Consider the following 72,089-nt stretch of genomic DNA (forward strand, 5'->3'; position numbering starts at 1 on the left):
CCAAAACTCTCGGCTCCCTCTTACTTTTTTTAATCTTCAAAATCGAGCTCATGTAGGGCCAGGGAACAGAAGCAACTTTTCAGGACCAAAGACTATAATGCTAGCACTCTGATATACCTCAATAAAAATATTGTTGTGCAAAGGTTTTTTTGATTTGTGTTTTTGGAACATTAGAGAAGTAATTAATTTAGGCTGGGTGGACATTGCTGATCTGGGCAGAATTTTTCTGCACAACATTTTTAAAATGGCTGGTGTGTTGCAGTGATGATGTAATATTTTTTGAGACTGTGAGACCAGTGTACTTTTGGTGTTAAAACATAGGTGTTGGGGGCCAAGTAGTCATTTAGAGACTGAAAATAACTCCTCAGACAACCCTTCTGTAATTTTCCAGAATGGAGGCTATAACGGAGGAACAAGAGCCCTATATAGAGATGAAACAAATAATAATGGCTTTTAATCCTTTTATGTATTCACCAAACAATGTTTATGAACTGAGCATGAAACAAAATAATGTTATCAATTCTGTATTAGACACATTTTCAAAGTTCTTTTTTTTTATTTGTTTCAGCAATCGCTTGTGGTACATTTGCAGAACGTTGAACATTTGGGAGGAACATATTGACAGGACATCTATTTGTAGCACAGGTTTTGCAAGTACATGTACGTGTAAGTTCTATAGGTAGAGGCTTTAGAAATACCATAGGTTTTAGCACCCCATCAATAGCTTCCCAACCAAATTCATATGGGTCTCTTGCTACATAATCATGATCCAAAACATTTACACATCTTCTGATCAATTAGAATGCTCTTTTAATGTGGCCATGAACAGAATATGCCATCGGTGGAATGTCACTTTGTGGTACTGATCTCTTGATCTCACTGTACTGAAGATCGTCAAAAGTCAGAATTCATTTTCCACACAGGCTTAAGGTATTTTTCTATGTCTTTAAAATCACGTTCTTCTTCTGTCCCAGAAAATCCTTTTAGAAATTTAACGGGTTCAGAAGTGAAAGCTCCAAACTTTGTTCCAATTTTGCTCATAGTGTCATCACCAATAAGAATATGTGCCTTGAACAGATAACTGGGCCTCTCTGGGTCACGTTTCTTGTACTGTATATGAATCAGGATTAAGTCTCTTTTCTCACCTGCTCCACAATGTATCCTTAACTCTGACACTCCTTGACCGACGAACATTGCAACAAATCTAAGTAGCACAATAGTAAAATCTCTGTCATTTGACAGTACAATGACTTGAGTGGAACCATTTTGAACAGCACACTCAACATGTAGCAAAATACGAAAGTCAGCTTCTTCCAATTTGCTGTTAAGTTCTTGAACATTATGGCCCATACCAGTTGAATATATCTCTGAAGGCACCAAATATTCATTGACAATCATTCCACTTATGATAAGTGAAAATTCAGTGTTCGCTGAAGCATCAACTATGTTTTGGCGAGTTAACATCTCCAAGTTTATCTTGTTTGATGTTGATGACAGGAATTTATCAAGTTGCACAGGTATGAGGGTGTGGCCAAGGAACATGGCCAACAGGACATGAACCTCCAAGCTCCCTGCCAGCCTTCCCTGAGGTCCTGCATAATCCTGTCCCATTGATCCTGGGACCAGCGTAATTGTCAGCAGTGTCGGACAGTGCTCCTACATCAACGGGATCCACCAAGAGAGTGCCAGGCACTGGAGAGCAAGTGAGCAGGCCACGTTCGACTACAGGTTGGGCGATTGTGGCCAGTGGCTCCCATGCCTCCCATGGCGGTGCCTGGGGTGAGCGTGTCTGGCTTGTCCCACTGTATAGAAAGTGGGAGCGTTTGGTGCCCCATCAGTGAGCAGACTCCGGGAGCTGGCCGTGTGGCCCTGGTTAGCTATCTGGGGCATGGCCCATTCTGTGGCGGTGAAGCTGGAGAGATGGAGCCAGCTCGGCAAAATAGGGGGTAGAGACTTGTGCTTTAATTGATAATCCAGGGCCCCATCTCCTGCAGGACTAAACTGGGATAAACTGGGGACACTACAGGTACCTGGATGGGATCAGGTGACTGTATGTGCACTGCTATAAAGGCACAGTTCCCCCACCCGGTGCTGGATTCTGCGACTCAGCAGCAGTTGTGGCCGTGAGAAATGTGCCTCCCACTGATGGTACCCCTGTGGCTCATTATGACCAGCCTGGAGGGCCTTAGCCATGGGAATGCCTCACTCTCCCAATAATTGATGTGCAGGTACTGTTGAGAGGCACCACGAGGCTGGGTAGGTAATAAGGGAAAGCGGGTGCAAACATCACTGAAGAGGGAGTGGGTGAACTTTAGACATAGAGCTGCATTGGGAGAGGTTGCTTCTTGGGGGGATCCCTAAGTATGTACTCAACTCATCTGATAGTTGGCGAGGTGAAAGGGTTCCCAAGGAAAGTAGCAACTGGCTGGGGGAAGAGAGTTGACTGGGGGCATGCACAATTAGAGCAGTACATTATGAGGGTGGAGTGAATACTTGAGGGTCCAAAGGACATACCCTTGATTTTTTAGGAGGCTGGACTAAGGGGATGTCGCCTGCTTTGGGATAAGCTATTGCCTGCGGGTGGTGCAGCTGAGATGCCCAGCCTGGATCAGACTCAAGGGGAGGGATCACTGAGTGGGGCACCTGGGGGGCTATGTTGAAGATCTTTTAAAACCTGACAAGAAGGATGACCACTGGGCCTTGCAACAAAGAGATAAATTGGCACCGGAACAATGGGCAAAGATTAGGCAGCAAGAAAGCCTGGCGCTGATACAGTAACACAATATGGCACGCCATCTGCTGCAGCACATCACAAGGCAAACGGGCATAAATTAAGGGGGGTAGATGAGGAACATGGAGAGCCGTCCCATGCAGAGCTGTTGGCTGCCATCCAGGGGTCAAGGAAGGCCCTGGAGAATAGAACCATGACTGTATTTGTAGATGTAAACCTGTTGAGGGCAGATTTATGGAACTTTGCAGATAAGGTATCCACAGCCGAGGGTGACATCGTGGACCTGAAGAGTGAGGTAGCAATGCTCAAACAATAGGTGGTCCAGATGACAATGACCTCAAAGACCCTAGAACTTCGGGCTGAGGACACGGAAGGGCACACCCTACACAGTAACTTCTGGGTTCTGGAATTCCCAGAATGAGTTTAGCAAGAACCAGCAGAGCAAATCCTGGAGCAGTAGATATGCACCCATTTGCTTCCATGAGGAGTCTCAGAGCTATTTGTTGTGGACAAGGTGCACAGGGCCCTAGTGTCGCCCTAACTAGTGCACAACTGCTGGCCATAATAGCCAAAGTGTTGAACTAATGGCAGGATCTCAGTTATGAGAACAATAACATAACTGTATATCTGGACTACACAAGACAAGTACAAGTACAACTGAAGTAATTTCTGGGGGTTAAGTGGAAGCTACGGGAGATACCGCTGCAATATATGCTCTGTTACGCAGCTAAATTGAAAGTTCTGTCTCAAGGCAAGGCCCACTTCTTTGAGACCCCAGAGGAGGTGAGGAAATGGCTGAAGATTCGAGGTGATGCTCTCCCCCACGTGAACAACATAGCCAAAGATGGAGATGGGGCACCCGCTCAAACAAAGAGACACAGAGAAAGGCCAGTTCAATGGCAACACAGGAAATGGACTTGCAGAAGGAGTGGAGGGTCAACATAGGAGTGGATGGAACCATGCAGCTGGCAACATCAAGCGATGACAGGCCGGGATCACCGACTGAGTCCATAACACTGGAACCGGAAGAACTGCCATAGACACTGGGTCCAACTGCAGATATTGTCCCTGAAACTTTGATGGATGTGGCCTCTGTATCCGATGGCGAATGAAACAAGAACTGGCTGAATGGCAGGATCACTGGTTACATATACTGTTTAATGCTTTCTTCATGGATGAGTAACTGACTGGGAGATGGTGCAACCATAAAGGTTGCAAACAAGGATGTGAGTGATGCACCTGCTCCAAGAGATGGTAAGGAGTAATGGGGGGTGAAAGTGGTGTACAACTGTGCTCAAGAGCTAGGCACTGTCGAGAATTAGCAGTACTTATTTGTTGAAAAGTACTTGCTGGTCTGTCAATGGCTGGGCTTGCTAGGGTAAGTTGTGGCACTGAGGTTTTTGATTTCACCAGCCCCTGTTGGGCAATTAGGAAAGCTTTGTATGTCCTGGCATGAGCATGAGGTGGGCAGTGATGAGAGCGCAGCTGCACATACATTGTCCATGGGTGGGGGGTTGTTAAATGTTGTGAGCACTAAAGGTGTGTGGTGGGTGGAGATGGTTAGCAGTAGTAGGTGGTCTATGCAAAGTGTGAATCCCATGATGAGTCAGAATGACAATGAAGGTTAGGTTTCTCAGTTGGAACATCAGGGGTCTGGGCACATGTACGAAGCACCACCGGGTGCTCACCTTTCTAAAACGACATTGTGTCTCAATTGGTTGTTTACAGGAAATGTATCCGGATATCTTGGGCCGCCAGAGTGGAAAAAAAGTGGTGGAGCAAGGCATTTTACTCTTCCTACTCAACATATGCTAGAGGTACACAGGTGTGGGTGCCCAGGAATACAGTTCACCTTTACATTCATGGAGGCTGATTTTGGTGGCCATTATGTGCTACTACGTGGCACGCTTGATGGCTGTGCTATCACCATATTGAATACATACGCACCAAACACAGACAAGCCTGATTTTCATCAGACAATGCAAGATCTAATATCCATAAAACTTGATGTACCACTTCTGTGGCTGGGGGACTTTCACCGTGTCCAAGATACTGACCTGGACAGATACCCGCCTAGAGGTGGTATAAAACCACAAATTAATAAAAAGTTGCAAGCAGTAATGAGGGAGTTGAGGCTACAGGATGCCTAGTAGGAAAGGCACCCAACTCAGAGGCTCTTCACATGCTATTCACCCACACACAATACACATAGCAGACTAGACAGGGTGCTAGTGTTGGGGATGGCTGCCTTCCCGGAGGTGGAGGTGACCCAGTTGGCCCGATTCCTGTTTCTGTTGGATTATGCTTCAGTGAGTTGTGTGGCATGGTGGAACCCCCTGTTCAGGGACCTCATAGGTGGAGGATGCCATCTGACATAATAAAAGATCAGTAGGGGAGCAAGACGCTGTCCCAGGCACTAACAGAGTATATGAATCTCAGTTGGAAGGGGACTTCCAGTAGAAACACGAGTAGTAGGCATTGAAAATGGTGCTGAGAGGTGTGGGCATGGGACTAACATGTGAAGTCTGTCGTCAGTTACAACAGGAGTTAAGGGAAGGGGAGGACGCCTTAGTAGAAGTCCAGACAGGGTACCAAGCACACTCCACTATTAGCGACCACGAGTGAGGGCTTCAAGAGCAAATAAGTGACATCTGGGACAGGCTGGACAAATATACACTCTGTTGTTACCACCCGTGGATTCATGCCGAAGGGATTAAATCCAGACGCCTACTGGCCTGGAATTTACAGAATGAGCAGACGCCCTCACTGATGATCTGTTTGCATAACTCGACAGGGGGTATGGTACACACCAGGGCAGGCATATTGGAAGTGTTTAAACAGCACTTGCAGAAGGTGTACATGGAAGATCTAGACGCCCGGGTGGACTGTTATCTCCTGTTCATAAGCAGATTGGCACTGACGCGGGGAAGAAGGGTGAGGGAGACAATTGGGAAAAAAGACTACTCACGGGGGAGTCCCGCTGGAAAAGCTCCCAACAGTACTGATGGAGGGTGCGGGCACTTCAAGCGACATGCTCGATGTGGTAAAACAGACAACAAGTGTATAGCAGTCGTTTGTACAATGAATACTAAGACACACACCGTTTCGCTGTGAACTCTCTGTATGGATTCTCGGCCCAGTGCAGAAAATGATGGACATTATGGCATTCCATGCATGGAGGGAGGGAGGTTGTCAGGTACTAGTGGATTTGTTTCCAAACTAAACTGTCATCTCTTATGAGCAGGCCTGTGAGTGTTTTTGACTGTGTCAAAGCCAATATCTACAGAATGCCGGACTCTTGGACCTGGTTAGGGCGACATGGCTCACATATCCCAATGTCCCGCTGACGACACAAACTATGCCGCTGGCACCACGACACGAAGGGGAGTATGGGGGGACAGCGCCCTAGTCCCACACGTCGGGCGAGCATAGCCTGCAGCGCGCCCCCCTGAGACGCTCCCCCGGCCAACAGCCAATGGGGAGGGCTCACCTGGGGATGGGGGAGGCGTGTCCAAGGGTATATGACCGGGCCAGCATCTAGGCTCGGCCTTTAGTTCCCGCGCCTAGTCCGAGGCTGCTCTGCGCTGAAAGGCTGCTCTGCGCTGAAGCCTGTTCGAGCGTCGTTGTCGTTGTCGTTGTCGTCGCCGCCGTTAAGCGAGGTACATGCTACCGTCTCGCCTCCCCCCGGCCCCGTCCCTGGGCATGACCAGGTTGCACGGGGCCCCAGTGGTACTAGCCATGGGGGGGGTTAGTGGTGGCAGCGCTAGGAGCGCGGGCTGATAGGTACGTAGCGCCGTAGGAAATAGGTGAGTCCGTTGTTCAGCCCCCCAGGTGCCCGCTTCACCCTTCGGGGGTAGCAGCTTAATGGCACACGTGGGCGCGTAGGAGTAACCACGACCCGGGCGGGAACAAAGAGCGGTTCGTATGGCACCCTGGGCTCGAAGCGATTTACACTTTTGCAGCTCGCTGTTCACACGTCTCGCTCCCGGCCGCCCCACAGTCAGGGCCACGTGGTTGGGTCGACGGGGCGTCCGCCGGGACGGGACGGGGGGGGTTTGAGAGTTCGAGTCCCCAAGAGAGTTCTGTTCGGGATTGCAGGCATACTGGGAGGCTGGATCGGGCAGGAGCGTCGAGCGATGGGGTGTGCATTTTGTTGGCACACGGCAGGGATACTATTACGTTTGGGCTGTTCCCCCGTTGTTCTTGGCTCAGCGCCTGTGTTTAGAGAGTGTCGCCTCCCACTACGGGCTGCCCGCCAAAGACAGTGCCCCAGGCGACCTCCGGTGGGGGTGCCCTGCTCTACAGGCTCACGGCGCAGTTAGCGAGTTTGGCCCCTGTCCAAAGCAGGAGGATCGATCCTTTTGTTTCATGGTAGCCAGCAATGTCTGCCATGTCAGCGTGTCCCCTGAATTACACAAAAGCACAGCTGGCTCCATTCCACAGGGTCAGGAATTCGATCGTAATCGTGGGCTTTTACATTGCGGAGACCAGGCCAATAATACTGTAAATAGGTAATGTGCAGACAAACTCATCGCTCAGAGCGTTTCCAACAGTAAGACCACTCAGCAGTGCACATATGTTCACACTGGGAGCGCTACGCCACCCCTCCTTAAAACTGACTATAAACATTATTCTGGGTTGTAGAATGTGTCATTTTGTGGCATTTTCCTCCTCATCTCCACATGTCTTAGCCACAGTGGATGACAAAAGAAGAGGTTTCATCCTCATTTCGAACAGGATCGTCGGCTCCCTCTTCCCCAATCAATAGGGAATGCTGCCGCAGCGGCAGACACTTGCCAGTTTTACTTGCATAGACCATGTCGGGAAGAACACCCACCTCAGCGGGCTTCGGCTGGCTCATTATTGGCCCTGGCTGGAACCTCCCATGTCATATTGGTATGCTCAAGGCTGGGCCTGAAACTTTGCTCTCTCTTATCTCCCCAGGGAGCGGCCCTTTGATCGAAGAAGTGACTTTGAGCTTTATTTGCACGTAAGCCACATGGCTATCAGGAACTGGAAAGTGTTGCCTTGTAGAATTACATTCCTCATCTTATTGCTGCCTCATAAACATCTCCCCGCGGCTCCGCGCTGTTCCGGTCGTCTCGCGTCGTCTGGCGTCGTTCACCAACCGAGCCTGCTCCACCATTGGAGGGGTTCCAGCTGGTCGAACATGTAGTGGCTGTTGGGGAAGCGTGGACCACCCCGCACTCGTTGCGGCGCTTTTGGGCTGCCGTGTGTGGGGCACGGCACGAGTGTGCATCACGGGGCACGCAGAGCGCCTAGAGCGGCTTTGGGGGGGAAACATGGCATAACCGTCCACCCCCTGGCCATGGTACAGTCCCTGTGGGGGCTGCTCGCATATCGAGAGGGACTCGGTCGGGAAGCTCGTGTGCCCGCTCTCCCACCCGTGGTGGTAAGGGTGGGACAGGGCAGCCCACGTGGCCGTACCATAACCGTGCCGGCGTGCTCACGGTAAGTGGGGGCTGGCACGGGTGAAGTACGGGAACTGGAAATGATGGCCCGCAACGTTGTACGTGGGCGGCGTGATGGCGAGTCCTTGCTTTGACCATGAGGTAGGACACCCGCGCGTAGTATAGACGTGCCGGGTGGTTTACCTAGTGATTTCGACAGGTAAAGTATGTCGCCGTAAGGTACGCTTAACAACAGCTGTGAAAAGAGGAGTTGGCCTAGCGGCCAGGGCGCTCGATCTCGGACCAGGAGGAACCGGGTTCGAGGCTTGGTAGCATCCTGTAATTCTGGGCAAATCACTCCTAATAAAGAATGAATGGGTGTTTGCATGTAACGTACCCGGTGATATTCAAAGCGCTATGATACCTGATTCGGTTTAGGTCTAGTTCGCACCATATGAAACTCTGTAAAAGGAACCCCTTTCAGAGCACACAGTTGATATTCAATGGGTGTCTGCATGTAATGCAACCGGTGGTATTACAAGCGCCATGATACCGATTCCGTTTGGGTCTAGTTTGAGCCATATAAAACGCTGCAAAACCAGCTCCGTTCGGAGCGCAGGAAGTGTACATACAGGCGACTAGCTCGGTTTGAACTCACTAGAGCGAACCAAGGGATTCGCATAAGCGCGTTAATAGTCGGCAATTTAACTGGCAGACAATGTTCAGCTAAACGGGGTCGAGGGTCATCACACTACAGCACTGTAAGGCGCATCCCCTCGTGCTAGGAGTGAATTACCTTTAATATTCATCGTCCGTCTGCATGCCATTGCGACGGAGACCACAAGGGGGCACTCGTGAGCATCCTTCAGTGATGACGAGCCTAGAGTAACCCTCGATGATTAAGGCATGCAGCCGCGGCAGAGACCCTTGGGCATTTTACTTTCAGGCAAACAGAAGGGATGAGAGATACGGGTTACAAGCCGTCACAATAGAGCGGATGGACAATTCAAGTCTTTAGTCAGTGGGCACCAATAAAGTAAATTAGCGCTGACACCAGTCACGGTGGACATACACTTTCCTAGCCCGGTTTCCACCCTATGAAAAGGATCCGGCTGTACTAAGGACCCTCGCTGACAAGATACTGGCTAACTGGCTACTAACAGAGTGGCAGAATACAAATGTCTGATTGTGCGGGTTCAGTATTTATTGGCAGTAAATCAGCTATGAGGTCATCCAATGTAATTTGGGTTTTAAAGATATCACTAGCAAAATTATGCATATGTAGCCCTGGTTCCTGACAGGTTGTGATATATAATTTTACAAATCCTGTCTGCAATAAGGTACTTTCAAACAGTTTGAAGATGGAAACATAAACTTTGTGGCAGGATCTTCCGAGAGATCATCGTAGATAATCTATTGCAATACCAACTCGCAAGTAACATATCTACTGGGATGCAGCAGAAATAATAGTATTCGTAGCAAATAATATATTGCAACGCCAACACGCAATAACATTGCTGGCATTGTAGATAGAGCCTAATGTTACTGCTTGGTCGCCTCCAAGCACCACAGCAATGGGGGTTACTGTTATCTAGTACACTGGTACACTCTCACCTGAAGGAACATCAAAGATGGCACAGCTGGGATTCACACTCGTGACCTGTATACAGTTTAGGCGGCCATGCCATGATGAGAGTTCAATTTCGGCAGTACACAAACCACCACTTGAAGGGGAGTCCAGCGTTGGACTTGTGCAGCCGATGCTTTCATTGAGCCTCAAAGTACGCATCGCATCTGCCATCAACAGAAGAACCATGCGGCAATAGACCCACCTGACACTCTGATAAGATGGCCAAACCATCATGTCCAGCTTCCACAGCAGTTTATGGACTGACGGCTAACAACTCTATTAAGGACTTCAATTGCTGGCACATTGTGTAAGCTCCTGAGAAACAGATGGCAGGACAGAATGGACATGTGAAGGGATAGTGTTGGCATGCATGACTTTGGTAGCCCGTCCACGTCGCGCTGACGGACTTGTGACACTAAGCTTCTGGGTAGGCCGACCCCTCCCATTATCAAATGTCGAAGCACAATCTACCAAAAACAGAGCAGGTTTAGCAAGTCGGCCGATTACGTCAGCATCATTGACGCTGATCAGGGTAGCCTACTGTCCAGGTATGGGAAGTGTCCACTGCCTGCAGTATCGGTTCAATTTCATTAATGGAGGGCCCGGTGTATTGTGGGGCAGCTAGCTTACTGCCTAATGCTCCAGTTCATACTAATGGTACAGCATCTTCATGACCGTTGATGGCCCGTGTCTTGCACGACGGGGAAATAGCCAGGCTTGCCCAGTGAACAGTAGCCGCAAGCGAAAGCGTGTTTTAAGACCAACCTGTCAGAGGAGGCCTGGAGTACAGTTTTCTGTCAGAGGAGGCCTGGAGTATAGTCACTGGGAAATCACCCCACATGGCTCAAGTATCACCTGATGTAGCAGTTTGTAATTTACAACCTCAGATGGCTGTGGGAGGTAGACTCAATCAGATTACGTAGTAACGAATGTGACGAACATTCAATACACCTTATCATAAGGCGTCTAGGATATAATGCATTGGTAACAGGGCAAATGCATGTGTGTCATATGTGGGAAGGGGTAATCCATTCTCGAAACTCAACTCAGGCACTAAGTGCAAGTCGCTAGTGACATGTGGAACACTGATAGCGCAGGGGTATACAACCAATCCAGTGGGCCATGCCCAGGGCCAATTGCCAGATATACATGAACATTGCGATCCACGAACTCTGCGGGACATACACTGTCCAAGCGCAGGCCAGGGCTTCTCTCACGATGGAAGGTAATTCAGTTCAGGTTGGGATTGAGTTGCAAGGCGAAGGCTACAGTAACCCCTTCACCTTTTAAGTTGACTAACAACATCTTCCTTGCCAGTAAGATGTAGCTGTCCCAGGTAATGTGTGCACTCCAGGTGAGTAGAGTGCCATCTCCAAGTATTACCATGACGGGTTTTTGTTCCTGGGCACACTAAAAAACTGATTCACTTAATCTTGTGACCACAGCAGGGTACTTCAACAGACTTGGATACCCAGTTCTTTATCGGAACTGTCATGCTTATCCTAAACGTGAGGAATACGTAAGAAAGGTACTAATATGACATCTTTAAATAACCCCCTTAAGTTCTCTGAGGGGTAGGATAGAGCCTGAAAGCGAGGCATGGCACTTGAAAGGCCTCTAGCAATGTACCGTACTTACAACATTACACGGGAAGGACGATTGACGGTAAATCCATTGTCATATGACTACTATGCCGTGCCCGCATTACGGTTACATGTTACAAAAGAGTACGAAACACAGGTACAAGGATAATACTGCAGCAAAATGGCAGGGACTCAGGAGAGACATGCCTTGACTTTGCTCACCCTACATATAAGTACAGGCACTGTAAGATTGCCGGATGTCTTTCTCTGTCCTTGTACTACCCAAATAACGTTTGATAAAGCACCATTCATTCCTTATAGCACCACTCTCCCCATTGTAGGATGGTAGTGCGCTTTTAGCAACATGCACATTATACATGCACAAGACATTGCGTAAGTGGGTAATCACAGCAGTATACATAGTGTTCCATGTGACGGCGAGGGTCACAAGGTACAGGAGTCCCATATCCTCACAGTCCACGGTGGTACGTTAGAAGGATTCTAGTTTATGAGCTGCAAGTAACAAGCTATAACAAATACTATCAGTCATCTGCATGATATATGATGGCTTTTCACTGCAGGCATTAACGTTATGCCTGCCATACCCATCCCTTTTGGTGCCGGGGATAATACCGGTCTTTCATTAGCATCCGATAAAACCGTGCAAATAACATGCAGAATGCAACAGAGAAGCTCAATTCAGGTCTTCCATCAGCACCCGATAAAATATTGCAAATAACATGCAGCGGCAACAGAGAAGCAGGGACCAAGCGAGGACATGCGGCCCCTGTTGTAGATATTGACAGCTAATGCCAAACAGCTTAATTCAAACTGCGGGATTCACAAGAGGTGGAGGGCCCTGGGCCAGGTACATATTAAGCGGGGGCCCTGAGTCAGTGTATGGGTTATTCAGGTCCCAAGGTGGCGAGAGCAATGTTGTGGTAACTAGTCCTGTGTGAGTGGGACCTACCCTTGTAGCATAATTCAGTGCGGGCAGGTTCAGATGGGGCGTTACCATGCGACAACTGGGTATCCAGTGTGTTATAAAGCACTTTGAGGCTCAAACAAGTACAGCACCCTGTGTACAAAGGTGTCTTTCTACCTGTACCTACGCATCCCCATATGAGGTGCGGCTTCTGTAACTAAGGGCGTGTCTACGCAATTCTCATAGAGGTGGGCTTATGGAACTAAGGGCGTGTCCACACCATAGTGGTGTGGCAAAGGGGACTATGATAGAGGTGCATGAAACAAAAGGGGAAGATGATAGAGGTGCACGCAAAAGGGGAAGATGATAGAGGTGCACAAAACAGCGTCAGCAAGTAGATAGGTGGGTGGGGGGCTATGTCATCGACGGAGGCCTCCTCCAGAGCTGTGGCGGAGTACAGGGCGATCTGGAAGCAGATGGACAGTAGGGGTACCGCTGCGGCAGAAGGATACAGTCTAAATACCTCTGCCTGGCACAGTAGGGTGCCCGAGCCAGGAACCTGGAGCCGAGGGGGTTCCAGGAAACAGCGTCGGCGCCCCGTTAGTCCTTCGGGCGGTCGGGGGGCCTGAACCGACCGGGGGTGTGCCTCATCTCCCGCCCTGACAGGGGGGGCGGGAGTCTAACGAAATAAAGTGATAATGTACTGCACCGTCAGAGCATCGCCTCGCCGTGCAAGATGGCTCCTTGGGCATGCGGGTCAGCGAGAGGCTGCTACATTGGATCGCCTGTAAGATGACCCACCTATCAGTACCTGTGTTGTACGCAAATAAACCTGCACCACTGGTTTCCCACAAATATGTCTCATGAGTTTCCTTGGTATGTAAGTGTAATGAGCGCATGGGCGAAGCAAGCACTGATGGTGTGGGCACTATGGATAGAATGCTCTCCTGTGGTTCTGGACATTGGCTTATCTTTCTCCTTTAGAATGCCATGAAGGCCGACTCAGTGGTCCCTCCACCCAGGGCTCAGGCAGCAAGGGACAGGGACATGTTGGAAACTCTAAGCGAGAAGAAGTGGAAAGCAATACGTGCACTTACATATACGGTATCTTACAATGTGTGCTTCAAGTTAATACATTAAACTACTTATACCACACATATTTGACCCTAGTGAGACTGCATCGTATTGATCTGGACTGCTTAGATGTGTGCCCTCCATGTGTCGCAATAAGTGCAATCACACACGAAGCATCTTGCAATGCACGCTTCAAGTTAATACATTAAACTACTTGCACCGCACATTTATGACCCCAGTGAGACTGCATCCTATCGCTCATCCTATCGCTCTGGACTGCTTAGATGTGCGCCCTCCATACATCGCAATAAATGCACTCACACATGCAGCATCTTGCAATGCACGCTCCAAGTTGCTTACTCAGACATATTCCGAAACTCAAGAAGTGCAAGAAGGCATATAAAAAGTAATATAGAGATATAATAAATGATTGCCACTCCTGTGATAACGGACACCAAATTCCATAGTTGGCATATATCAAATCAGAATTGGGAAAAATTGGGATGTAGGAGGCTTTTATAGAGAAAGATGCATGTCCTACTATTAATAACAAGCATTGGCATAGCCAATAGGTCATGCCTTTTGGACCATATACGTTTAGCCATACATCAGATTATCCCCTATTAGCATGCCCACACACTCAACATTTTGGCAATATTGCAGGGGAAAAGCAGAAGGATGAGTGCAGAGAAGATGTGATTAAGGGCATGGCTTAAATATACACAGGTTAAAAATCTGTATTTAGCATAGTGTGCCACCCAACTAGTATTTTGCTGCTTCTGTCTTTGCATACCGATATATAATACTGATAAAAACAAGTCACATTACACGTGCAAGAAGCTAGGGCTACTTAACCATCACTTTTTTTTAGAATTTCTGGGTTGTTTTATCACATTTAGCCAAATCACTCGATTTGCACAGTCTCTGGCCATGTGCAGTAAAGGTGAGCCACAGGGCCTGGCGGATTCTGCACCAAAAACACCATGGGCTGTGTCTGGTTGTGTGCAGTGTCCAATGCAACACAGCTGTTCAACTTCCTGCTGTTTATGGCCACAGGGACTGACTCTGGCAAAATCCTGCCCCCATCTCTTCCTGCACACAGGGAAGTTTGCAACAGGGCAAGAAGTGGAAACAAGATTAGTTGTTTTACCCAGTCGATAAATCAGGGTCAAGTTCAAGTCAAAGATAATCCCACTAATATTTCTTTCTATGGGAATAAAGAAAAACCCATGAAATTAGTCAAGGGGGATTAAAGCTCCATTTAAACTTCTCAAGCGAGGTGTGCAAAGAGATATTTGGAAACATGCACACATATGGAAGTGTGAATTTGGGCATGCTGTGTATGGTCCCTTGACTCAGGCCATACCGTGCTAGTAAAAGCAGATGTATCTATGATGGTAGAAATCATGCCAGACAGGGCATGCATTAACATGAGTAGCATGCCGATATCAACATCCATGAATGAATCAGACAAGGAAAGGAGAAGCGCTGGTGTAAGAGCTTGTGATGCATGCAGAAATACCGTGTTGCATGTGTGAGGTGCTTGTGACGCAGGGCCTGCCCTTGCACCTTCAGTGATACTTAGTGGACTTTGGTTATTTATTACCTTTTAGGATATCTCCTTGCCCACACATACTACCAAGCATTTATTTTCAGAATTTCTACTGCACAAAATGCCCTGGAGCTAGTTAACCTCTAACTTTCCATACTGAAAGATGGAACAAATATTTCCAGACTTCTTCAGTCAATCAGAGTATGGCGATTCAAGAACCACTTCAAACAGTAAACAGTTCACAAATCATGAAGAGCCCCCACTGAAAAAAGAACTTGTCGACTAATCAGATTACATTTTTTATTTAAATATTCAGTATGGAAAAACCAGCTGTCGTAAAATGTTATATTTTTTATTTGAGATTTTTCTTAGAAAAAATACTGAACTAATTTGCACCAAATAAACCCAGACCACTAGTCTTTTCATGCCTATATGTTCAGTACTTCCATATGGACTACCAAGGGGTCGAGGATAGCCTGGAAGATTCTAAGGTGAAAGTTAGAACATGGAGTACTGACTCTCCCAGACTTTATTGGCTACTAATATGACGTCCAATTTAAGAATTTAGGGCACTGGCTGGCGAATTGGATTACTCCTATATGGGATGCCTTTTTACAGCCATGCTGCAACACCTGGGGCTGCTTAACCTTTGTTTAAATTTATGGACCGCACATGTTTCAAGCCAGTTAGTTTGAATGTATTTCTGGCTGCTGTAAGAGTTTGGGTATACATCAGGAAGGTTTTGGAAATCTAATGTTATGCAGGTCCCTTACCAGGCTGGGTCTCCCTTAGTATACCTGAGTGGTTCAAGGATAAATTGAGTCACCGTCCGCAGGTAGGAAATTATCTCACTTGGAGAGATTTCAGAAGGGGTGAGGCCCCGATATCCTGGCAGGAGTTTTGAATTGGCAAATGGTGAAGCTTCTAAATTTAAATATATACAAGTGACTTCTTGGTGGACATTGCAAAATCTTGCAGGGGGACCAGAGCTAGAGGCCTTCATTGTTCGGATGGGGACTAAGACACACTTAAGAAAGGATGCAAAGGCAGGTCCCCCTTACCAACACTTGTAGAAAGAACTACCAGGGGTAATAAATGAAAAAAATGGTGTACATCTTTTACTTTGCTTTATTCTACAGTCCAGGTCACACCATCAAAGAGAAACCATTTGTCTCCCATTTATTAGGCTTACTGGTTGCCGGTGAAGCTCGCTAAAATAACCCTTGGGCTGCAGGCATGTAAGAAGTGTGGTGAGAAAGAGACAGACCATATGCACATGTTTGCACACTGCCCAGCGCTAAGTTCTTATTGGGAGAAAGTAAGTAAGGGTCTAAACAAAATCCTTGGTCAGGCAATCAATGTAGGCTACCTTTTGATATGATTTGGATCTGGCAAGCTATGTATGGAACAAGCCTCATTGTTATTCTTCTTGAAAACCTGAGTGTCCAATGATTACACAATAGCCCCCCCCTCCATTGATAACAAGGTTGGAGAACGACACAGACATTTAGCAAATGGCTAAACCAGGCATGGAAGTTGAGGCAGTATCCCCTCTGACTTATTTGAGCTGGGTGGTGAAATGAGGAGTTAAACATGTTTAAAAATAAATAAAAAACAGAGGTCGAGATCTCAGTGTAAGTTGCATGAGAAGTTAAGTTGGGATATTGAATTTGAGATGCGTTTAATGGCAACTTGGACAGACTACATGCATGCCAAGCTGTTCGGTATATAACCGTAGTAAGGAAATGTTAAAGAGGTATTTAGGTTATTCTTGTGCCCACCAGTTTGTGTTTTGAAGTATCACATATTCCTATCATACCAAATTATATGGTTTATTAACACAGAGAAGAACTGGTAAGGGAAAATTCAGCTACAAATTGCACCTGGCCCCTTAGGTGAATTTTTCTCTTTACACTAAATAGGTATGAAAAAACCTACAAAAATAGTTATTGCTACCATTCAAGTTACTAAGCGCTATGTTGTTAAGTAGGTGAATAGCTACAATTGATTACAATGGAGATGTTTTTCAAAAATGTTAGATCACGCTTATTAAGTTTTAAATATATCACAAGAAGTTGTTATTATTTAAATAATGCTCATGACGATTTAGCATTCAGAAAAATCATACCCTATGAATTTGGATCTGAAAGACATTGGAGTAATAGTTGAGGGGGTGAGAACCCATCTCAAATAATAATCACAATCCTTGTCAAGGTGAAAAACAAAAGTCACTAACTAAACCTCTGCTTAACCCTTTTCTAGCTTTGCCCAAAAAGTCAGGCTTAACTTGGAGGCATTGAGTAAAGTATTTAGTATTGAGAATTTCTTGACAACCTCCCGCCTCTTGAACTTCAGAGATGTTGTCTAATTATCAATGGATCTCTGGGCACCTCCAGTTGTTAGAAATTGTTGTGCATTTACATTTTTGTTTAATATTACCAACATACAGAATGTAATTGTATGCTTAGCTACATCTGTATACACTGATATAGTACACTTGTCATTCAAACACATTTCCTATGATGTGTAGAAGTGTGATTTTTAACCCTTATTAATAAGGCCTCAATTTGGGTCTTGCAACCATGTTTTTGGAAATGTATATTTATCTTGTCTTTCCCCCTGCACATTTCCCTGTTTGTTATTTGTGCAGCACACAGTCATACAGAATCATGTCTGTGTATTTCCATTGTCATTGTACGTGCTATTCTCAACACATTTTCCTTGGCCCAGCCACAAAACTGCAATTTTACTTCAAGGTCCTTCTGCTATCTCACTGTATCCTATTCATTCACAATAGCTTGCTGTTCTTCATGTGTTTCAATTGTTCCACCATCTCAGGGTGGCAGTAGTGTAGAGTGGGTAGAATCAATATTTATTTACTGGGGTAGTACTTAGGTGCTTCAGAAATATGACACCTTATAAAACCGGTGCTCTGATTTGCTAGGAATGTAACATATTTGAACAAAGCACAATGAAAATGCAGTTTTAAGATTTCCTGTGGGAAAATATTGTGTTAAACCCCTTGGTTTTGGGGGTGAGCCAGAGCTTTCCTAAATGTTGCTAGAGATGCTGCCCTTTTCTCGCTTGATTTTGCTACCCACCTGGGACTTATAATCATTTAGATTTGCCCCTCTCTTCAATGCTCTACTTTATGGCCATTATTCTGTATCATTTTTTAATATTTTGTAATTAATCCTTTCAACTATTCGACTGATCGAGAACTCAGCTATTGAGTGGGCTCTTCTACTTAATTGACAGTATTTCTGATATTTTCGATATGTTGGAAGGTGCCTTTCCTCACAGCCTCATTGCCTCATGACATTGAGTTTTAACACTGTTAGACCTGTCAGCCTGTAAACCCTGATTGCCCACAGGATTGGATGGTGACACCCCACTGTTAGACGAGCAAAGCAGAAAGAACACAGTCGCAGACTGATGTATTTTGTTTCAGGTTTTTACTCTCAAAAGAGCTCATACAACGGGTCAAGTAGTACTAAGAGTTACACCACTCTGTTCCTATGGTAGCTTTCTAAACCGTCCTCCGCATGAATGTCGTCCTGACACTCTCCAACGGAGGGCACTGTGCTAAGCAGTGGCCGACAATGCCACTCGACTCTCGAACAGCTAGCCAGCTGTTCTGAAACCGTCCCCCGCAGTGGCGCTGGTCCCAGCACCTTCCAACGTGGGGTACAGTACGTCCTGGTTAAGTATGCACCAGAGACTCCAGAGTCAGTTGTTGTCTTGCCAGTGCTTGTTCAGCTTGGGATAGCTTCTGAGCTTCTGCTTTACCTTTAGTCCCACACGAGGGGTTGTATTGTCTGAACTACGCAAGGTGAATGAGCCGCTGCTATTCCTCACCGGTTTGGGGACTCCTGTCAGAGTGCAACTGACGAGGTCTGTCTAGAACTGTGGCACCCGAGTTCGTGTCAAAGTAAAGTCTATTACAAACTCCAGGGTCGGGGTGACAAGGCTGCAAGGCTACGGGCTACTAAGGCTAGACAACGGGTTCTCTTAGGTAAACTCGGAACACAGAACAGGGAACGCTTTCCCCTTACCTTCCCGGCGTCTTCCCTCGATATCTTCAATATCCGATGCTGTCGCCCGGCGCCGCTTCTGTTTTTATGCGTCACCGCAGTTCGCGCATGCGCGGCGCACAGGCTCACGGGACCTGTAGTTTCCTTGGTTTCGCGGCTGGTTGCGCATGCGCGGCACACAGGCTCACGGGATACGTAGTCCCCTCGTCGGCCGTTCTGTTAGTTTCGTGCGTTCGGCCAGGCGCATGGCGCATAGCGGAGCTGAACATGACACAGCCTTAGGGGGGCCTTCTCCTAAACCTCTTGCCTACTTTCCTCAATTGGTTTGCAGAAATGTTTTTTTGATTGCCTTAGGACTCTGCACACTTTACCGCAGCTAACCAGTGCTAAACTGCTTGAGCTCACTCCTCTAAACATGGTTTAATTGGCTTGCACCTGATTGGCATATTTAGTTTACTTGTAAGTAGTTCCTTGTAGAGTGGTATACATATACCCATGACCTGTAAATGAAATGCTACTAAGGGGTCTGTAGCACTTTTTGGGCCATCCACTTACGTAGCACCTCAAAATATGTCCCAGGCCTGCCATTGCAGCCTGAAAGCAGTTTAAACTGACAATTTGACTTGATAATATAACCCTGTTGCCAAGCCTTAAACTCCCATTTTATTGCATATAGGCCAGCCCTAAGGTTGGGCCTAGGTTGCCCATAGGGCAAGGTGCATTGTAATTAAAAGGCTGGAAATGTACTTTTAAGTTTTACAGGTCCTGTTAGTAAAAAAACCCTAAATTATTTTTTCACTACTGCGAGGCCCCCCTGTACACAGGATAACATTGATTTGCCTTATTACCATTAGTAAATGCTAACATTTCATTCGGACCAACTAGCCAGTTTCTGCGGATATCTATTATATTGTAATGAAAAGTCCTCTTTAATCATAAAGTCAGATTTTTAATTTTAATTTTGAAAATGGCACTAATAAAAAGTAGGCATTTTCCTGCCCTCAGCTCTTTTGTGCCTGCAGCCTCACTTGGGTCACTTGACTGGGTGTAACTGACAGTTTATGAATAACTCACAGACAGTCACACAATAGAGGGATAAGTTGTGCCTAAATGTGTCCTTTGCAGGCAGGATGAGGGGAGGAGCCGGGTACAGCCCCAGTTGCAACGCAATAGTTTGTGTTCTACTTTAACACAAATGACTTATCACCTCCACATTGTCACTGCAGCCAGCTTGGAGCCAGGGTGGATGCACTTTCCAGAGGAAGGGTTCCAGTTATAAAAATGAGACCCTCAGGCACAATTTTCTGTTCACTTTCTTGACCTTTGTTAGGACTCTCAGAGGACTACCTGTTGCTGTGACCTGCTGTGCACTCTACAAGTCTGCTTTTCTGTACCTGGAAGGACTGATTTGCTGCCTGGACCCTACCTTCAACCCTCAGATATCTGCTCCGATGTTTGAGCCTTGCTTCTTCACCTAAACCCAGGACTACCAGAATGACTCAAAGGGCTAGTGTGCTGTCCTCCTGGCCAGAACAACAGTGAAATCAAAGCTTCCACCATCTTGAACCTACACCTGGACCCACCCTGAGTATGGCCTTTGCCCATGTGGTGCTCCACCAGTCCTAGATCCTTGGTTGTGGTGCTAAAGGTGCCCAGAAAGCCAACATCCAAAACTGAGGATTTAGAAAGAGTAATTTCGTTAATCACAGCTCTGAGAAAAGGAGGAGTCAGGGACCAACCTACTACTCTATCCATCCAAGGTCCATCGCCGGATAGCCTGACTGTCCAGCTGTTCTCGCTATGTTGCTCTCCACTACTGCACATCCTGGTCAGCGGCCCTTTACCAAAGGGGTATTCAAGTGCTCATTACTGTCTTCAACTACAGCCTCCTACCTCATCCCACTGGAGATTTTTAGCTTCCAAAAGTTAGACTAAACATACAAATCTTCACTGCCGTTTTGAACCAAAGCTCCCTGACAACGACACTCCCTCTTGAAACACGGCATGCAGCCTTGCCCCACTGAAGGTTATCTTCTACAGAACATTTAAAAAGAAAATCTTCTTAGCCTGAAAGTAAGCGATGACTGGGCCCAATCAACTTCTTGCATCCGACCCATGGTCCATTGTGGTACGGAATATTTTTTGACTTTAACCTTTAAGGCGCAATTTTCTGCAAAAAAAAACTGCTTGGATTTTTGTGGTTTTGGTGTCAAATATTTTATTAGAATGTACTCTTTTTTTCTAAATTGGTGTAAGATGTTTCTCTTGTTGTGTTTCAACTTTTTTACTGTTTGTGTGTTTTATAAATACTTGACACATTGCCTCTAAGTTAAGTGTGACTGTTTTTGCACCAAGCTACCCAGGGTTAAGCACAGGTTATTTTGAGGTACAGTTTCATGTGTCACAATTGTGGGGTCTTCTGCACCCACTCTCTACACAGAGGGGTGTCATCAGGCACCCTGGGCAAATGTGGTGGGGGATTTAGGCTATGTAGATGTAGATCTATCACTAGGTCTCTCGCCTGGTACCGGGGATCAGAGTGAGAGAGAGATAGGGGGCAACGTTACAGTCCATTCAGCAGTGAGGAAATCCATGGCAGGGGACATGAGGGTAGTCCTTGAGCTGTTATATGCTTTGTTACTGTTCTGGAATGTGCCACGCGCAGAGCGATGTACATGGTTTGAGAGCTTGACTGTGACATCAATTTCTCTGGTGTGGGAATCCTCTGGAACATCTGAGCGCCTTTTAGACACACTAGCAAAACCACTGTAATCAGCTGGCATTACATAATGTGGGGGCCATAGTGGAAGGGGGTACCTGCTTGTTCTGGGGTACCTGGAGGGACTAGACCAACAAATCACTATCCAGGTTTAAGTTTTACCAAATAACGTTGTGAAGGTACCGGCAGTGACTTACTCCTTGTGATAATTCATTCAAGAAAGACCTACAAGACTTAAAACCAAGAAAGACGAAAGTATATTTTGATATGGATACTTACTCACTGCATCAGACAAGAGTTTGAGCCTCCCCCTCATCTGGTCTGGGATAATTGCTTGCCAGACAAGGAAATGAAAAACTTATGGCAAGAACCCTTAGACATGCTTTACCCCCTCATTAAATCTGCTGCACTACGGAGAAACCACTTTTTCACACTTCACAGGATCTATTGGCCCCCACTTAAGTCGCCCAATATAAGAGGCGGCGAAGAAGCCAAATGTACAAGATGTGGTGCCCAGGAAGCAGACCACATCCACAAGTTTACCACCTGTCTGCTATTGAAAGAGTTTTGGGATAATATGGGTAAGACCATGTCAGACGCAATGGGCAAAGAAGTTAAGGTAAGCCCTTCCTTTATTTTTTTTGGGCGCTGTGCAGCCACCTGAGGGCTGGGATGGTCCCTCGGGACTACAGAGTTAACTTGTTTTTTAACAGATTCTCTTCACATGAAGGGAAATATGTAAAAATGTGCGCCTGCCCCCCCCCCCCCCCACCCAACATGGAGTGTGTGGTGGAACTCTATGAGATTCTTTCGAGACTTGGATCAAAAGGTCAATTGTCTTAGGAAAAGAACAGAAGAACAGAGCTTGCGTTAATTTGGAGCTTTTTAGACATCGAGCAGTAGGTTGGAGTAGGAATACCGTGTCCAATGCATACACCTCTTGGTCAGCTCATGATCATGATGTATAGTGCGGGCAGAATCTCGTAACAAAATCAGCTGAGATCATACCCCCAATATTTAAGCAACTGGGATGGTTAAGACCGGTAATATGCTTATTCAATTGAGTTTATAAGAGGACAAAAGAAAAAAAAGAAGAAACAAATAATAAGGTAATATATTCACAGTGACTGTGACATATTTTCCCTATGAGGGCCATGGGAGGTCCTCTTACGCAAAGACTAGATGTGGCATCTTTCATTATTACTCCTCCACCATATGGGATGGTGGCAATGAGATAGAACGTTATTATTTCAAGAGCATTAATATTACAATTATTTGTTAATACCATCAATCTTTTATGACTTTACAGTTTGATTTCTCATATTCTATTTCCTTGCTACTCCATACTCCGGTATTTTATAACATTACTTTGATCTTGTGTATTGACCAGTTACGTATTAAATTTTGAAAATGAAAAGAAAAAACTTTTTTTTAAGAGCAGATCACATGAAGCTGGGCTGTGATCAACAAGCCACAGCTACTCCGAAGGTCAATTACCGGATCTCTCCATAAAAAATCTACGAGAACACAGCAAAATGTTAGGGGCATATTTATCGAATTATGATGCCATCCTGCTGTTCTGCGCTGCACTGTGTAATAGCGAATGGACAGGAATGCATCATATTTATCATTATATAGCAAATGCTGTCATTTCCCAGGGCTGGCATCCAATGTAAGCTGGATTGTTTTTCTACAGGAAGGAACATCTTCCTACACAAAATCAATCTCCTGAGGCATTTTCCTTTTTCTATGTGTGCTGCAGAATTCAGTAGACACAGAAAGAGGGAAAAAATTAGGACACTCCCATAGGGATGCATAGCATTTTGACACATTTTCGGGTCTACCATCAATGGTAAATCTATGAATGCATCATATATAGATGGGATGCACACTGTTTTTTAAACCAATGTTCCTCATGTTTTCATTGTCCAGATCCGTTTTTTTGCGTGCTTTAACACCGGTGACGTGCCTAGCCCAAGCGCACGTGTAAACTAAACATCATCAACATGGGGCTCTCTTTTAGCCCCAAAACCAGTGGTACAGCTAATGTCGCATTTGCAAATATTCTCAATTTTTTCAATGTTCTGTACTTCTGAGAATTCCATATTTCTTCTTCTTTTTCATTTTCACTGTATACCTTTCAAATCCACATGCAGGGAAATGCAATTTTCTAAGTTTCTCATGTTTTGAGTGGGCCATCCGAACCTCTTCTCCAAAAAATACGTGCAAAGGCAAAATTCATCAAAAGCAGTTTATTAGCACCAAATACCGATTTTGTAGGGCTTGTGGGACTCAGAAGAGTCCCACCTACATCTCGATTTTACCGATTCTGGGAAAGTGGAAAGTAGGGGGAGGAGATGAGTGAAATGCATAATGGAAGGGTCTTGCACCATTAATATGGAAGTACGGGAGGATAAAGATGTGGGCTGTTTTGGATGATGGGGTTAGAGGAGGGGAGTCATCGATCTAGTGAGAGGGAGTAATGCACTAATAAAAAGAGGGAAACAACGCTGACTAATAAAAAGAATCAATTGGTTCAGAACATTACAGAAGGCATAAGATGTTATATTTAGTGGAGTGAAACTTGTACCATAAACACAGTGACATGAGTTTGATTGTATATACATTGGATGTTTTTTAAATGTACGTTTCATTATTATTTTCAGTTACACCCTGACGAAGGGCCCCCAGAGGCCCGAAATGCATTGGTGCTAATAAACTGCTTTTGATGAATTTTGCCTTTGCACGTGTTTTTTGGAGAAGAGGTTCGGATGGCCCACTCAAAACATGAGAAACCTAGAAAATTGCATCTCCCTGCATGTGGATTTGAAAGGTTTACAGTGAAAATGAAAAAGAAGAAGAAATATGGAATTCACAGAAGTACAAAACATTGAAAAAATTGAGAATATTTGCAATTGCGACATTAGCTGTGCCACTGGTTTTGGGGCTAAAAGAGAGCCCCATGTTGATGAAATCTAGGAATGCAACACAATCCATGAGTGGTGCATGGGAACACCCACTCTCCATCCATGGAATGCTTCCCTGGGACAAAGTGATGTACCACAGAAATTTGCGCTGCGTTGCTCTAGGACTATCAAGTCAAGCAAGGTGGCCTTTGCTTGACTTACGAGTTTCGTCGCTCTAGCGCCGTGTTGCAAAGGCAATGCAACCATTCGATAAACGTGGCCCCTTAGTGTTTCTCAAGATTGCACAATAAGCTTTCTAAATATTTTCAAAATTAATTAATATCCCTGTAGGGGCTTGAAGCAGAACGTGTTTTATGTAATAAACATTAAGGTTTTTTTCTTCATGTGCTATTGTTAAACTTGATATAATCACTTGATTGTATGGTTCATGTTGGCTTTGTCATACTGTTCACCTCATTTAGGGCCAGATGTAGGTGGCCAATTACCGGTCGGTAATGGCCGAATTCGGCCGTTACCGACCGGTAATTGGATTTTGAGATGTAGGTGCCTCAAAACAGGCCATTTCGGTAATTTTACCGAATCTGTAAATATACCGGTCGGTAAATTTACCGACCAGTATTTTTACAGAATCGGTAAAATCGAGATGTAGGTGGGACTCTTCTGAGTCCCACAAGCCCTACAAAATCGGTATTTTACCATCAAATACAAGTTGATGGTAAAATACCGATTCAGGTGTGCATGCACATGTGTGCATGCACACCTGTGCCATATGACAGGTAGACCTGCCCTTAGGGCAGGTATGCCTGCCACATGGCACCTGAACCCGTTTTGGGGGTGCTAGAGGGTGTCAAAGTGACAACCCCTGCACCCTTGTGAAATTCGGTATTTACCGATTCGGTAAATACCGACCGGTAAATGCCCAATCATTCCTATGGGCTTCAACCTACATCTCGGTACTTATATTTTACCACTTCTTAAATACCGAATCGGTATGATTCGGTATTTAAGAGGTGGTAAAATAATTTTACCTACATCTGGCCCTTAGTGTCTGTCTTTGACTTATAGCTTCCTTGCAAAATGTGGACTGACAGCGGCAGCCTTGTTTAGGTTTTTATTTTGGAGTCTGAAAGGGATTAAATATGAAACATTGGGTCATGTGCTTATTTAACAGCAGATCCAAATATTCTATAAATAAACTGCAAAAGATATATGGATTTACTTAGAACACTAACTCAATCAACCCCCTTGAAAAAATATCATATAGTATGAAATATAATTGAGAAAGATGCATTGTTTTATACATTGTTGGTCTGGCCTATAATGCCAATAAGTGCCTGATGAGGTGGTCCGACAGGTCAGTGTATTGGGCAAAATGTTGTTGGCTGTGTGTGGGCCTTTTATATGCTCTGTTGAATCAGTGTTCTCTGATGATTTCCCTGATATTGCCACACACATTGCCAAAGCACGCATTCAGTGTCATTTTGCCATTTCACAGTGGCCCTGATTTGGAAATGTGGGGCCCTTTTTTGTTATTTGAATCACTGATAGGACCACTTTTATTTTATGTCCAGACCTATTTTCTTTCCCACTCCAAACCTGAATTTGTATAAGAAATTAATTCTGCACACACATATGGTGTTGCTCCTCTAAAGGTATTGTATCTCTTTGGTGGAGTAGGAGAGACTGCTTCCTGGTAGGCTGTCAAGTGTAATTGTGGCCCTGGCAACGGATTGGTTGATTCTGATGCTCCAGGATGGACCTGTACAAAGGTTTTCAGAACTTCTTGCCTAGCCCTTGCTATACCATTTATGTAAAATTATGGCCATATACAGAGGTGTTGTAAGCTAATATTGTAACCCAGGACATAAAAGAACTCAACAGTTTGTTTTGTAAATTCGGTCCATAACTATGTTCATCAATGCTGTCAGCAAAGTGTGGAGAGACCAGAACTGTGCCTTCAGCTTTGATTATAAATTGCGATTGCGACTGTGTGGTTGAGGATCGCCTAATTCATGATGTGATTTCATACTGTCATCCTCTCTGGGCTGTTCCAAAACCTTTGTAGCGTTGCCCTCCTGGGTGATGTTTATAACTGTGCATTGCATGCAGAAAGAAGTTGGAATAATCTTTATGAAGATTTACGAATGTCTTTACTATAAACTTACAATATGTGCAATAATAAGTTAGCACAAATTAATAACTGAAGGTCAGGAATGGTGAGGTCATAGGTCATCAGAATAGCATCCTCGTTTCAGGAAGAGAAGGAAAATGTAAGTTTTATGTGTGCCATGAAGAAAGAAAATTGTAGGAAATTCACTTGGTTCCAATATGAAAGAGTTGTAAAGGCCTCTTGTAGTACCTGCGGCAGTTTGGCCTTACACAGGTGAGGTCCTGAAACTAGACTTTTACAGAAGAAGAGACTTCCTGTTTTTGAGTCCTCTGTCTGTTATTAGTACTTAGGTATTAGGTATTGAGCAAGTTAGCCAGATAGGTTCATTTGATTTAATGGATGTCTTTATACACTAGGCAACTATAGGGACAAGAATTTCTAGCTCCCAATATGTGAGTCATACAGAGGTGAGCATCCCCTATGCCAATAATTACATTAGTTCCCACCCATTGAATCTATGGCTTGCAATTTGGAATAATACGGAGGGAGAACTTACAAAAGACATCATGAAAGACTACCTCTCTTGTGATAAACGCAGAAACATCCCTTGGCTGGGGTACCTAGAACACCGAATACATGAGAAAGGCTGTCAACAATTGTTTGAGAATCCAGGTGGGTCTCACACCATCAATAAAAACAATTGCAGACCACCTGGTTTAAACTTTTGCATGTGGAGGGACTGAAGAAATGGTCTGGCAAATCAAGAGTGATAGCATATCTGGACATAAGTCCTGAAGGGCATGTCTCACCCCAAAGATGCCTGACTAGCCCTAAGGGATACAGTGTGTTATTCCATTTTAGGGAAGGCACTGTGAAGTACTTGCTAAGCTTCCCATTAGGTTACCAAACTAATTTAGATACACGTCCTTGTCCATGTAATGGGTGGTCGGGTCTATCAATGTTACATTATTTTACTGTTCTGTGATTTTTATTCACTGTATGCCAAAAGTATTTTTATTACTACTAATTAAGAGGATACATATTACTGATTTTAGAGAAGCCTATAACGCTATGCTCCAGCTGAACAATTAGGAAATGTTCTATCATGTTGGATTGTTCTTGAAAATGACTATGGGGGCATGGCAATCAATGACTGCTTTAGAGTTTTAGTTGTATACCGATTTGAAGACCTATAGATTTGTCTAATTAGGAAGATAATTATTTAAAGTGTTTGCATGTTTTTAATTATTTATTTATTTTTATACGCGTACTTTTATGGTTGCTTGTGTACCTGAATAAAGATTTTGGATCTGACTGAATCATTAGGCAACTCATTTTACATTTGATTCTAGTTTTCATAGGAAGCTAGGTTGTTTAGTGTTGGGATGATTAACCCCTTGGACGCTGGTGACGGAACCACTCCGTCACCAGCCACGGGTGGGCTGTGCTAAAGACGGAGTGGTTTCGTCACGGCCCCGCCGACGCGCCTGCGCGGCATTAATTCTGCGCCTACGCTGAGTGTTCCATTGAGTGGGCGGGGCCGTGACAGAACCACTCCGTCACAAACACAGCACGCCCGTGGCTGGTGATGGAGTGGTTCCGTCACCAGCATGGCGGCGCCGCGCGGCCCCCCCTCTGCCCCAGCGCCGCGGCGGAATTACCGCCACGGCCAAGGGGTTAAACCTAGACAAAATGTCGTTTACAATGGTGTAGTTTTGTGAATTTTACAATGTAATGTTATGATTGTTATGCATACTGACCAAGATTATGCCATTATGCCTCATCGCATGAATGAGATGTCACTGAGGGAAAAATCATTTTGCAGGAGCATTGAAACAATGTGACTGGATGTTCTTTACAATTTCATGCCATTTATTAGTATGAAAATCCTTTTCCCATGATACCAGACTGGCATTTCATGTAAACATCCATAATTTCACAAAGCCAATTAAATAGGATTTTTAGGCTTAAGAATCATAAGGCGTCCGGTGGGCTGGGGGTTGCTGCTAGGATCCGAAGGTGGGAGAAGGTGCGGCGGCAGTGTCGGCAGGAGATCAGGACTTGGGTGTTGCCTGGCATTGAGAGCTGGCAATTGTTGTTGCGTCCGGGGTTGAGTGCATGGAGAGTGCTAGGTGGTAGCGGCGTGGTCAGAGGACCAAGGTCCCTGGCGCTGGTCGTAGTCGGGTCGCGGCCAGGCTTGCCTTTGGAGCACCAGTGGTGGGGCTGTGCAACAGCCACCATAAAGTAGGGACCGGGGGGATAGTGATCAGCTGGGAGTGAGAGCAACATGCTGGGGGAGGGGCCACAGGCATTTGCGGCAGGGAGTGCAGGATGCAGGGAGAGACAGGGAGCGAAGAGGCACAGAAAAAAGGTGCAAAAGAGCGAAAAAGGGACACAGGAGAAAGAGGCACAAAATGGAAAAAGATACACAGAATAAAGGCACAAAATCCAAAAGAGAAAAGAGAAAAAGTCACACAAGAGAAGAGGCACAGAAGAAAAAAGAGAAACAAAGAAAAAGGTACCCAATAGAAGCAGACAAGTGAAAGGGCAGACAGTGAAAAGCAAGGACAACAGGACAGAGCGGAATAGCAGAAGAGCAGGGTGCTCTTCCACTAGACAGGGATGAGGCACAGGAAGGAGCCTGCGGGTGGGGTAGGGCACAGATTACAAAAAGGCGTGGCAGAGTGAATGTCAGATAATGCTTTGTAAGTTTAGTTCAGGACTGGTGGATTTTCTTCTCTCGAGATGAGTAGGGCATAAGATCTCTTCTCTGTGAATTTGGAAGAGGATTATAAAATTATCTGTCCAGCTAGAGGCTGTATCTTTGCCAGTGAAATCAATTTAGAGTTTGTGAAGATTGCATCAATAGTGTGACTTTCTTTTCAGTAGGACCAATTGCTAAATTCCCAAGACCCACTGTTGTCATAGTGTCAATCGAATCCACAGTGTAGTTATTAATTTTCCAAATTTAGTGGGTGGGCCAGAAGAGGCAATAGCATACAATACAGAGATTCAATCTTTAAAACTCCCTTCAGAAGGTGGTGTGCTAGATAGGGTAGCAGTAAATGAAGAGGACAGCCAGTCAGCACCCACCCTCAACAATGTCTCCCTAGTATACTTTATATATCTGAAAGGGGGTGCACTGCTGAATGACCTGCCTCAATGTTCAAATGGGCAGCATAGATGGTGCTGTGCACAGCTAGTGTGCAAACAGGCACAGATGGGCTTCATGCCAAAGAGAAGAACAAGACATAGTCCATGTCTGGTGCTGGTGGCACTGCCACATACACATAAAATTAAAGAGCCAAAAGCTTTGGTCCTGGTGGATTTTGAGAGGGCTTTTGACTCTGTGAGTGGCCTTTTCTCAGCCAGGTGCTGGAGAAGATGAATGTTGGTCCTTACTTTCACAAATGCATCAAGGTGTTATACTGTTTCCCATGAGCTACAATTTGTGGTAATGGTGTACTTTCTATGTCCTTCTTCATAGGACACAGTACCAGACAGGGCTTCCCCCAGTCCCTCCTCCTGCTTGGTAATGGAATCACTGGCAGAGTAGATAAGACAGAATTCACAAGGTGGGGTACCAAAAGTGGAATTGGACTGGAGGATTGCACCACTGTGTATTCCGATTACATTTTATTATATGTGCAGAAGCCCAATGTATATGTTCCACGCCTCATACAGATGCTGGAAATCTATGGAAATATCATTTGGGGCACGTCAACCTTTGTCCCCATTGGAACAGCAACAGAGATGAAGATCCTCGGTATCCCCAAAATACTTTTCACCACTGTTCATGTTATATTTAGGTATGTGGATGTCCCAGGTTCAGCAAGTGTACTGGAACCTTAATATGACCCCCTGATAAAAAAGTCAAAGAGCATATAACATCATGAAGCAAGCTCCCGCTGAACATGATGAGTAGGGGAGCACCGTTTGATTAGGTTGCTTTGTCTCAGCTGGTATACATATTACAAAACTATCCTTTATTGTAAGTGTTCTGTACGTATCTGGGTCTCCCTTACATATAAGGAATACATAAAGTCACCAATTAATGGTGGGTTAGGTATACTAGACATAAAATGATACTTTTTGCGAAGCTCAATTACTTCGTTTCACTTACCCTGCTGTAAGATTGGAAATGGTTACCCTTCACAAATATGGCATAATGTGACAGCTATATATGGGAGAAAGAGCTCTGCCATTGTCCCCACTAATCACTGCTGCACCCCTGGAGTGTTAATACGGGGCATTTTAATGGATTGGTTGGCACAAACGGTTGATGTGTGAGACCCCATTTGGAGATGGAACTTGGTTCAGGGAGGTATCTGAGCAGAAGAGATTCCATGCATAGGAATGTTCAAGATTGGAGCTCTTTGAGTTTGAACTACCCTTTATCCTTTGAGCACATGATAGAGGAGTACCAGTTGCACATATCCTAGCGTTGTTGTAAATATAAAGCTAATAAGTGCACTAGCAACATATAAATGAAATTCTGAACCCAGTCATGGACGTCACCCCTCTGGAGTTCATACTAATAATAGAAAGGGTGGAAACCATAGGGGTTTACAAACTTCATAAAGCACTGGCTATTCTCCAGATCCCCTCCTGACACTTGAAAAATGATGATAGGAGGATTTGGGTTCATCAGACTTAGAGGAATGGGTGGAGATGAATGTAGTTACTAGAGAAGAGACAATCTCTGCCTTATCAAATTTAAAATCTTCCATAGAGTTCACTATGCACCTGAGAGATTGTGCAAAATGGGGTGGGTTCCTGAACCGAACTGAGATGGAGGTCAAGCAGGGGCAGCATTTTAGAAACTGTGTGGAAATGTTTCATTATACAATTCTGCTGGTCTCGTATAATTGCAATACTTGAGGCTGTGATTGGTATCCCAATAGAAAGAACCCAACAGTGTCAATTCTTATTATATAGCAAAACTGGGATGGAAAAAGAGGAACTGGTACTCTTGGTCATAATTGGTTTTGTGGTGGCTAGGAAGGTATTGCCATCAACTAAGGTTCCAATAAAGCCCATTAAATAGCAGAATGCTTCAGTGGCTTGGACTACTGCGCCCTTGCCAAGAATAGGATTAGAAAACAAGGGGCTACACTCAAAAGCATTCCAAGATTTGATGTGCATGGTGGGATCATTTTGACAAAGTAAGACAGTTGTCCATTGATCAAAACTCAAAGCTGATTAAAGAAAAGTGTGTCTTCCTACGATATCATGAAGGGAAATCTGAAGCAATGTGTGTAAATTTGACTAAATGGCATATAAGCAGGATGTACAGGTAGCTTTGCTGTATTTTGTTTGTGGTTAGTTTGAGTTTACTTTTATTTGTATTAGATATGTAAATGTTGATTTTGAACTAAAACACATCTTTACAAAATGTGCTCATTCCGGCAATGCAAGCATGTGCTAAAGATTTTTTAACCGAACTAGCTTGAGAAACATAATCTTCCATATACCAGACAAAATGTAGGTGTAATTTCTTTTAAACTCGAATTTTTTTCCTAATATTTATATTTAGCCAGTTCTTTTTTATGTAAGCTATTGTACATCTGTGTCTATTTGCTGATTAGGTTGAGCCTAAGACAGCGCATGCACTGTCTGCAAGACCTGTTGTATCACTTGGCGGAAACTGAGAGATTCCGATATCTGCAGGTACGACATGCCTGACAGTCAGCGATCCCCCTCGAGGATAGGCTTCTGGATGGATAGATGCAGAGATAAGCAATTTCCCTAACTAACTCAAATCTGATCAATCATTCACGTGACCCTCTTCCGCAGATGCGAGAAAAATAGGAGAAGGAATTAGAGGGGCTGGAAGAAGAGTATTAGCAGGAAGCTTTGACATCCCTAAAGGAGGTGGCAATTTCCTCTAAGCTAAAATTGGAACAATTGAAAATATTGCATAGAATATGTATCACAGGCCCAACTATGGTCAAAATAGGATATAGACTATAGAGACGACTCTAGATGTAGAAGACTATGTGGAAAGGAGGTCACATTCATCAACATAATATGGGATTGTACATACTTTGGTAGATACTGGTCTGAGGACAAAAGAAACAATATGGGTGACGCTAGACATGATTGTAACTAAGCGAAACATAGCAAGAAAATGGGGGGGCACAAGCAGTCCCGACGCTGAAGGAATGGATGAACGATATGGACTTGTGCATGTTCAGGGAGAAAATAGTATGTGAGTCAAGAGGTTGCCTCAAAAAGTGGATGCAAGTATGGTGTAAATGGAACGAGTACAGGGGGAATATATGTGTACCACCCAGACTGCCGCCACAACACTCCTCAGATGAATTAGACCCTTAATTGTGCAGAAGAACTCTAACCAAGTGAAGTGTTACTCAGTGAATTTAACCTATGGGTGTTGTGATGCTATGTTTAAAATAGTAGTGAAATCTGTATTGTTGAATTTTTAAAACAATAAAAAGAATTTAAAAAAAGACCTGTTGTATCCTATTCTATGACTTGTGGCACACCCAACAATTCTTATTGGCTGCTGTCTGCGTCAATCAGAAATGCAGCTTTGTTATTGCTGCATTTCAGTAACAGTCCTTCCTTTGTCTGATTAGCTTTTCTTTAGGCGATTTAACTTGGAGAGCATTTTGTTCAGCCATCCCACTGTAAAGTGTGTGATGGCCCCTTCTCCCTTTTCAGATGAAGCGGCAAATTGTGCACAGTGATCTTTTTTACATGCTTGCTAAGAGCACCTAATGGCTGCCTTTCCATTTGTACGGACGGCCGTCTGTCTATTGTCCGTGAAGGATTCTTTAACGGACGCCATTTGTCCGTAAATGTAACCGGGCACCGGTCGTACTACCCTAAAGCCGCCACAGATTTACCCACCTCCCCTTTTGACTTCGATGCTGCTGAGGTCAAGTGTAACAGACTCGGATGGAGTACCAAGGCTCAGATACCCAGCAGTATTGGACTAGTACTCCTCACATAACAGACATTCTTGATATTTTCAAATGGACCAACCTCTGAGAGGATGGAGGGTAGAGATGACTTTTCCATGATTCAAACTCCTAACATGCCAATACCACTTTGAACAGATGATAAACATTCAATACGTTAACCCATTCCTCTGACTTTAAACAGCAAGCATCTATGTTTCCCTTCTATATATGCCCTATGGACTTGTTTATCTTTATATCGTACCCGGCATGTCCTCCTCCTACTATAGTGTGGCCCTTCAACCTATCGGACAGGCCTGCTTTGCAGAATATGAAAAGTAACATTTTAATGTGTTTGTGTTTTCTTGGAGGCACACAGTAGCTTAAACAAATAACCAGTCTCTTTGATTTAAGCTGCAACTAGCTCTCCTGTGTGGCAAATATGTTAGATCGTACATATAAGTGTGAATTACTCTTTATAATTGAGGAACGTGCTGCAATCTTTTTTAAACCTAAAAAGTGAGTATTACACCAAGGCAGCTACGTTGTTCTCTTCACAGAGCAGAGCCTAATTACTGTCACTAAATTTCAAACACGCAGTCTATATTGTAATAAAATAGGAAATGGCACAATCCCACCCACCCTGATTAACAAAGTATGGAGGACTGTTCCAGGCCCGGTACACTCCTCCCATCTCAGGACAGTTAATGATGCTTCTCAAGAGCTGGGTTGGCCATGGCATGGGGTGAAAGGGCAGACACTGAATCCGCCCCTTATGGACAGGTGGCATGGATGCCGTGGGTGTTCAGTGGTGATGGCAAAGATCTTTGCTTCAGAACCAAGGGTCTCTCACACAGCAGCATGTGGAGATCTGGCCGTGTCTGCGCTGGCTGCAGAGCCAAGGAGAGGTGGGCAGACTCTGGGCGGGCTCCATTGCAGCAGGGCAGGTGGCCAGTGGTTGCATTCACTGCAGAGCCAAGGAGAGGTGGACAGACTCTGGGTGGGCTCCTTTGTAGCAGGGCAGGTGGGCAGTGTATGTGCTGGGTGCAGATTTTCAGGGGAGGTGGGCAGTGTCTGTGCTGGGTGCAGAGACTCAGTGGTGGTGGGCAGTGTCTGTGCTGGGTGCAGAGCCTCAGGGGAGGTGGGCAGTGTCTGTGTTGGGTACAGAGCCTCAGGGGAGGTGGGCAGTGTCAGCGTTGACTGCTGAGCCCCAGGGGAGGTGGGCGGTACTCTATACTAAGCACACATTTTTTACTTTGGTGCTTTTAGCCACGTCCGTAATTACATTGAATACACATTTTGGAGAGACCCCCCATAATTTTCATCCCACTTAAAGCCCCGGAAACAACACCATGTCACAGTCACCTCATGGACTGGCACTGTGCATCATTCATGACTCATGACAAGTTTCCAGATTGCCTATGTGCAGGGGCATAGTGAACCCTCCCCCACCGAACCCCACCCCTTGCTTTATGAATTACAATGAGGGTGAATTTCTTTAATGGCCTCTTCTTTCTGCATCTCTGCAGACAAAGGCTCAGATCATAATTAATATAAAAAGGTGGGCTAGTAAGTAGGTGAAGGGATGGGTGGATGGCTGGATGGATTAGTGAAAGGGTGAATGGATGAATGAAAGGTTGAATAGATGGATAATGAGAGAGGATGGATGGATGAGTGTGTGGAAGGATGGATGAGAGAAAAGGTAAATAGATGGATGTATGGGTGGAAGGGAAGATGGATGGGTAAAAGGGTGGATGGATGAGTGAAAAGATGGATGGATTGTAGTGTAGTTCCTATATTCCCAATAGTCTCTGTGCATTGGAATAATATATCCTATAGATGTGACGTAGGACTTATGTCGACTTGGTCTCTATCGAATATATTGAACTTAATTGTGAGTGCCAGCTAGCTCAGAGATCACTAGAAACTTTCTTGAGTTCACAATAAGGGATTCATTTTTCACAACCTCATAAACATGAAGACTTTGTTTCCCCAAGATAAAACTTATCTTCAGAGTCGTGGAAACAAAAGATAGATATTTCACTCAGTCAATCGTTCATGCTTCGTTTCACCAGAGGTGTAGAGAAATTGATAGACGGGCATTTTCAATAAAATAATTTATTGAACATTCTTCTTTCTCAAACATAAGAAATTAACTGCTACAATTGTAAGACTAGTTGCAAAATATAATGCATACAGTAAAAAGAGTAGAATAAAATAATACTGTAAGAGCATTGTATGGTTCCTAAACCATAGATAAATACATACATAAATAACAGAGGCTAAAAGTACTCAACTGGTGCTTCTAAAATACGCCTATCCCGATGTACCTGACCTAAACTTAGTACGAGGGAAGAAGTAAGTGAGGTGTAGCATAAATGTAGTATTCTTTTGCCAAGAATCTATCCAAGATTTCTCTTAGGGTCTAATCAGCTCCGTACCTTGATTTGGAATGAAGAAGGTCAGGCTCAGTACTCGATTTTCCAACAACCCGCAAGGGAAGCAAGAGCTGGATTTCTCGGCAGGAGAAATGACAGCGTCTCTCACAGTGCTTCTGCTGGAAGGTCGGCTTCCTTCGGCACTTGCAGTAGGAGGGCGCGTCGGGCAAGTAGATATTCGAACTACTCCAAACCACAGTGTGTTTGCTATGGCAAGTGTGGGCATATTTATCTCTCGAAGGTGCCGAGATTGACGTCAAGGTGGACATAACAATGCCATCAAAGAGTCTCAGTTCTTTGAAAACTCCATGAGTTCTTGGACAAGTCAGTATTCATGCAAGGGGAAGTCCCTAGCTGCTGAAACCGAGTCTTCAAAGAAATCGTTGTAGATGGAACTAGTGGAAGTAGACCTGCCGTATTTGGACTGCATGAGCTATGTCTAAATATGGTAATGATTCTTATGCCTATATAAGGATACGGTGATTTATACCTATATAAGGGCATGAATCGGGAAAATTACAATAGGGTCCTAAAATGTTACACAACACCCACTCCACGTTATCATGTTCATCTAAGTTCAAGTACTAAAACATATATTCTAGAGCATGTGTTTACAATCCTACCCAAAAATACATCAAATGCATTAAAAAATGGTTGTACACAGAAAACGAGCATTTGTACAGTACGCGTTTAAAAGCAATGATTTCATTGTAAGCATATGATATGATATTAGCAATGCTAACCGAATGAATCACGAAAATGACATTTAATGAAATGGCTCTTAGTTCCGGAAGGAAAAAATTTCGAGACCATCCCATTGCAGAATATACAAGCTATTTTTGGTCTGTGGATTAGGTCAATGTCATTCCTAGGAAGTATTCAAAGAATTATTGTTCTCTAAGAATAGTTCTACTTTAAGCAGATTGTGCCAAAGTTCATTTTGTTTTTTGAAAAAGTCAAATCAAATCTTAGAGAAAATACAGTTCCAAAGTTAGAAGCTTTTGTTTTGAAACAAAATAAAGGTCGAATTTCAGAATGAAAGAATGCTGTGTGCTAATTTCAAAAGTTATTCTCGGTGTCAGGAGAAAACATTAAGTCGTCAAGGCTGGCAAAGAAGTCGTCTACCACAGTAGATGAAAGTTGAACCATTTCATTAAGGTCAATTGTACACAGATGTGAAACTTCGCCGTCCTCGTCAGTCGCATTAGCAATCTTCGCAGCAGATGATACCTTCAGCTGTAATTACCGGTGAGACCTCAATGAATGCCGTCATCAGGATTGGTAGCCGTTGGGGGCAACACAGTACATGAGCCATCACCGGACTCAGTAAAGCATCTACATCCGTTGGCATTGCTGATGGAAGTGTTAGACAGACATCTAACACGCATTCCTCTCCACAAAGCAATTGCCTATACTGATGTTTGGTTAACAAAGGATTTTCCACCAGAGCAAAGAAAATTTATCAAAGCTGGGATGTGCTTATAAGTAGCCTTTTATTCGAATATCTTAGTCAAAAAAACAAGAGTATATTTGTATCAATCATATACAGTTAGAACAAAAGCAACATATATTAAATACACTAAAGAAATTGTGGACAGAAAAACTCAATAGAATATTAAAATTCAACATACATTCTAAATCCAGTCATATCACAATCATACCTTATCAATCATACAAAAAACACGTACAAAAACAAATACACCCACGGCTAGATAGAAATAAATAGTCGTGTGATGTATTCGGTCTGCTACAATCTATACAATTATATATACACAATTATATTTACAGATGTAACTTCAAAGAATAAATCAACAGGGTTAAATGTCAAATCAGAAACACTATATACATCAATTTTTTGTAAGTCAGTAATGTGTCACTCTATTCACACTACAGGACAACACGAATGTGAAAGAAGCAGACACTGAACATGAGACGGCCTACGCGTTTCAAATCCCCAGGGTTTGACAGGGATTTTCGTCAGGGCCAAAAGTTTCTAAAAAAAGAGAGAGAAAAAGAAATTTCTATTGTGTGTCTTTAAAAACTATGTGTAATAAAATATCAAGGTGCTCCAAAGCATTATCACCCAAGAAGCCTTCAGCTTACCACTATGGAGAATATCCGGAGAAAGGAAGAGCCTGTGTGATGAGAAAAACAACATACAAGAGGCTACATAAGTAAGGTGAAGAAATCAAAAGGGGGTTGAGCTGGCCACTGTCCAGAGTTAGATTTACCTTGATAATGTCTGTAAGGGTTGCGTGTTCAAGTGGAAATGGTATGGGGAGCCTGAAAAAGAGCAACGTCCATTTAGTATGCTAGCGAGACCGGGGTCGGTGTTCGTGCATGGACATAAGGCGGAGAGTCTCTTACCAGGTGGTCGTGCGAAACTACGTCCTTGAACAGGAACGGTGGTTTGAAAAATCCAACACACTTTTTTATGGAAACAGCCTCTGTTAAACAAGAAGAGTGAAAGGCTTGTTTATTCCATGTGCCTGATGTTTATGGGCATGTATATCACACATACCGGTCCTCCTCCCCAGGCTTACCGATTTAGGGCTCTGCAGGTTTCAATGAATCGGCGTTCCCGCTTGCACTAATCTCCCGCGCATGCGTGGAGTGTGGTGTAACTTGCAGGCTCCTCAATACATAAAACTCTGGTGCGCATGCGTGGCGCAGAGACAAGCCACGGAAGGCTTTCTCAGCTTGATTCCGACAGCGCGTCTGTAGCATTATACACAGCAATTGTCTGACCATGTAGCATGATGAAAACAGGCGACTTTCCTGAATTAAAGTTTATAGATTTCCGATATCTCGTTTAGTCCTTTGACTGCTGTATCATATTTTACAATTAGGTAGGCTTCCCTTTTGGATAATTTCTGATCCATATCTCCACCTCGGGCGTCTTTTTCGACACGCGAGATCACAGTCCATTTGAGATCACTTAGCAAGTGGTTACAGCGTTTCCAGTGGTTAACCAGTGGGGCGGTGTCAATCCCATTTTTTATTCTGGATTTGTGTTGGGTAATTCGGGTCCGAATTTCCTGGTTGGTTTTTCCGATGTAGAGTAACCCACACGGGCAGGTAATGCCATAGACGACATATTTGGTTCTGCAATTACTAAAACTGTCATGTTTCCATGAGATTCCATGGTGCTGAAAAAGTGATCCCTCGATAGTTAGTTCACAGCATAGACAGGTGCCACATTTATGGTGGCCTGTGATGGGTGGTAATCCCATCATCTGTCTTAGCGATGGCTGTTTGTCTTTTTGTATTCCTGCCCTTATCACATGATTAGCCACGCTGCTTTCCTTTTTGAATGTGAATAACGGTGGAACTTGCAGGCTGTTATCCAAGTTCTTCCTTTCTCCGGATATTCTCCATAGTGGTAAGCTGAAGGCTTCTTGGGTGATAATGCTTTGGAGCACCTTGATATTTTATTACACATAGTTTTTAAAGACACACAATAGAAATTTCTTTTTCTCTCTCTTTTTTTAGAAACTTTTGGTCCTGACGAAAATCCCTGTCAAACCCTGGGGATTTGAAACGCGTAGGCCGTCTCATGTTCAGTGTCTGCTTCTTTCACATTCGTGTTGTCCTGTAGTGTGAATAGAGTGACACATTACTGGCTTACAAAAAATTGATGTATATAGTGTTTCTGATTTGACATTTAACCCTGTTGATTTATTCTTTGAAGTTACATCTGTAAATATAATTGTGTATATATAATTGTATAGATTGTAGCAGACCGAATACATCACACGACTATTTATTTCTATCTAGCCGTGGGTGTATTTGTTTTTGTACGTGTTTTTTGTATGATTGATAAGGTATGATTGTGATATGACTGGATTTAGAATGTATGTTGAATTTTAATATTCTATTGAGTTTTTCTGTCCACAATTTCTTTAGTGTATTTAATATATGTTGCTTTTGTTCTAACTGTATATGATTGATACAAATATACTCTTGTTTTTTGACTAAGATATTCGAATAAAAGGCTACTTATAAGCACATCCCAGCTTTGATAAATTTTCTTTGCTCTGGTGGAAAATCCTTTGTTAACCAAACATCAGTATAGGCAATTCTCTTCGTTGTTATAGAATTGTGGCTCAGCCTTGCTGATTAAGAGCCGTCCCTATTTGTTCTTAGGTCTCCACAAAGCAGGCATTGTAGAACAGGTAAGATGCAATCTTGCCAGATTGGTCTAAATGACAGGAACCATGTGGTATTCAGATCTCTCAAACGAGCCAAGCCAAGGATCTGTGTTATTCTGTCATGATACTGCATGGCCAGGAGAGCATTCTCCATGGTAATTTGGGTATCGCTGGTGGCCGGATTTGCCATAACGGAGCAGGAGGAATAAAAATAGGATCCCTGCTACGAGTCCCAAGATGAGAGGCAGGCCGTAAACACAGAGTGCACGAAGTTAGGAAGAATGCCCAGTACTGCTTCAAAGGGTGCTAACAGGCCTGAAAAAATCTTTTAAATACATGTACAATACGGCTGGTATCAGACATGTTTAAGATATGACCTAACATTTCTGCGAAATGTATTGGGCAGTTCGTTGATAATAATGCATGTATCTCTGCAGAGGACCTTGCAACTTGCAGATCATACGTTTCTCTGGACAAGGTCAGTGGCACCGTTTTTTGTAAAAGAATGGCTTTCATTCTGCTTATCAATTCGTATAGAAGAGATGTTCAGTGAAGGCCGTAGTGGCGACTCCTCGTCTGTCTTAGTTTTTAGAAACAATACTTGCATACAACAAGTGACCCTGGCTGATACACTAACCAGATATGCTGTCCCTGGCATCATTCTACAACAGCTGTGATCATTGAGCATTATGTAGCTTCCATTGGAAAGCTGCCTAAAAATTGGATCTATCACCGCTGTCGAGGAACCCTGCAGGTGGCATGATAATTTGTTTGATAAACCCTCACTGGCTCCATGTAAATTATTGCCTTGACACAGAAGTGTACTACTTAGTGTGGTTTTACAGTTTTTTCCACTAAGAAATACCTCCTTTTCCCCACTCCTACATTTGTGTGTGTATGGTAAATCCCAGGTCGACTTTATGTATTCTTTACCCAACCTTTCATACAGGCCTGCTGGTATATGTTTTAGGTAAAATTGAAACTGGAAAATCGTGATGGTGTCAAGTATTATCCGTTTAACTGATGGTTTCTCAAAAACGGTCAATGGTAATGTCTCCAGTTTTTCTATGTTCAGCGCCAAAGAGATTTGTTTATCTGCAAAGTTAAATACAGTAAACAATGAAGTAGTGTTGATTAGACATCTAGGCGCATAGCCAGAACAAAGGTTCTGTAACGTCCAGCCTAACAGCATTATAGAACGTATTTGAGACTGGCCATGTTGTAACATTAGCAAGTCCTGTTCCATATGTCTATGGCAGAGGATACAATGCTGTCCAAAGAATAAATTGTGGATGACAGAGTTGTTAACCCATTGTCAACTACAGAGAGTGCTTTCTCTAAATTAATACGATCAATTTCTCGTATTCTTTCAGCTGTTTCCATTTGCGTGACTTTACATGCTTCATTGTTAGCAGTGTATATACGGGTGTATATGAAACATTTATGACGTGGTTTGCGAGGAGCAAGTAAGAATTCTCGCAAATCAACGCCATCTTTAAGTAAAGTTAAGTGTTGTTTTATCTCTGGAAGTGTAGATTTGTGTAACCATTCAAGGCACAGTTTTCCTACACTGTAAGTTGTTAATATCCCTGGATGTTGTCTCTGGATATATCTTGGATCTGGCTGTGTTACTGTACACCCTTGTGTCTTGTTCAGGAATCTATCTTGACAGTTATTCGTGTCTGTGGGCCAGATTAACCATTTTTTCCAATCAAGATTTGTTCTGTTTTGTTGTAAAATATAATTCATGTCTACCTCCTCATCTGTAGTTCTATTACTTTTAGGTGTGGGCTTAGGTATGGACGGTTTGTTTAAATCTTTTATCTTAGCCAGGCCAAGACAAGATGTTTGTTGAACAGTTTCATTTAAAAACATTATTTGTTCTGGGATGATGCAGGCTCTGAACAATGCTTCTAAACCTTGTACCTGCCAGTCTTTTGTGCCCCAAACAGTTTTTGTCTGAATGTTTTCTTTCCAAACTTTAAAGCCTAATGTGGATAATTGAGCATAAAAGGATGAAGAATAAATCTGTTTAGTATTTCTCAACATACTTTTCATGCCTGTCTTATTAACATTCCTAAAGTAAAAACTTTCTGGGTTTGTAACATTAAAACCTGTAAAATATGGAAATTTTCTATAGAATGTATTAGAGCTACCTTTTGGAGGTGTTGGACAATGTTCCCATTGATTATAAGTTAAGACATTTCTAGGATATGCACATTTGTTCAGATAATGATGACCAAAATGATTAAAACAATACATTTCTTCATAATTTGATGAACCTTCTAAGTATCCATGTTTTGCAAATTTCACTGACATTTCTAAATCTTCCATCATGTTATTAACAGTTTCAAAGTCCCAATCATCATAAACTGTACTAGGTGAAACAAAATCACTCAAGGAAACCTTACATTGGTGTGGAATTTTCAGTAGCTCAACAGAGCCATAAATGTCATAATCAGTTCTATCCCATGCTATTCCACCAGGTAGAGAAACCGCTGTGATGTTCACTGATGACAGGTCTCATTGTTCACGACGAGATGATTTGTGTGGTTTCAGGAGAAAGTTGATGTTCTTACTTGCTGTGTCCATTTTAATGTGTTTTCCATCTATCAGATTTCCCAAACTTAAAACAAGAATGAGCCATAGCAGGAGATAAAATACACCTAACCCAATCCAAAATTCAACCCATGGTGAAACCGGATATGTATTTGCAAGCTTTTGACCAAGTTCCGTTAATTGTTCCTTGAATGTTTTGTTTGTCTGTGCTGTTTCAGGTTCACTTTGATCCTCAGAAATGGTATCGCAGTTGATGACATAGCCAGAGGCAGTTCTGTCAATTGTTGGTATTGCATCCGGATTATTTGAAATCGCTGGAGCTTCTTGGTCCCTTGACATGTTTGTATAGTCAGATGCTACTTCATTGTAGACGGGATTGTCTTGACAAACTGTTATTTGCGTTTCAAGAGGCACAAGTTCCATGGTTTTATTGCATAGTCCTTCTTTTCTTACTTTAGAATCTTCAAACGTGATGAGTCTTTCAGTTTGAACCTCTTGGATAGTAGCAAGATTTAGTCGTCTGCTACATCTTGGGAGTCCACTGGGCCTACTCCTTATTATCGGCCACATGATGTGGTTTTACCAGGTTAATTGATACAGGCCGGTTCTCCTTTCTTCCAGCAAGGGGGGGCAGTAACACTGTTCTTGATCCGTGGACTGTTAGTACAGGTACTGGTTTTCTGTAAGAAGGCCCAAATTCCTTCTTGTCCACTATTTTTTCTCTGACCAGATCCCCAATCTTTGGAATCCAGACAGGTCTTGCTGGGACAGGACGTTTTTCTTCAGTAGTCGTTGGCTTTTCGCTGGTGTTGCTTAGACTTCTTCTTGTTTCATTTAAGTCCTGTAAAACAGCCAAATGATCTTTGATATCAAAGGGTTTTTGTTCCACCACTGAAGTATGATGATCGAGGTCTTCAACCAACATTCTAGTACCAAAAAGGATTTCACATGGAGTGATTCCACCCAGAGAATTTCTTGGCAGGTTGTTAAGAGTACGTTGGAAACTTATTAGATGTTTGACCCACCCATCACCCAAACCTAATACACTAGCTGTTCTAGATTGCTTTATGTCACTTTTTTTCTCACCACAACTGAATTTCCCACAGGATGGAATGGATTTGAAAACCGCAATGCAAAGCCCAAGCTGGCCATGGCCTCCTTGTAAGCCCTAGAGCTAAACACAGGACTCTGGTCAGAATGCAGCATGCCAATTGTGTATTTACCGATAAAGACTCGCAAATAATTTATATCAGTTCGGGCTTCAGCCGAGCACTGAGGCCACATCCAAATGAATCTCGTGCAAGAATCCACTGCGTCCATGATGTATTTATAGTTACCGTCCCTTTGAAGGGGACCACAGTGGTCCAGGTAAACACATGCTAATGGTTTATCTGAAATTAGTAACCCTGGGCGTAGCACTTCGCTACGCCCACGGAGTGGGCGTAGTGTTGCCTACTTCGCCATTTGCGAAGTAGGCGTAGCAGGCAACACTACGCCCACTCTGTGGGCGTAGCGAAGTTGACCGCCCCCCGCCTTCCTCCCGCCCTCCCTAAATACTTAAATAATGATTTTAAAAACAATAAACACCACTTACCTTGTCGGCTGCGTCTCCGGGGCTCCCTCTGGTAACCGCGCCCCCAACTTGGATACTAATGTAAATGTAAATGTAAATGTAAATGTAAATGTAGTTGAGCTTATATAGCGCACAGCTACCCGCAGTGGGTTTCCCGGCGCTTGCTTAGGAAACCCTTCCTGGTATTCCCCTGTGAGATAGCAGGGTATCCACAAGGGTGAAAGTCAGGCATCCCGCCGCGAGGGGCCATTGTGGAGATTAAGCAAGCTATTGCCCAGAGTCGCAGAGTGTGAACCCGTGAGTCGAGGAGGCACCGGGGCGAGAATCATCGAGTCCGTGGAATTTTTAGCCCAAGACCCCGCCGAGGCGGGGAATTGAACCCTGGTCCAGGACCGACCTCAGCTTCCGGGTCTGCTGCCTCTAACCCCTGAGCCACACTTCTCCAACCCCTGAGCCACACTTCTCCAACCCCTGAGCCACACTTCTAATGCGCATGCGCGGCCGCCCGCGCATGCGCATTAGTATCCAAGATGGCGCCGCGGTTACCAGAGGGAGCCCCGGAGACGCAGCCGACAAGGTAAGTGGTGTTTATTGTTTTTAAAATCATTATTTAAGTATTTAGGGAGGGCGGGAGGGAGGCGGGTGGTATTTAGCGAGGGCGGGGGGGAGGCGGGTGGCGCGTAGTGGGGCTACATGAAGTGCGTAGGTGGACATAGTTCCTGGTCTACTTTGCGTAGCTTCGCGTAGCCCCACTACGCCTACTACGCCCAGGGTTAGAAATTAGAAGGGGCGTGTGCGCCGGGTGTTTCACTGTTGAAACTTTCATTTTCTGGCAGATTTCACATGCCAAAACATAGTTTCTGGACTGTTTCCTCATGCGTGGCCACCAGTATCGCAGTTTTAATAATGAAACTGTGGCAGAAACACCTGCATGTCCAGAGGCAAGCCCTTCATGTGCAGCTAAGATTAGTCCTAATCTATATTCCATGTTTGGGATTACTCCATCCCCCACTCCAGGGATTCGAGCAAACTGAACATTATTTGCATAAGTTAAATATGAGTACTTGAGTGGAAAGCCTTTTGGTAATGTTGTACCACTGTCTTTTATTGAAGCAGTGATAGCTTGCATTATTTCTCTGCCTATTTTTGTTTTTGAATGAGTGATTACAGCTACAGAAGCCGTTTTCACAGCTGCCTTCACGGCTTCATCAGCCAATGAATTCCCTTCAACGTGAATGCCATCATGCTGATGACTCAGTGTATGGATCAGGTGAGTCTTTTGTAGTTCTCTCTGTAAAAGAACTACTTGTTCCCACAGCATTTTATGCTTGATTGTGTTACCTTTTGCGTGTTTAAAACTATTTTGAACCTAGTTCTGCAGATATTCATTGTAAGACTGGACGCAGTAATACGAATCGCACACTATGAGTGTGGGGAATTCGCAATCGGTATTTTCCAGCGCCATCTTGAATGCCTGTAGTTCAGCTGGCTGAGCTGTACAGTATCCTAAGGACTGAGTTTTTGTGACCATAGGTCTAAATTTACCATCGCACCAGCGACCTTTAACAATCGCGCACGCAGCACTATAAGTTGTTTACCCCCAATTGTGGGCTGTGCTGATCCGTCTGTTTAAATTATACAGCCGTAATGTTCTAGAGGCAGAATCTCTGTGCGCAGAGGACATTCTTGTTTGTATTGGAGAAATTCTTGAGTCTTCAAGTAGGGGTCAAAAACGTATTCAACGTCTGTTCCATCAAGAGAATTAACCCATTGTATAGGAGTTCTTGAATCCCTGTGGGAGACGACAGAAGTGACACCGTGTCCCCATATTGAGAAAGCGGTCAAGTACCTGCTTTCAGGTACAATATTTTGACAGAAGAAACCATTTGAAATATCTAATGTGGTTTTAAATGTTTTGCGCACAATGTTATTCATCATTGCTGCACTGTGTGCATTTTGTACTGCAAAGGTTTTGCAGCAGGAGTTTAAATGTCTGTAATCCAAGACTAGACAATATGTATTGTCTGGTTTGGAAACACGAAACAAAGGATTGTTCATGGACGAGGTGCATGTTTCAATCACCCCTTGGTATTCAAGCTGATCTAGGATCTTCCTGACCTGCTTTTTAGATTCTTGTTTAACTGGATACTGCTTCTGAGCAGTCGGTTGATTTTTTAACTGGATCTTATGATGAGGAGAATCCTCATTCAATCCCACATGATTTTTACATAATGCTGGAGCCAGAGCCACAGCCCATTTTCTGGCATAGGTGTATTTTTTATGAATAGGAATATGATTTGAGAAGGCTGACATCATGATTTCTTCACCATGTGGGCACTCCCTGATAAATTCAGGTGGCCAGTCTTTTTCAGCCAGAAGAATGTCATAATCCTTTGATAGTTTTTCCCAAAAGAGAGCTTTTAGTTTCCTAGTTATGTCCCCCTCTATTCGGAGTGTGACTTCATATAACTTGTGTGAAACACTAACCCTGGTATCTGCAGTAAGCATGGGCGTAAAATCCGCTCCGCTCGCGGATTTTTCGGATTTTCGGCAAATCCGCAATCCGCGAACGCTCGCGAATTTGTCGAAAATCCGTGAATCCGCTCGCGGCGGATTTTTTGCTTGGTTGCGGCGCGCGGCGTGGTGCACGGCGTTCACTTTCCGTCATTTTAGCGTTTGCCGAGTTGTTTTTCTTTGCGAGTGACGCGCCATTTTAGATCTTGCTGCGTGTTCCCGCGGGAGTTTGTCGCCCGCGAATACGTACTCGCGGCTTGCCACCTTGCACAGCACACCTCGCGAGAGTTCGCAATTGCGAACATGTAGTTGCGGCGGAAAGGAACAATCTCGCACTTGCGAAATAGAGATTTTGCAATTTCGCACAAGAAAATCACCAGCAAACAGGATAAACCTTCAGAAAATTATGATTTTTATCAGAATCACTCCTCAGGTTGACATTTGCATGGCCTTTTTTTTTGCAAGGAGTCCATTTTGGGGGGGGGGTGGAGGAAGGAAGTGCCCCACAGTCTCCAACTTCCTGTTCCTGTCCAGCAGGCTCCTCCCAGTGCTTTGTCCATCTCCTGGTCACTTTCATTTGGATCTGGAGCTGGAAGGATTACTTTTTGTGGGTGCTGCTGGATATTTGGATTTGAGGCCTTTTTGACTGTCTTTGGATCACTTTTGGATTAGAAATCAACTTTCACAAGTAAGTTTGTTTGGGGCATTACAGTTGCTGCAAGTACAATTTTGGAACTTTTTCAGAAAATTAAATAAATTATATTGTGGGTAGCCACAGTATCCAGTAGGACCAGGGTTGGTTATGGGTGCATGATACAACTGTTTTGTTGAATTTAAACACCATTGAGGCCATGGATGGGCTGGGATTGTGCAGATTTTATTGTTTTTTGTCGTTTTTTTGGGCCTGCTGGTGTGGCCCTTTGCCCAGGGGTGGTGAGTGTTGCATGGGCCTAGTCTTTCTGTGGGGTGTCTTCTTGAATTTAAACATAATTGAGGCCATGGATGGGCTGGGATTGTGCTTATTTTATTGTTTTTTGTCGTTTTTGGGGGGCTGCTGGTGTGGCCTTTTGCTTGCCCAGGGGTGGTGGTGGTGCATGGACTGAGTGTGCCTGTGGTGTTGTCTCACTCTCTTTGATGTAAACATCATGGATGGCATTGGATTGTGGTGATTTCTGGCTGTTTTTCTGTTTTTTGGGGGTGTACTGTTGATGTGGTCTGGCCATGTGGGTGGTGGTGGTGGCCATCTTGAGTGCTGGCTGGTACAGGCAACATGTGCTTGGGGTGTAAGGGGGCCATTTTGAGGAGAGGCAGTGTCTGAGGCCTGCACTTATTTTGCCTACTTTTCATCCCTTATGCCCAGGGGTAGTGAGTGTTGCATGGGCCTAGTGTTTCTGTGGGGTGTCTTCTTGAATTTAAACATAATTGAGGCCATGGATGGGCTGGGATTGTGCTTATTTTATTGTTTTTTGTCGTTTTTGGGGGGCTGCTGGTGTGGCCTTTTGCTTGCCCAGGGGTGGTGGTGGTGCATGGACTGAGTGTGCCTGTGGTGTTGTCTCACTCTCTTTGATGTAAACATCATGGATGGCATTGGATTGTGGTGATTTCTGGCTGTTTTTCTGTTTTTTGGGGGTGTACTGTTGATGTGGACTGGCCATGTGGGTGGTGGTGGTGGCCATCTTGAGTGCTGGCTGGTACAGGCAACATGTGCTTGGGGTTTAAGGGGGCCATTTTGAGGAGAGGCAGTGTCTGAGGCCTGCACTTATTTTGCCTACTTTTCATCCCTTATGCCCAGGGGTAGTGAGTGTTGCATGGGCCTAGTGTTTCTGTGGGGTGTCTTCTTGAATTTAAACATAATTGAGGCCATGGATGGGCTGGGATTGTGCTTATTTTATTGTTTTTTGTCGTTTTTGGGGGGCTGCTGGTGTGGCCTTTTGCTTGCCCAGGGGTGGTGGTGGTGCATGGACTGAGTGTGCCTGTGGTGTTGTCTCACTCTCTTTGATGTAAACATCATGGATGGCATTGGATTGTGGTGATTTCTGGCTGTTTTTCTGTTTTTTGGGGGTGTACTGTTGATGTGGACTGGCCATGTGGGTGGTGGTGGTGGCCATCTTGAGTGCTGGCTGGTACAGGCAACATGTGCTTGGGGTTTAAGGGGGCCATTTTGAGGAGAGGCAGTGTCTGAGGCCTGCACTTATTTTGCCTACTTTTCATCCCTTATGCCCAGGGGTAGTGAGTGTTGCATGGGCCTAGTGTTTCTGTGGGGTGTCTTCTTGAATTTAAACATAATTGAGGCCATGGATGGGCTGGGATTGTGCTTATTTTATTGTTTTTTGTCGTTTTTGGGGGGCTGCTGGTGTGGCCTTTTGCTTGCCCAGGGGTGGTGGTGGTGCATGGACTGAGTGTGCCTGTGGTGTTGTCTCACTCTCTTTGATGTAAACATCATGGATGGCATTGGATTGTGGTGATTTCTGGCTGTTTTTCTGTTTTTTGGGGGTGTACTGTTGATGTGGACTGGCCATGTGGGTGGTGGTGGTGGCCATCTTGAGTGCTGGCTGGTACAGGCAGCAACATGTGCTTGGGGTGTAAGGGGGCCATTTTGAGGAGAGGCAGTGTCTGAGGCCTGCACTTATTTTGCCTACTTTTCATCCCTTATGCCCAGGGGTAGTGAGTGTTGCATGTGCCTAGTGTTTCTGAGGGGTGTCTTCTTGAATTTAAACACCATTGAGGCCATGGATGGGCTGGGATTGTGCAGATTTTATTGTTTTTTGTCGTTTTTTTGGGCCTGCTGGTGTGGCCCTTTGCCCAGGGGTGGTGAGTGTTGCATGGGCCTAGTCTTTCTGTGGGGTGTCTTCTTGAATTTAAACACCATTGAGGCCATGGATGGGCTGGGATTGTGCAGATTTTATTGTTTTTTGTCGTTTTTTTGGGCCTGCTGGTGTGGCCCTTTGCCCAGGGGTGGTGAGTGTTGCATGGGCCTAGTCTTTCTGTGGGGTGTCTTCTTGAATTTAAACATAATTGAGGCCATGGATGGGCTGGGATTGTGCTTATTTTATTGTTTTTTGTCGTTTTTGGGGGGCTGCTGGTGTGGCCTTTTGCTTGCCCAGGGGTGGTGGTGGTGCATGGACTGAGTGTGCCTGTGGTGTTGTCTCACTCTTTTTGATGTAAACATCATGGATGGCATTGGATTGTGGTGATTTCTGGCTGTTTTTCTGTTTTTTGGGGGTGTACTGTTGATGTGGACTGGCCATGTGGGTGGTGGTGGTGGCCATCTTGAGTGCTGGCTGGTACAGGCAGCAACATGTGGTTGGGGTGTAAGGGGGCCATTTTGAGGAGAGGCAGTGTCTGAGGCCTGCACTTATTTTGCCTACTTTTCATCCCTTATGCCCAGGGGTAGTGAGTGTTGCATACTTGCATGTCCCTAGTCTTTCTGTGGGGTGTCTTCAATGTAAACATCATGGATGGCATGGGATTGTGCTCATTTTTCTGTGTTTTGTCGATTTTTTGGGGTGTATAACTGAACTGATGTTCCTCTGTCTTCCATTGCTTTTAGGTGCACAAGAAGACTCAATAGAACCACCAGTGCCAGGAAGAAGTCCTGCAGCGGTGTGTGCAGCATAACGTCACGCGACGTCACGTCTGGACACAGAACCCTCTGCAACTCGTGCAACTGCTGCCTGCTGACCTGCTCTGAAGAAGATGGCCCCAAAAAAAGTAACCCGTAGCTCCTCTAGCAAGAAAGGTGCCAGTAAGGAGCAGAAGAAGCAAGTTACCAAGGACACTGGTGTGCCGCCCGCCCCTTTTTTTGTGAGTAAAAAAAAAAGTATGCCTGCAGCAGCTGCAGCGGGATCTGCTGGGGACCAAGCTGGCAGCAGCACCCCCGCTCCATTGGGCTCAGTGCCACCACCACCACCACGCCAACTTAAGTCCAAGCCCTTGAGTGCTGCAGAGGCAGCCAGTATACTTCTTCAATCACCATCGACCAGTGATGTTGGCTCATCGCAAGAAAGCAGCAGCAATGTCCCTCAATCAACACAGGTTGTTGTAGCTCATCTGACGAGTGTTGAACAACCACAGCGGCAACAACAATCACATGTGCAAGTACAAGCCCAAGTACATGTGGAAGGAGAGGCAGCGCAAGGAGATGCGCATGCAGAGGTGCATGGAGGGTCACAACAAGTGCCCACAATAGTTGTTCCTCCCGAAGTAGGGGCACATCAGGAAATCGACAATCAAGGCGAGGTATCATTTGAGGAAGCCACTCCTCCTGATGATCCTTCATTGTCTTCCACAACCCTAGCAAGGAAGAGATCAAGGGTGGTGTCTACATCCTCTTCAAGCACACCTCCTTCTGATGATACGGATCAAACTTGGGAACCAGCACCACAGCCGTCTGAGAGTGAGGCACACCATGATCCAACAAAGGTACTTAAGCGTAAAAGGAAGCTCGTCCAAAGTCTCAGACTTATGGAGTGTGATGAGGCTCAACAAGAAGTGGCGGATACTGCTGCTGATGAAGACTCTGCCAACGACGACCCAGTCATCATAAAGGTCACTGCAGCCCCAGCGGGCATGCAGCAAACAGACATTTTGACCCTAGCCCGAAGAGCTGCTGAGCGTGATGATGATGATGATGTTGTCGATGAGGAGGCAGTGGAAACACCACAATCATTGGAGTTAAGTAGTACACCAACTCGTCCCGCTTCCATATTTCTTTCTGGCAAGAAGAGACCTCCGTCAACCTCGACCTTAATTAGTGGCGGTGAAAGTGCAAAACGTACAAAAGTTGGGCAATCCAGATCCTCCACTTCATCTGGCATTAGCTTCATGACCACCACCACCAGTATCGCCGCCTCCTCCATGTCCCACAGACACTTCAAGTCCCCCGTTTGGGACTTCTTTACTGTTTGTCCCAAAAATCCAAAGTTTGCCATTTGTACCATTTGTAAGCAAGCAGTTAGTCGTGGTAAGCCAGGTACCAACTATGGTACCGGAGGCCAGAGAGGTCATCTTAGGAGACAGCACACTGTCAAATGGTTTGCGCACCTAGATGCGATCAAGAAAGGCCAAATTCAAGGAAACGTTGATGTTTCATCTGATGATGACGAGCAGGAAGAAGACGTGTCAAACACTTCCCTTACACCCAGTACCCCTGTCAGCAGCACACCCAATGTGAGGCACACTAAGAGTGTTGGAGCGAGTGAGACACCAACGCACAAAAGTTCACCAGCGAGCAAAATTGGGTCAACAAAGTCATTATCAGCCCGTAAATGCTTGGTCCAGGGCAACATTAGAACAATGCTTACTTCAGACGTGCCATATGAACGCAACCACCCACTGACGCGTCTGTATAACACTAAGCTGGCTAAAATGCTAGCTGTGGACCTTCTACCTTTTTCTTTTGTAGAAGCGGTAGGTTTTCTTGAATTAGTTGCAACGCTCTGCCCTAAATGGAAGGTTCCGAGCCGGTTCTATTTTGCCAGAGTTGCGGTTCCAGCACTACATGAAGATGTGCTGCAGGCGATTGGGGCAGCTTTGCAGAAGAGTGCTGTTCACACAATACATCTGACAACAGACATGTGGACCAGTGGCCCAGGCGATGATTACATGTGCATCACTGCACACTGGGTCTCTTTTTCAGGTGTTATAGCAAAGCTAAACGCAGGTGTTGACCCGGACCAAGTTTTCAAAGCTGCTCGGAAACATGCAACACTAGCCATGTTTGCCTTGGAGAAAAGTCACACAGCAGAAAACCTTTTGGAAGAGTTTGACAAAAAGGTGTTGTCAATGCTATCCCCCCTAAAACGCAAGATTGGTTATGTTTCCACGGATAATGGCGCCAATGTAGTTAAGGCCATGTTCATGGGTGACCATGTTAGAGTGCCGTGTTTGGCGCACTGTATCAACCTGGTAGTTCAAAAATTCTTGAGTGATAAAGAGAGTCCAGCGTTCGAGGTAATGGCCACCTGCCGCAAAATGTGCAACCATTTCAGCCATTCTTTTAAGGCCCGGAAGCATCTGCGGAGACTGCTACTTCAACGTGGAATGCCAGTGAAAGCACTCATCCAGGAGGTGGCAACACGTTGGAACTCAACCTTCTACATGCTTGAGCGTCTGCATGAGCAGTATACGGTACTCGATCACTATTTCTTGACAGAGGCTACATCTCAGAAGGAGGACCTGCGGATGAGTAAGGCGCAATGGGCCATAGTTAAAAGCCTGACAGACATGCTTCGTCCTTTTGAGTTCTTCACGCGTGCAGTCAGCCAGGAGGACTGTAATTTGGGAAAAGCTATCCCATTGTTGTGCATACTGGAGCACCAACTGATGGCGGTTTCTTCTGAGTTTGAAAAAGATGAAAAAAAAAAAAACCATTTCATTTTGTCTGAGAAATTATTACATCGCCTACGTGGTGATGAACGTCTTAAAAACATCAACTCAGATCAGCATTACATTTGTGCTACTATTCTGGATCCACGCTACAAAAAGGCGCTGGCAGACAACGCATTCTTTCCTTTCGCTGATGCAGATGTTCAAAAGTACAAACATTGGTTAGCCTGGTCAGCCAAGAGGTTTGAAAAAGAACGGCAGGTTATTGAAGGAGAAGCCAGTACATCAGCATCAGCATCAGCAGGCCATCCGCAGTCACAAGAATCCACTTCTGCACCTGTGGCTGGGGCACAAGTGACCTCTCAGCCGTTAAAGACACCGGCAACTGGATCATCTGCACCACACACAATGACAACACTAACAGTGGCTGGGGAGGAGGATTGGCTAAGTTTGATGGGGTATGGTTCTCTAAAAAATGTCACAGGCACAGCAAAAAGTAAGCAAAGTGGAGGAACAGTTGATGACCTTGAGTCGATGGTGCAGGACTATCTGAATGACTCAACAGTGGTCTTTCTTAATGAGGAGCCATTGCAGTATTGGCATGGCAAAAAACAATTGTGGCCACAGCTCTACAACCTGGCTATAAACTATTTGTCTTGCCCACTCGCAAGTGTGTCTTCTGAACGTGTTTTCAGTGCTGCTGGTGGCATTGTAACTGCCAAACGGAGCCGCCTATCGCCCAAAAATGTGGAGCGGCTGACAATGATCAAGATGAATCAGCACCTCATACCACCAGATTACAAAGTGCGAGAAAGCACGCCACATGAAGACGATGAGGACAGCAACGTAGATGAGGGGATTTTTTCTCTGTTCGGTGCCACTGACCTCATCCAGCCTGAATTCGCAGAGTATGATGACGAAATCTTGTTCTTATTCCCTGACACCGAGCCCTGAAAATGAGACAATCAATCAAGAACTTTCTTTTTCGTCCTTATTCACTTTTATTCCTGTGTGCTTTGTGTCTCTCTTTCTTTGTTTTGCACAGTTAATTTAATTCAAACTTTAATCACCTAATCCCAAAAAGAAGACCATCATCAGTACTGTCTTCACTTGTTTGCTTATTGATTTGAAGGTGCCGCAGTCTACATTCCTCAGGTTCACAAGTTCTGAAGAACATGCTCCTCTATCCTCCTCCTCCAGACTGCGATTTCCCTCCAAGCAGAGTGCTGGATTACGCACAATGAAGAAAGACTCAGCACTTGTGGGGGTGTTGTACTTCTTTGCGGGTGAGTTGACGGTTTTGGGCCCATTGCTGTGAAGCTCTAATAATGGACAAAAGTGTTTTGGACCAAATATGAGGTGAAAATTTCTTGCCGTTTTTGCTGACTTGCTTGCCTTTGAGGTGCTCTTTGGCGGGGTTCCGGGGGTTTGTGTGTAATTTTTGGTGTCTGTCGAAGCACTGCTGCGACAGTCTAATCTTGATTGCATTTGCTTTTCAGGAAATCCGTGGTGGAAAACAGGAGTTATGATGATTGATGATGATGACGACCTAGCTGCACAGCGCCGCGTTTGGACCGAAGGCCGAGAGACATTGTAAGTATGAGATTTAGCTTTTTCGCTGTTTGGTGGTGTTGTGTCGCGTGTTTTTTTGCGGGTGGGTTGGCGCCGGCGGGTCTTGCCTGGGGCTTTCCTGGGAAGGTCTAATACCGGATACAAGTGTTTTGGACAAAATCCATAAGGAACAGCCTTTTTTTTGCCATTTCTTCAGACATCTTGCTCAATGTAGCATTTTGGGGGGCTTCCTGCTGTTCGTGGGTGTGTTGCGGCCGGGGTCTCTGTCGAAGCACTGCTGCGACAGTCTAATCTTGATTGCATTTGCTTTTCAGGAAATCCGTGGTGGAAAACAGGAGTTATGATGATTGATGATGATGACGACCTAGCTGCACAGCGCCGCGTTTGGACCGAAGGCCGAGAGACATTGTAAGTATGAGATTTAGCTTTTTCGCTGTTTGGTGGTGTTGTGTCGCGTGTTTTTTTGCGGGTGGGTTGGCGCCGGCGGGTCTTGCCTGGGGCTTTCCTGGGAAGGTCTAATACCGGATACAAGTGTTTTGGACAAAATCCATAAGGAACAGCCTTTTTTTTGCCATTTCTTCAGACATCTTGCTCAATGTAGCATTTTGGGGGGCTTCCTGCTGTTCGTGGGTGGGTTGCGGCCGGGGTCTCTGTCGAAGCACTGCTGCGACAGTCTAATCTTGATTGCATTTGCTTTTCAGGAAATCCGTGGTGGAAAACAGGAGTTATGATGATTGATGATGATGACGACCTAGCTGCACAGCGCCGCGTTTGGACCGAAGGCCGAGAGAGACATTGTAAGTATGAGATTTAGCTTTTTCGCTGTTTGGTGGTGTTGTGTCGGGTGTTTTTTTGCGGGTGGGTTGGCGGGTCTTGCCTGGGGCATTCCTGGGAAGGTCTAATACCGGCTAGAAGTTAGTTGGACAAAATCCATAAGGAAACACCAGTTTTGGCACTTTGTAAGTTAGGGTTCGTTAGGGTTAGCCCTAGCAGCAGGATTGCATGTGTTTAGGGGGGTTCTATTGCAACGCGGTTCTGTTGTTGTAGAGCACTGTTGGAGCGATGCTGGCTATGGATACTTTTGCTTGCAGGCAAGTGGTTTGAATACAATCCACGGTCTGTATTTGGGTCTACTGTTACTTTCAAAGTACGTTTTGTAACCATTTTTCTGCTAGGCATCATCAAAGTGTGACTTTTTGAACCACACAGCGTACATACCTTTTATTTATTTATCAGTGGTATTGTAATAGCACTTCCTGTTTTCCGTTCAATAATTACAGGCCGGGTTTCAGTCAACATCCGCCAGGCAGGCAGTGGACAGGGTGTCTCTTCTGTCAGTGGTCACCACCACATTGATGGACGAAGCGTCAGCTGGAATGGAGGAGTGCCGCCAATAAGAGGAATTGTTTGCTGCATGCAACTTACTTACCAATTTCAACAGGACAACTCCAACAACATACGCAATACAGATACAGTATCCATTGTTGTCTTTTATTCTATGAGTGTGACTGCATGTGCTTACCTTTACTTTGTAACCAAAGATTGTCTGTAAACTCTGTATCTTCAATTATTGTTTGTCCATGCTCTGCTTTTTTTTTCTTCTCTCAACAAAACCTACCCAAAAAGAAACCCCCATTCCCATCCATTTTACAAACCCTAACCCTCTTCCCCCGGGCTGTGTTGTTTTGCTTGATGTCTGACTAAAATGACATCAATAATTCCACACACTTGCTGGGGAGGATAAGGTGATAGCAGCAACAGGCTGGTGAAGGAATACGAGGATATCTTCTAGACTTACTCAGCTTCAGTACTATATCTTCTAGTAGTAGTAGCCAATGTCAAATAAATTCAACGCAAGTACTAGTTATACTTGCAATACTTTACCATTTGTTAGGCTACATTATGGCACTGTTCTAGTGTACTGTCACCTGCTATTTTCTCGATCGTACCGTAACCGTTGTAATGCTACAGTAAGGAGTACAAACAAGGTTTCGTTTTCTTTTTTTCCATAGGCATGCAACTGCCACTGTGTCACACCACTAGTAACACCGCAATGAGGAAATGTCACCCGCCCAGGAATGACAACGTTAATCCCCATTTCACCTGGAGCCAGCCCTGGGCCTAGCCCTAATTTCTAACACAAATTACAGGTAAGATAAGCGTTTGGTGGGAGGTAGTATAATGGAGTATTATTTCGGAGTAGACAAGAGTTTGACGGTTGTACTACTAAAGTCCTACGACTGTTCAGGAAAACAAAGTTACTGTTACACCCCCGCCCCCCACCCACCAGACTGAAAAGCAGTAAAAAACAGGTATGGTCAGATAAAGTAGTTGGAAAATATATTTATTTATCCCTAACAAAATAATCTCCCTCACCCACCCTAACCCCAACGATTGTCTCTGAAACGTCCCAAAACGATCCCAACTCCCAAATCCCACCCCCCAAAAGTCTATAAAAAAAGGGCAAGGGACACTCCACTACTGGAGGGTGCTGGTGCTGGTGCATGATGCGGCATGGGCATCATACTCCTTGCGGAGGGTGGCAAGCTCGGAGCGGAGGCCCTTAACCAAGGTCTTATACCTCAGGACCTCCTGCTCCAGGTTGGACATGCGGACTCGGAGGCGGTGTTGGCGTTCCTTGCAGCTCCTGTGGGGGGCAGCTGGTGTTTCCGGTGCTTGGCGGTGGCGGTCGGCTTTCTTAGCCCGGCTCGGTCCCGCTGGTTTAGTCACGGAGGAGGATGCAGTCGAAGATGTTGCCCCGCTCGACTGCGTGTCCTCCTCCTCCTCCAGGGCCACCAGCCGCCGATACTCGGCGACTGTGGCCTCCAGCCTCCGTTGCCGGGCCAATCTAGCCTGCTCCCTCCTTGTTGTTGATTTGGAAGAAGGAGCAACTATATGAAGAAAGAAAGACATAGTCTGTAACCAATGCTCCTTATTAATAACACAAAGTGATTGAGCCGAAAGTTGGGTCACAGAGTACAAGTAGCAAATTGAAAGCACAGTACATAACTATTGAGGACAGTATCTATGTAACCCTCCCACTTCTGCATCCTTGCTCTAACAGTAGTGGTAGTTTAATGAACTAATTCTACGACCACTATGGACTTCCATTACAGTCGACTATGACAGTACACCAGTCTTATTCTTCTTCTTCTCTCTTGTTTAGGGAAATGGGTACGTTATCTTATGCAAGCCGGCAGAATGACATGGACACAGCACAGTGAAGTTGCACCCGAGAAAAAAAGTTGCACACCATGATGATGGAGACAGACTTGCGTTACTGTACCGGTCCAGTACATGCAGGTGGTGAAGCTATTACTTTTCTATTACGGGTGGCACTGAGAATACTCTGTTACAAGGGCTACTGCTTAATTAATTTACCTTTCACCCTACAGTGCAAATGAGTACTAGAAAAGGAAACTGAAGAAGCTAACTAATTTGATTATCTATCACTTCACATGGGACGTATTTAATGACAGATGAGATGACTTTAGGTGCTTTGCTTAATATTGAGTGAACACAGTGATACACCCACACATGAATGACGTACTACAAGTAAACTAAAGTTATTAAGAGAGGTACGGAGTGTCCACCGTAATAACCAGATATATGCTGTGAATGCAAACGCAATACAAAGTACTGCTACTATTCATGGAAGTATTGGACACATTTACAATTTCTTTTCCTTGCCTTCCCTGCACTGGGACGGACGTGCGGGTGCGGTGGTACATGCTCTTCAAGGTAACACTTACTTCACCTGGCGACCATCTACTCTCTCTAGATACACATTTGCTATGTAAGAGTCAGAGAATACCATGCTCCAGGCATCCATTCATTCAAAGTATACGCACACATACAGTTTCTGTTTCACCCACCCAGGCTGCTGTCCTTCCACCCATCCTTGCTTCATCATTGACCCAGCCATGCACCATACCATATTCTTTCCTTCCCAGCCACCTCTGGGTCCAAGCAAACACATATCGTTCTTCTTTGCCAGCCATCATACAAGTTCGCGTCCCACTTACTTACACCCTTCTTTCGCTTTTCGTTCATCCCATCCATCACGTTCGTCTAAGAACTTATTGGGATTCTTCTCACCAAAAACTTCACAGCTAAGTCGAAGTACATTTCGAGGAGGCTACTACCTGGTTGATTTGTAATTGTAATACACCCGTGCAGAAAGCACACTATGCAGTCTTCAATCTCAATAAGTAAGGAATATATAGCTTACCTGTTTCCGCCACCACCGTTTGATCCCCCACAGGAACGGCCACCAGCTCTTCTACCGCCGCATCCTCCCCAGAGGCCTCCGAGTCCAAGTCCAACACATCAGCCACCTCCGCGCTGGCCCCGTCACCAGATGTTACACCTACAAAGTACATTTAAGAAAGTTAGAATACACCACTCACTACTATATAATATTTGGTCTAGGAGAAATGTTAAAAAAACAGAATACAATGTAATAATTTGTGACTGTCTACTCCATAGTAAAAATGTCCCATTTTCCAGGGAAGGCTGTTGTCTTGCTGCACTTTTATGCACAACTGATGAATGCTTGCTTTTGATTTTTAACACGCACCACTTTTTCTCCTAACAGACAGAAGCTTGACTCCTGAGTCCTAAGAACACGACCAGGATCAAGTTCAAAGTAGGTGAGAGTTCGGCTCGACCACAAGAAATGTGTCCAATTAATCGTCAGCACTAACCACTTTTCCGTTTACAGTTAAATAGTTTTATGACAAAGTAGATTTCAATAAATGTGTTTACTTTTAATAAAGCTTTTACACTTAAATAGACTCTGTGGTTTTTGTTCCTCTAGACTAGAGTGGATGAGCTAAAGGTTTTGGAATTTTTGCAAGCATGAGTGCCTCTGACACTTCTTGACTGTGCTGTGACTCCGTACTACTCTCTTGTCCTGCGTACGATAATCTAGAGATCATTGGGGATCTATAATCGGTGACTTCGGGAGCTGAATGACTCTGCCACACTATCTAGTCAGTAAGGAGACAGTGCATAGAGGTATTGCTGAATATAATGGGAGTCCAATGGAATTGCCAAATGTCCAATCTTAGTTAGCTACACAGACAGACTAATAAAAATAGTCTAGTAATACCACAGGGAGTCATCATATTCGAGGCAGGATAAGAATTTATATTCAGTCTACAAGAAGATCAAAGACGATTTAGAAAAAATCGAATGAGGAACGCTAGGAAAAAATAGGTACTGTTTAGTAAAATGTAAACTTACTGGGGCCAGCAAAGGAGCCCTCGCCTGCCCGATCCTGGCCTGCATCCTCAGCACCCTCCTCCTGTGTCCTCTTGCCCTTGGGGGGAGCTGATGTACAACATGAAAGAAAGAAAAACCATAAAACATGGATGAGATTTTTCAACCAAATCAAACATTTCAAAAGAACAATAACAACATATTTTGGAAAAATAGCAAATAGATAGACAACTATTCCACGGGATCTATCTCATGTGGTATACTACGTTATTCGTATTGCCTGATTTGCGGAACGTTGACTTAGAAAGTTCCTATGTAACTCAATAAACAGACTACTAAAGAGGTTTGCCTAGGCCTGGCACTGCAGGCAGTAGTGCACAACACGTGACAGACAAAGTCCATCCTGCTTGCAGATCAGTGAATACTCAAACTATCAATCCACCCGCCACCACCGCCACTATTTCTTCTGATAGCCATGTGACTGTCTAAAGGAAGGACACTGGACTTCAGTCTGTTGGGGCTGATTTATAAGTCCCTTGCGGAAGTTGCGGCTGATTTTCCTCCATTGTTGCGTGCCTTTTCTGACGCAGCGGCAGAACAAAAGACTCGCCATGGTGTTGGTGCGGCGTATATATTAAAAAAAAAACACATATGGGCATATGGGCGATGCATCACGTTGTAAAGCCCTGCGCCATCAGGGGGCGTTCCGGCGCAAGGGAGGGCGTACCTGCGCAGGAACGAATCCTAAAAGTGGCTGAGGGAAATCTACAAGATGTCAATCAGTCATTTTTATGACAATGATGCATGACTCAAACCCTGCGCGCTTGAAGCCGACGTACGGCTTGATGCAGCATTGGGGAGATAGGGTACCCCAGAGCATTGCTGGAGCTGCGCCATCGTTGGCACGCAACTCCAGCAATGCGCTGCCTTTACGGCACAGATGCGTAAGGCTTCTGTGACGTTTTGGGCCAATGGGTGGTGGTGGCATGGCACACAATTACTGCCGCATCCCTGCTACTTTGCAGGGATGCGCCGGTAATTGAAAATATGACCCTTACTGTCTAGCATTACGCAGTTCTTTTCTTTACAGTACACTGATACATAATTTCTCAGGCCAATGAAATGCTTCTGAACACAACATACAAAACAAAGAAGCATAGTAGCAAGCAAGGCTACTGAGAAGGAGAGCAGTGCACCTGAAAATGAAATGCATAGAAGATTTTGAAATATAATTTACCTCAATGTAATCGGCAGCATTATTGCTCTTGGTAAAGAACAAAGATTTGCAAATAACAGAGCCGGATAAAACAGAGTAGTAAATGTACTACTACTACTACTCACCAAGCCCGGGGACCTCTACGCCGAGCGCGTCCAGCAAGTCCCGCTCCCGGTCCATGACATCGGTCCAGCGGTGGGTGGCCTGGTTATACGTGCGCCGGACCCCAGAGATCTTGTACATGGCCCGGCACACCTTCTCCCACCGCTGGCGGCGCTCCCGGATGCCATAGCCGGTCGCGATCTTGCCGCCTCCCAGGATCGTCTTGGGGAGGCGGCGCTGGACATGGAAGATCAGTGCCGCCACTTCCTCCGCGCTAAAGATCTCCCTCGGGACCACTTGCTCCCCCCTTAAACGCCCGCACGGGAGCCGGGCACGGGGTGCGGGACCCTTCCCCTTCTCAGGGTGCTTCCCGGCTCCCTTTACCATGGTCTGGGCAGAAATAAACTTAAATGATAAAGAAGAAATAGAATAGTGAAGAAGAAAATAAAAGAGTTTAAAAAAGTAGTTTAAAAGTAACTAAAAGCTGCAGAAAACACAAAAATATAGAGCTAGAAAAATAGAGGGTTAGATAATAAGTAAAATTAGATCAAAAAAACTTCAAACAAGCAAAGGATGGCAGAGATTGAGAGAGGATAGAGAAAGCATGCCCAGAACCATAGCAATGAATGAGAAACAAGATGGCCGCGCCCGTTCACGACCGCGTGGGTAAGTTCGCGCGAGATTTTCCTTGCGAGTACGCGCGAACTTGTACTCGCGAGCAGCACACTTTGCGAGATTACACATAGCGGGCGGAAACGGAATTACGTCACGCCAACAAGATGGCCGCGCCCGTGTACGACCGATAGGGTAACTTGGCAAACGAATAGCTAGAAGCGCCTCGCGAACACGCGCAAGATCACGCGAACATACACGTCGCAACAAAAACAATTTTGTATTCGCACGTATTCGCGGCTTCCGAAATCGATCTCGCACGGATTCGCGCCCCAAATAACGCGCGAAATTGCAAAAAAAACGATTTTAGCTAAAATGAAAGCAATGAGCAGGTGCAAAAGTTCAAACTTAACATTAGTAACATTCAAGGTAGTGCTTCCTGATGGGCCCCTCCAGAGTTTGCAACAATTCTATGACCCTGCTATGACCCAAACAGCAGGCTCATAGAATAGCACCATAAAGGTCCTGTAAAAAAAAAAAATCACTGCAACAAATAGCAAATTACAGATAAGGAAGGAAGCAGGTGCCAGCCAGACTGGAACTTTCAAAATTACTGACACATTAATGAAACACAAATTAATTGATGGCAGTTGAAGAAGGGCAGGTGTGCTAGCTTTTTTCAACCACCATAATCTACAGTAATAAATAAACCTAATAGGTGCCTGTGAGGATGTACTAGAGGGTGGCATGGGTGTCCCAGAGGGTGGCAGTGGTGAAACAGAGGGTGCTGTGAACCTGTGATGATAAACCAGACGTAGAAACAACATAGTCGCGGCCGTTGCAAGCCGAAAAGTAAGTTCGCAATTGCGAACTTGTCCCAAAATCGGCGCGAACACGCGCCAACACAAAAAACGGAAAAATCCGCAAGTCCGCTAGAGTTCGCGGATCTTCGCGGATTGCGAATCCGTAAATACGCAAGTTCGCGGATTGCCAATCCGCAAAATCCGCCCATGCTTAATCTGCAGTTTCAACTTGAATGCATTAATTCAGATCCACTGTCTCCAGATGATCCTTTAGGATCCTGCGAGCTATGGTGACCTCTGCCTCACTGTCCAACATTGTCTGGGCCCACTCCCTGTTCTTGAGTTGTGACCTCAAGATACTCGGCATGTCTGATTTTAATACTTGCTACCTTCTTTTTGGTGAATTGAGTGTTCTTATTTTTTGGAACGTATTGATCGTCTTTGGACTTCGCGCGTTCTTCTTTGTGTTCTGATAGTCCTCTTCTTTCGGATTTCTGCGAGGAAGTCTGAAAGTTACGAAATGGAGCATGTATCAGTATCTTGATATCTATCAGGTTTTCTTAAATTATCCCTATTTCTAAGGTTATACCTCTTTTCAGAGTGCTCCTTTTGAGGAGATCTACCTCTGGATTGAGAACGCTTCTCTTTAGGAAGTGACTGTCTACTATTTTCCCACTTCTTTTTAGGTGTAGTGAGATTGTTTTTGATAAAAACGTTTTCAGGATTTTCTGTCAGTTCAGGTTTTACTGGTTTCCCACCCATACTATCTCTTCACCTTTGATGTTAACTAATAAGATAGCCGAGATCTGTTTGTAATCTTTTAGTAATTTCATACCAAGATTCAAGGCAGGTTCTGGTCCATATTCATTTTGAAGCTGTTTCAGGACGCCGGGTATTACCGCCATAGACGGAACACCATGTGTTTTTGTGAAGCTTGAAGCAAAGACTGTACCCCAAGTGTCACAGTCCTCCACGTATGGTGCGATCCCTATTGGTAAACAGATTGTTAAAATCCTGTGTTTCTCATGAGGTGTACTATTGGGAAATCCTGCCTCTATTTGAGTAATTTTTCGAGCTAACCAGAATGGAATGTGTTCCCTTTTTGCGGGTAATTTACCAATGACTCATTGTATAGTCCGTGGTGTAATTTTGTTTGTGTTCCCCTGATGAGGGGTATGCTGTGGAATCCTTATAGCAGGTTGAACTGTTAGAGTCCACATGACATATTGTACTTATTGTCTATGTAATTTAATGAATTGTTTTAGCTGAGCTAACAATTCGGTACCTGTCATTTGTTCTATGGCAGGATGTGGTGTATAGCTAGCTAGTACCGGCCATGTTGATCCTGGTCTACCTAGTGGACCGAGCCTGGTAATGTGATTTTTATGTTGTAGGGCGCCTTTAAACCAGAGCTGATGCTCTTGGCAAGTTAGTGGAATTTCAATGTCCTCGAAAGGAGCATATTCCGCTGGAGGTTCCTCCATCTTGTAGAAGTGGAACACATGTGTTGTTGGATTTGCTTGTTGAAAGATAATCCATGAATAGAATACCTCTGTCTGCCATAATTCATGTGCCTCAATGACAAATATGACTCTACCACCTCTTGGTGATAGGCCATTTTCTATAAGCTTTATAGCTATGGCTTTCCGCACATTTTCTGGGATGTTTATAGCATCCGGGTCGTCATGTCGGAAACCTGTAACGTCAAAACCTGGTTGGTCTGCATCTTTCTGTAGTTCCACTGCCCCCAGGATTGTCATCGTCCGACATTTTGTTAAGAAGTTCTGCAGAGCAAGTTTCAAGGAAACAAAGATAAAGTGCACAATATTTTGGAACACTGTATCCTTCAACGTTGAACAAAACCAAAACTAATACTTAAGATTTTTCGTCCTACTCAGTTTACGGCGGATATTTTATCCTTTAACCCACTCCAGACGTCTTTTGGAGTTTTTACGGGATAAAGGGGTCTCCGTGAAAAGCACGACTGAGTTACTCTAGTATCTAGCGTTAAATGAGTGACTTACCAATTGTTGGGCGCCATGTAGAGTAGTTCCTATATTCCCAATAGACTTTGGAATAATATATCCTATAGATGTGATGTAGGACTTATGTCGACTAGGTCTCTATCTAATATATTAAACTTAATTGTGAGTGCCAGCTAGCTCAGAGGTCACTAGAAACTTTCTCGAGTTCACAAGAAGGGATTAGTTTCTGACAACTGCATAAACATGACAACTTTGCTTCCCCAAGATAAAACTGATCTTCAGAGTCGTGGAAACAATAGATAGATATTTCAATCAGTCAATAGTGCATGCTTCGTTTCACCAGAGGTGTAGAGAAATTGATAGACGGGCGTTTTCAATAAAAGGTTTTATTGAACAGTCTTCTTTCTCAAGCATAAGAAATGAACTGCTACAATCGTAAGACTAGGTGCAAAATATAATGCGTACAGTAAAAAGAGTAGAATAAAATAATACTGTAAGAGCATTGTATGGTTCCTAAACCATAGATAAATACATACATAAATAACAGAGGCTAAAAGTACTCAACTGGTGCTTCTGAAATACGCCTATCCTTATGTACCTAACCTAAGCTTTGTACAAGGGAAGAAGTAAGTGAGGTGTAGCATAAATGTAGTATTCTTTTGCCAAGAATCTGTCCAAGATTTCTCTTAGGGTTTAATCAGCTCCGTTCCTTGATTTGGAATGAAGAAGGGCAGGCTCAGGACTCCTTTTTTCCAACAACCCGCAAGGGTAGCTTGGAAACACCGGAGCTGGATTTTTCGGCAGGAGAAAATACATCGTCTCTCTCAGTGCGTCTGCTGGAGGGTCGGCTTCCTTCAGCACTTTCAGTAGCAGGGCGCGTCGGGCAAGTAGATAGTCGAACTGCTCCAAAACACTGTGTGTTTGCTATGGCAAGTGTGGGTATATTTATACCTTGAAGGTGCCGAGATTGACGTAAAGGTGGACATAATAACGTCATCAAAGAGTCTCAGTTCTTTGAAAACTCCTTGAGTTCTTGGACAAGTCAGTATTCAAGCAAGGGGAAGTCCCTAGCTGCTGAAGCCGAGTTTTCCAAGAAATCGTTGTAGATTTTTGGAACTAGTGGAAGTAACCCTGCCATATTTGGACTGCATGATCTATGTCTAAATATGGTAATGATTCTTATGCCTTTATAAGGGTATGGTGATTTATACCTATATAAGGGCATGAATCGGAAAAGTTACAATAGGATCCTAAAATGTTACACAACAGGATGAGTGAAAGTATGGATGGATGAGTGAAAGGGTGGATAATGAGCAAGTGAGTGGGTGAGTGGATGAATTGATAAGTGAAAGAATGAGTGGATGGATGGATAAGTGAAAGGGTGGATATAAGGATGGATGAGTGAGTGAAAGGGAGTGTAGATGGACAAAAGGATGGATAAATGAGTGAAGGAGTGAAATGATAGATGGATGAGAGAAAGGATGGATGAGTGATAGGGTCAATGGATGGATTCATGAGTGGATGAGCAGATGGATGGGTGGTTGGATGGGTAGAAGGAAGGATGGCTAAGTGAAAGGGTCCATGGAGAGAGAAAGAGATGATGGATGGATGATGAAAGGGTGAATGGGTGGAAGGAAGAGTAACTGGGTAGATGTATGCGTAAGTGAAAGGATGGCTAGGTGGGTGAAAGGGTAAAAGGCTGGATGGATAAGGGAATGGATGGATGGGTGGAAGAGTGGATGGATGAGTGTACAGATGGATAGGGTGAAAGGGTGCTGGATGGGTAATGGATGGATGAGTGAAAGGGTGGATGGTGGGATGGATGAGTGAAATGATAGATGGAAGGATACATGATGGATAGGTTTGCAAATAGTTGAATATGTTTGGATATGGATGGGCTTACTTATATACTATTGCACGACCTCCTCTGATGTGTTTGTAAAACGTACCTTTTGTATCGAAGTTTCGTCCTAAATTTAGAACTCCTGTCCTGAATGTGTGTCCTAAATTTTGACCCTTTGTCCTTAATTTTAACACTCACTGCCCTGAATTTGCACCAATTCCAGATGGTCATCCTAAAGAGGGGGTCAAGTAGATGGGAGTCTGCACCGATCACCCCCAGATGGCATGGTGAGCCTCTTTGGTGTTTTGATTTTCACTGTTGCCTTCAGAGTGCCAGATGTGAAGGGGGATTTAGGCACCTGCTGCCACAGTTAAAAAGCTCTGTGTTCATGTGTCACATTACCTTTTAACATGGCCCATCTCTTCAACACAGTTTCAGTGCGCACTATATTGATTTACATGGGTATGTGTGAAGAGGGCCCCAGATGTTCCATGAAACATAACCTTTCTGCAACCCCGATTGTGGATTAGCAAAGCCAGTAGCTCTTGCTAAACAGTTGTCCATTGATCAAAACTCAAAGCTGATTAAAGAAAAGTGTGTTTTCCTACGATATCATGAAGAGAAATGTGACGCAATGTGTGTAAATTTGACTAAATGGCATGTAAGCAGGATGTACAGGTAGCTTTGCTGTATTTTGTTTGTGGTTAGTTTGAGTTTACTTTTATTTGTATTAGATATTTAAATGTTGATTTTGGACTAAAACACATCTTTACAAAATGTGCTCATTCCAGCAATGCAAGCATGTGCTAAAGATGTTTTTACAGAACTAGCTTGAGAAACATAATCTTCCATATAGCAGACAAAATGTAGGTGTACTTTTTTTTAAACTAACATTTTTTTCCTATTTATATTTAGTCAGTTATTTTTTATGTAAGCTATTGTACATTTGTGTCTATTTGATGATTAGGTCGAGCCTAAGACAGCGCATGCGCTGTCTGCAAGACCTGTTGTATCACTGGCGGAAACTGAGAGATTCCGATATCTGCAGGTACGACATGCCTGACAGTCAGCGATCGCTCTCGAGGACAGGTTTCTGGATGGATACATACAGAGAAAAGCAATTTCCCTAACCAACTCAAAACTGATCAATCATTCACCTGAACCTCTTCCGCGCTGAGAGAAAAATGGGAGAAGGACTTGGAGGGGCTGGAAGAAGAGAATTGGCAAGAAGCTTTGGCAACCCCAAAGGAAGTGGCAATTTCCTCTAAGCTAAAATTGGTACAATTGAAAATATTACATAGAATATGTGTCACAGGCCCAACTATGGTCAAAATGGGATATAGAGACGACTCTAGATGTAGAAGACTATGTGGACAGGAGGGCACATTCTTCAACATAATATGGGATTGTCAATACTTTGGTAGATACTGGTCTGAGGAGTAAAGAAAGAATATGGGTGACGCTGGACATGATTGTAACTAAGAGAAACATAGCAAGAAAATGGGGGGGCACAAGCAGTCCCGACACTGAAGGAATGGATGAATGATATGGACTGGTGCATGTTCAGGGAGAAAATAGTATGTGAGTCAAGAGGTTGCCCAAAAAGTGGATGCAAGTATGGGGTAACTGGAACGAGTACTGGGGGAATATATGTGTACCACCCAGACTGCCCTCGCAACACTCCTCAGATGAATTAGACCCTTAATTGTGCAGAAGAACTCTAACCAAGCGAAGTGTTACTCAGTGAATTTAACCTATGTGTTCTATGTTAATGATTACTGTGATGCTATGTTTAAAATAGTAGTGAAATCTGTACTGTTGAATTTTTTTAAACAATAAAAAGAATTTAAAAAAAAGACCTGTTGTATCCTATTCTATGACATGTGGCACACCCAACAATTCTTATTGGCTGCTGTCTGCGTCAATCAGATATGCAGCTTTGTTATTGCTGCATTTCAGTAACAGTCCTTCCTTTGTCTGCTTAGCTTTGCTTTTGGTGATTTAACTTGGAGAGCATTTTGTTCAGCCAACACAGTGTATAGTGTGTGATGGCCCCTTCTACCTTTTCAGATGAAGCGGCAAATTTTGCACAGTGATGTTTTGTCCATGCTTGCTAAGAGCTCCTAATGCCTGCCTTTCCATTTGTACGGCCGGCCGTCTGTCCATTGTCCGTGAAGGATTCTTTAACGGACGCCATTTGTCCGTAATTTTAACTGGGCACCGGCCGTACCACCCTAAACCCGCCACAGCTTCCACCCACCTCTCTTTTTGACTCCGATGCTGTTGAGGTCAAATGTAACAGACTCGGATGCAGTGCCAAGGCTCAGATACCCAGCAGTATTGGACTAGTACTCCTTACATAACAGACGTTCTTGTTACTCTATTATTTTCAAATGGACCAACATCCGGGAGGATGGAGGGTAGAGATGACTTTTCCATGATTCAAACTCCTAACATGCCAATACCACTTTGAACAGGTGATAAACATTCAATATGTTAACCTATTCCTCTGACTTTAAACAGCAAGCTTCTATGCTTCCCTTTCATATATGCCCTATGGACTTGTTTATCTTTAAATCGTACCCGGCATGTCCTCCTCCTACTATAGTGTGGCCCTTCACCCTATCAGACAGGCCTGCTTTGCAGAATATGAAAAGTAACATTTTAATGTGTTTGTGTTTTCTTGGAGGCACACAGTAGCTTAAACAAATAACCAGTCTCTTTGATTTAAGCTGCAACTAGCTCTCCTGTGGGGCATATATGTTAGATCTTACATATACGTGTGAATACTCTTTATAATTGAGGAGCATGCTGCAATCTTTTTTAAACTCTAAAAAGTGAGTAGTACACCAACGCAGCTATGTTGTTCTCTTCACAGAGCAGAGCCTAATTACTGTCACTAAATTTCAAACACGCAGTCTATATTGTAATAAAATAAGAAATGGCACAATCCCACCCACCCTGATTAACAAAGTATGGAGGACTGTTCCAGGCCCGGTACACTCCTCCCATCTCAGGACAGTTAATGATGCTTCTCAAGAGCTGGGTGTACCATGGGCTTGGCCATGGCGTGGGGTGAAAGGGCAGACACTGAATCCGCCCCTTTTGTACAGGTGGCATGGATGCCGTGGGGGTTCAGTGAAGATGGCGAAGCTCTCTGCTTCAGGACCAAGGGTCCCTCACACACAGCAGCATGTGGAGATCTGGCCGTGTTTGCGCTGGCTGCAGAGCCAAGGAGATGTGGGCAGACTCTGGGCAGGCTCCATTGCAGCAGGGCAGGTGGCCAGTGGCTGCATTCACTGCAGAGCCAAGGAGAGGTGGGCAGACTCTGGGTGGGCTCCATTGCAGCAGGGCAGGTGGGCAGTGTATGTGCTGGGTGCAGAGCCTCACAGGAGGTGGGCAGTGTCTGTGCTGGGTGCAGAGCCTCAGTGGAGGTGGGCAGTGTTTGTGCTGGGTGCACAGCCTCAGGGGAGGTGGGCAGTGTCTGTGTTGGGCGCAGAGCCTCAGGGGAGGTGGGCAGTGTCTGTGTTGCCTGCAGATCCCCAGGGGGGTGAGCGGTACACTATACTAAGCACAGATTTAGTGCTTTGGTGCTTTTAGCCACGTTTGTAATTACATTGAATACACACTTTGGACAGACCACCCATTTTTTTCATCCCACTTAAAGCCCCATAAACAACACCATGTCACAGTCACCTCATGGCCTGGCACTGTGCATCATGCATGACTCATGACAAGTTTACAGATTGCCTATGTGCATGGGCATGGTGAACCCTACCCCACCGAACCCCACCCCTTGCTTTAGGAACTACAGCGAGGGCGAAGTTCTTTATGAGCCTCTTCTGTCTGCATCTCTGCAGACAAAGGCTCAGATCATAATTAATATAAAATGGAGGGCGAGTAAGTAGGTGAAGGGGTGGGTGAATGGCTGGATGGATTAGTGAAAGGGTGAATGGATGAATGAAAGGTTGAATAGATGGATAATGAGAGAGGATGGATGGATGAGTGTGTGGAATGATGGATGAGAGAAAAGGTAAATAGATGGATGTATGGGTGGAAGGGTAGATGGATGGGTAAAAGGGTGGATGGATGAGTGAAAAGATGGATAGATGAGTTAAAGGATGGATGGATGGATGAGTGAAAGGGTGGATGATGAGCGAGTGAGTGGGTGGATGGATGAATTGATAAGTGAAAGGGTGAATGGATGGATGGATGAGTGAATGGGTTGATGTAAGGATTTATGAGTGAGTGAAAGGGAGGGTGGATGGACAAAAGGATGGATAAATGAGTGAAGGAGTGAAATGATAGATTGATGAGACAAAGGATGGATGAGTGATGGGGTCAATGGATGGATTTATGAGTGGATGAGCAGATGGATGGGTGGTTGGATGGGTAGAAGGAAGGATGGCTAAGTGAAAGGGTCGATGGAGAGAGAAAGAGATGATGGATGAATGACTGAAAGGGTGAATGGGCGGAAGGATGAGTGACTGGGTAGATGTATGTGTAAGTGAAAGGATGGCTGGGTGGGTGAAAGGGTAAAAGGCTGGATGGATAAGGGAATGGATGGATGGGTGGAAGTGTGGATGGATGAGTGTACAGATGGATAGGGTGAAAGGGTGGCTGGATGGATAATGGATGGATGAGTGAAAGGGTGGATGGTTGGATGGATGAGTGAAATGATAGATGGAAGGATACATGATGGTTAGGTTTGCATATAGTAGAATATGTTTGGATATGGATGTGTTGTAGTTTAAGAGCGATTAGATTGAGCATTAGCAAAAGACATCTTAGTACTAGCCGTTATCTTGACATTCAACTGACTCCATTTTGCATTCATGGCAGCCATTTTGTCTGCTACATGCTACCTCGTGTCGACCATGTGCTTTGTCCTATCTTCCTGTTCATGGCACTTGAAAATGCTCAGCAACAGGCTATTATTAGCGTCCCCTACTTTGCCGCTGACCGTTAGGGTTCACATCTGGTAGTGATTAGCTCTAGATTGGAATGTGTTTGTCAAGCCCCCAAGACTGTTTGCTCCTCCCACTGATCGATTGTGCCTCTCGATATTACCTTATATGTACATAAAATGTGCTCTTGTGCTTTGTACTGCCTTCTTTTGAGCCCCTGTGCGGGTATAAATAAACCATGCATTCCTAGCTCGTGGTGCTACTTCTTGCAATGCCGAAGGGTACTGTTTGAACCGTAGCACCACCTCATGAGGTGTAATAAATGTTACGTTTTCTATTTCCAGTTTCTGTGCCAACTTCTTTCAATTGGTCTGAGGACTTTGTGCAGAGAAGGGCGAACCCCTTGCACTAGCGGGTCTGGCTGAGGCCTGCACGACAGATGGGCTTACTTATATACTATTGCACGACCTCCTCTGATGTGTCTGTAAAACTTACCTTTTGTACCGAAGTTTTGTCCTGAATTTTGACCTCCTGTCAGGAATTTGTGTCCTAAATTTTGACCCTTTGTCCTTAATTTTTAGACGCACTGTCCTGAATTTGCACCAATGCCAGTTGGTCATCTTAAAGAGGGGGTCAAGGAGATGG

Source organism: Lissotriton helveticus, chromosome 6, assembly GCF_964261635.1.
Source record: "Lissotriton helveticus chromosome 6, aLisHel1.1, whole genome shotgun sequence".
Taxonomy (NCBI): domain Eukaryota; kingdom Metazoa; phylum Chordata; class Amphibia; order Caudata; family Salamandridae; genus Lissotriton; species Lissotriton helveticus.